Source organism: Mya arenaria, chromosome 13 (assembly GCF_026914265.1).
Source record: "Mya arenaria isolate MELC-2E11 chromosome 13, ASM2691426v1".
Lineage (NCBI taxonomy): Eukaryota > Metazoa > Mollusca > Bivalvia > Myida > Myidae > Mya > Mya arenaria.
The window spans coordinates 40,933,426-40,996,009 of NC_069134.1; the positions used below are offsets into that span (position 1 = coordinate 40,933,426).

The window sequence follows — 62,584 nt, forward strand, 5'->3', positions numbered from 1 at the left end:
TAGTTGGTGCGTGTTGGCCTGTTAAAAAAGCAGCTTTATAAATGTTAATTTCGGAATTGGATTTTTTTCAAATTCTCAATTCATAATGAACAATACAACAAGTTCGTGGAATGGACAGCATCGACCTGAACAACAAACAGAAATTGTTTCAAGAGCGACCGGTTTACTCATTAGTGCACTTGTTCTGATATGTAACGTGGCTTTTACAACGTACACAGTCATGTACCTGTTTAGGGTATTAAGGCAGTTTTCATCCGGACAGAAACCGTTTTTCTTACAGTAATTGTTTATCTCCTTAAATGACTTGGTGTGTGGTGTATTGTTTTTAACGCAGGTATTGACCTATGTGTATAATTCTTCCACTCTGTGTTGCTATGTTAATTTGTTGACAACAACAGCAGTAATGACATCTCACATAAACGTTCTTTTGATTTGCATTCATAGGTACGTCCTAGCAAGAAACATATCACAAATTAATCGGAGTTGGAAATATCGATATACAAAGATATTTGGTGCGTTGACATTTTTGCTCGGAATCGCACTCTTCATCATGGTTAGACTTCTAGCTGGTAATATCAAATTTATACATTAGGGGATGTGTTTAATTGACACTGGCATTGAACCTGAGTATTCAAGACGATTTGTGTTATCTGGATTAATTATTTTATTATCTATAATAATTGTCGCCGACATACTATCCGTGTGCTCATTCTATAAGATTAAGAATGCTCAAGTAACATCAGTGAGGACAGTTTCTGAAAGCAGTGGTGAAATGAGCATTACACAAATGGCAAAGGACAGGAAAGTTAAATCTTACAAGACGTTACTTATGCTGATGATATGCTATAACCTCAGCCTTATTCCGATATTAACACATTCAATATCAGTTGTAGAGGGAGAAATTCCCCTATTGATGGAAAGGCGCATAAAGTTAACGTTGTTGCAGTTGAACGGCCTGATAAGCCCTTTAATCTGCTGCTTCCGGGTTCAGGTGATTTCAGACATGGTGGTAAGTGACTTGCAAAAGATGAAACAAAGATGGTGTAAGTGAAGGTCGACGGTTTGAACCCTGATAGCCCAATGAGACCTGGGTACTATACCGGCCTTGGCGCATGTGCGTTTGGTTTGTGGTCAACAAGCCGGACAAGTGGGTTTCCTCGGGGTACTCCTGTTTCCCCACAATACAAGACTGCAGTCTCGTGTAAAATCGTGACAACGAGAGTGATTAATATAATGTTGTAATTACTTCATTCGTTATCGTTGTAATATAATTATTATATAAATTTAAACTAGTCTTTATTTCGTATCTGTGCCATATCTTTTTTTTTCATAAGGTTTGAGTGTTTTGTACTATTTATCAAAGCGACTTGCAGAACCATCCTGATATTTACACACGCACATACACACGCACACACTTAAAAATATTGTTGTAATATTCCTTTAAGGATGAATAAAGTGAAAAACAATAGTTCTTATAGTTCTGAAGGATACCGAGTTTTATTTGAAAGAAATGTGCATAAAACACGGCATTTTTATCTTAGGAGACTATATAAAATCACAGTAAATCTTTAAGCATCCACCAATCATTTAATGTATTTTGCGCTTTCTGCTTTTAAATATACGGTTACAATCTTGTTTTCAGTAATGAATATTTTCCATAATTGCATTATTTAGTAAGAAGTATAGGTTTATCAGTCAAATTTGATGTTTGTTATATATATGTATGTATTGACTTTGAATAAAAGTGTCGCTTTAAAATCATAATTTCAATACATTTCATCGAAGAGTGTTAGAATCATATCTATTTTTGTAATGTCCTTCATTTTTTGTCAGAGAGTTAAGTATTGTAAATAAGCATTGTTATTTTAAAATAGCTGTTATTGGCGGAAAATTACTGCTTCGTGTTTCTGAATATACATTTCTACTGATTATTTTTTAGATGTGCAGCTTAATAATTTTTAAAATTCTTAAAATGGTACAGCGTTTGGTACTACGAAGGTTATACAGTAACAGCTCATCGTAATTATTTTTATGTTTGTCCAAGGTCAAGGTACTAAATTACAGGCCGGGTCGAACTGGTATGGATGAAGGGGAAACGTAAAATAAGCTTTGAATGAAAATATGGCGTAAATAAAAGAATTTCATATAAATACTTTTCGGAGGTACAACTATATTAGGACATGCGTAAAGTATTACATTTTACAAAAAAACTCATGAAAATCTTTAAACCAGTTTTAATTAAAGTATTTCTATGTGTCAGTGTACCCACCGGTCCTCCGCCGCAGGCCAAATTGGAACAAAATTGGTGTTCACTCTCGAAAGATATGCTCTGAAGACTAGGTTTATATGAAGATTGGTTTTATATGATTGTATTTTATCAAACTTCTACAAATTCACTAACAAATCACGAAAAAGCTTATGTTGTGTGTTGTAATTGATAAAATACAACAATGATTAAAATATATAAAAATTACATATACATTATGATATATTAAGATAAACCAGTTAAGTGTGACAACCAGCAATATTGAAACATTCACTTCAGAGTTATTGTCCTCGATTTTTTCTAAACCTCACATATTATATATTCTTTGTTTGAACTAACTTTATCAAATGAATACTAACTAACTTCTGTAGTTCAATAAAGACATGTTCCACCTACTCATAATGTAGAATTGTTCATTAATTTTCATTTCAAAACATGTACGCTCAAAGCAAGTGAAATATTCAGTTTGTGGAATCATAAGTGAAGCTGTATCCCGACGGACAATTTTGTTAGGCATTAAAAGTGCCCTAACGCGGCTTCCGTCTAAACCATGCTTTTAAGTGAGAGATATTTATTTTATCGCGGACATATGCCCGTCCGATCGCCTGTCTGCATGACTTGTGTCCGCTACCTATTGAGTACCAGAATAATTAAAATAGCTGTGAAATTGTCGGTCTATTGACTTCTATATCGCTATATCCCTGCTTAAAGCCTTTAATCCTTTAAAACACGTGTGTCTAATTTTCAACTCATCGAGGCAATACCCACAGTCCGCTCCATATATCCCAACGTCGAATGTCGTGAAATAGAATAGGACAAACGTTGAGGAAAACATATGTTTTTGTTTCAAAATCAACCGTCTAGTTTATAAGATGATAGAAAACTGTTTCTGCTAGTTTTTACATTCTTTGCTCAATTTGTTCAAAACCGTATTTGACACACCTGCAACGCGGCTGGAACATGGAAAATGATTTTACAATTGTAACATGTATCATCGTAAAAAAATGAGCAGATAGCTAACACTAAAAGTCTAACCTTTTCCTTCAACCGTTTTTGTCCGGAGCAGAACGCGGAAACTACTCGAAGGAAGTCTATGAAAATTGAAACTTTAATAGATGACAATGTGTTCGTATTCGCTTTGTAAGAATTATAGCTTATGGGACACTTTGATCAAAAGTTATCACCCTCGTTAATTCTGATAGCACACTATGTCCAATGCTTTTCTCAAAACCTTTTTAATGAAATTAATTGAAATTTTATCGAATGTGTCACAGTTTTGCAGAGTTGACCCCCTTAATCTTAGAATTTCTTTAAAAGGTTTGTTCAAATTATGCTTTCGACACTATATAATTGAAAGAAACTTGGAACAATGATAGATAGGAATGTCAAGTTATGTTGTACACAACGCAGGATTTATATTTTAGGGGCACTTTTTGAAAAGTTATCTCCGCTTTTTAAAGTTTGCCAGAAACATAACTCATTTTCTACTGTAATGATTTTAATATAAAATGAAATATTGATATTAGCAACGAGCAAATTTGCACAACAAAGGTATTGTATCATTGGACTCTTTCATACACAGTTATATACCGTTTTACTTTCTTTCATCAAAGCTTGCCTAGAACACAATTCATTTTCAAATGGAAGATTTTTTTAATGGCACTAGGCTTTCGATGTAAACTGTCTGAGGTGTTCCGAATGATGACAGACCCGGATCATAAGCAATCCTCTAGAAGATCACACAGTGAACCGTAATAATACAAAATGCCTAGTAATTGATACTAATGCGAAGATCACGTTGATGAGTACTTTCTTCGCTGATGATTAAACATCAATGCATTAACACCTTCACGATGGTGTCATGGATCTTTTTAATGACATTTGAGGAAGCATCAGTTATGGAAAATAAAGGGTCAGTTAAGGTTTATACAAAGCTAAATACGTTCAAGAAAAGATCAATTTTTATGTTATTATATTTGTTGGAAAAAAGACGAGTTGTATGTGTTTCTATACTACTTTTTTTAAAGTTTGTTTTTCTGTTGCTGTTTTTTCACAAAAGATTTATCTGTGATCTATATGTATTGTGTTCCTTTGGAACTGCGCTATTGCCTCCGTTATTAAGCCTCCCTTTGTTTCTCACTTTTATATCAACGCTGATATGTGGGTAACATGATTGACGTTTTATTGTTGTGATTTTAATTTAAAAATTTCTAAAAAAGCTATACACACTACAAAAACACATTTAAAACGCATTATAATGTCACTTTGTATCCATTAATTGATTGTGTATGTGTATTTTATATTTGTATTTTATGTTTGTGTAATGTGATGATTGGCTATTCATGCTAAAGTAAAACCTAAATGTTCTGTTTTGTATAATTATTGATCAGCCATAGAGACACTGAGGTCATGGGACTTTTATGTGAACCTTGTAATATTTAAGTCCTTTTTCAGCCCTCTTTCGTGTGTCTTAAACATGACCCTGTTTTAAGTTTGGTCTACTCGGCTCGGCCATGTAGTTTCCATTATAATATTAATCCAAGGAACCAAGACAATGTCAGGCCATGTCGTTAAATTACATTTTAGTACTATAATTCAATCCCTTGGGCTAATTTGGCCAGTTGAATATGTTTATATTAAATACTTCAGAAATAAGTCACAGCTTGGATTCGTCTTTTGAACGCTTATTGGCCTTAAGTGTTGACAACATAGTTTAAAAAATAAACCTACAAGTCAAACAAAAGGTTAAGTTCGAATCTTGCGGCCAATGGGAGGGGTTTTTTTTAAATTTATTTTAATGTCCCTGAAGGGCAGCATACATATATTGGATCATCTGTCTGACTGTCCTTCCCTCCGTCCGTCTGTCTGTCTATCCCCGAGGCTACCGATCAATAACTGAAGAACGCTTAGGCCCAGACAAACTCACAATTGGTACGCAGGCAGGTTGACCAGCACATGACACCTATTTTCAGTCCTCATTGCAAAGGTTAATCTCATATACTGTGGTCAATGTTGAAAAAAAAACTTGTTATCTAAGTTCTAACTTTTCAATCAAACTTCACAATTTTGAGCACCTTTTCAATGGGTTTGGTTATGCGATTTATTTTATCAAACCGTTCATTCAACATAAATGTAATATACTAATGGGTATCCATCCGACAAGGCCCAGTCGGCATATTTACCACGTTTGGTGACAGCTCTTGGTGAATAAGTATGAGAACAAGGGGAAAGTGAGAGTTTTGGGAAGGTGGGAAAAGAAAATTTGGATGAAAGAAAGGTCAAAGGAAATAAGGTAGATGAGAGTATTAAGATAACAAGGGTGCGAACGAGTAAATTGAGGGGAGTGGAAACGCGAAGAGTTGGAAACGGAGATTGGAGACGAAAGTATGTATTTCCAAAACGCCAATACCAAGGAAAGCAGATCACCTATAAATGGACCTTGCCTCGCTATTGAAACAGTGTCTGTGTATCGGGTCTTTTAGAACTGTGGCGCTATTCCTGACGTAGTTGGTGCGTGTTGGCTTGTTAAAAAAGAAGCTTTATAAAAGTTTATTCCGGATCAATATTTTTTTTCAAAATTTCAATTCATAATGAACAATACAACAACAAGTTCGTGGGATGGACAGCATCGACCTGAACAACAAGCAGAAATTGTTTCTAAAGTGACTGGTTCCATAATTGGTGGACTTAATCTTATATTTAACGTGGCTTTTACAACGTACCTGTTCAGAGTTTTAAGGCAGTTTTCATCCGGACAGAAACCGTTTTTCTTACAGTTATTGTTTATTTCCATAAATGACTTGGTGTGTGGTGTAATGTTTTTTACGCTAGGATTGACTTTTGTGTATGATTTTGTGACTTCCATTCTGTGCTGTTATCTTATTGTGTTGACAACAACAGCAGTAATGACATCTCACATAAACGTTCTATTGATTTGCGTTCATAGGTACTGTCCTAGCAAGAAAAATATCACAAATTAATCGGAGTTGGAAATATCGATATACAAAGATATTTGGTGCGTTGACATTTTTGCTCGGAATCGCACTTTTCATCATGGTTAGACTTCTAGCTGGTAATATCAACTTTATACAGGAGGGGATGTGTTTACCTGAAACTGGCTTTGGACCTGAGAATTCAAGACGAGTTGCGATATCTGTATTCATCATTTTATTATCTACAATTGTCGTCGCTGACATACTATCCGTGTGCTCATTTTATAAGATTAAAAATGCTCAAGTAACATCAGTGAGGACAGTTTCTGAAAGTGGTGCTGAAAGGAGCATTACACAAATGGCAAAGGACAAGAAATTGAAATCCTACAAGACGTTACTTATGCTGATGATAAGCTATAACCTCAGTCTAATTCCGTTATTAACAAATTCAATGTTAGCTGTGGCGGGAGAAAATCCCCCATTCGTGATGAGCTGCTTAACGTTTACGTTGTTGCAGTTGAACGGTCTGATAAGCCCTTTAATCTGCTGCTTCCGGGTTCAGGTGATTTCAGACATGGTGATGAGTGATTTGAAAAACATTAAGCAAAGATGTTGTTGGTGATTATCAATTCGCTGTAATACAGAGGATTCATAACCTGTTTATTTATCAGGAATCATGTGACCACTCTTTAAAGAAATGGAATCGTAGAACCAGTATGTTTTAATATTACTGTTGTTGTTGTTGTCGTTGTTGTTTTTGTTGATTTTTTACCAATCGTTTGATTGCGAAACAGTTATAAAACGTTTTAAGTTGACCATCACAGGAAAAAAGTTAAGTACCTAAAGGCCTTATGTCAGAGTCCAAGTGAAGGTTCTAAGTAAGAGCTGGGTTCGATACCGGCCTTGGCGCATGTGAGTTTGGTTTGTGGTCAACAAGCCGGACGAGTGGGTTTCCTCGGAGTACTCCTGTTTCCCCCACAATACAAGACCGTAGTCTCGCGTAAAATCGATCCAACGAGAGTGATTAACATAATGTTGTAATTACTTAATTCGCAATTGTTGTAATATTATATTATATAAGTTTAAACTAGTCTTGATTTTGTGACAGTGCCATATTTTTTTTTCATATGGTTTGCGTGTAATGTTCTATTCATCAAAGCGACTTGCAGAACAACTCTAATTCACACGCAAGTACGGACGCACGCACGCACACACGCACACACACACACAAACAAACCTTTCTTATTTATGTTTTTTAACTATATACATGTGGTTGTGTTAAGAAAAATTTACCTTTCTGCGTCCTGGTTTTATATACAATCGAATAGGTTAGATATTTCAAAATAATTTCAATACATTTCATCAAGGGTGTTGGAATCATATCTATTTTTGTACTGAAATATATCCTTCGTTTTTCGTTTGAGAGTCAAGTACTGTAAATACGCATTGCATGTTGTTGTTTTAACTATTATAGGCGGGAAATTACTGCTTCGTGTTTCTGAATATACATTTCTACTGATTATATTTTAGATATGCGGCTTTATTATTAATTTATCAAAATTCTTAAAATGGTACAGCGTTGGGTACTACGAGGGCTATACAATAACAGCTCGTCGTAATTATTTTTATATTTTCCGGGTCGAACTCGTATGGATAAGGGAAAACGTAAAACAAGCTTTGAATGAAAAAAGGGCATTTATTAATGTCATAAAAGAATTTTTACGAAATATCGATAAATGAAAAATAGGAGTCAATAGCAAGTGTATTTCATATAAATACTTTTCGGATGTACAACTATGTCAGGACATGCTTAAAGTATTATATTTGTCAAAACAGTCATGAAAGATATTTAAACCACTTTTAATTAAAGTACTCCTATGTGCCAGTGTACCCGACGGTCCTCCGCCGCAGGCCAAATTGGAACAAAATTGGTGTTCACTCTCGAAAGATATGCTCTGAAGACTAGGTTTGTAACGTGGCTTTTACAACGTACACAGGCATGTACCTGTTTAGGGTATTAAGGCAGTTTTCATCCGGACAGAAACCGTTTTTCTGACAGTTATTGTTTATTTCCATAAATGACTTGGTGTGTGGTGTATTGTTTTTAACGGAGGTATTGACCTATGTGTATAATTCTGTAACTTCTACTCTATGTTGCTATGTTAATTTGTTAACAACAACAGCAGTAATGACTTCTCACATAAACGTTCTTTTGATTTGCGTTCATAGGTACGTCCTAGCAAGAAACATATCACAAATTAATCGGAGTTGGAAATATCGATATACAAAGATATTTGGTGCGTTGACATTTTTGCTCGGAATCGCACTCTTCATTATAGTTAGACTTCTAGCTGGTGATATCAAATTAAAACATGAGGGGATGTGTTTAATTGAAACTGGCATTGAACCTGAGTATTCAAGACGAGTTGTGTTATCTGGATTAATTATTTTATTATCTACAATAATCGTCGCCGACATACTCATTCAGTGCTCATTCTATAAGATTAAGAATGCTCAAGTAACATCAGTGAGGACAGTTTCTGAAAGCAGTGGTGAAATGAGCATTACACAAATGGCAAAGGACAGGAAAGTTAAATCTTACAAGACGTTACTTATGCTGATGATATGCTATAACCTCAGTCCTTATTCCGATATTAACACATTCAATATCAGTTGTAGAGGGAGAAATTCCCCTATTGATGGAAAGGCGCATAAAGTTAACGTTGTTGCAGTTGAACGGCCTGATAGGCCCTTTAATCTGCTGCTTCCGGGTTCAGGTGATTTCAGACATGGTGGTAAGTGACTTGCAAAAGATGAAACAAAGATGGTGTAAGTGAAGGTCGACGGTTTGAACCCTGATAGCCCAATGAGACCTGGGTACTATACCGGCCTTGGCGCATGTGCGTTTGGTTTGTGGTCAACAAGTCGGACAAGTGGGTTTCCTCGGGGTGCTCCTGTTTCCCCACAATACAAGACTGCAGTCTCGTGTAAAATCGTGCCAACAAGAGTGATTTATATAATGTTGTAATAACTTCATTCGTTATCTTTGTAATATAATTATTATATAAATTTAAACTAGTCTTTATTTCGTATCTGTGCCATATCTCTTTTTTATAAGGTTTGAGTGTTATGTACTATTTATCAAAGCGACTTGCAGAACCACCCTGATATTTACACACGCACATACGCACGCACACACTTAAAAATATTGTTTTAATATTCCTTTAAGGATGAATAAAGTGAAAAACAATAGTTCTTATGAAGGATACCGAGTTTTATTTGAAAGAAATGTGCATAAAACACGGTATTTTTATCTTATGAGACTATATAAAATCACAGTAAGCGTCCACCAATCATTTAATGTTTTTTTTTGCGCTTTCTGCTTTTAAATATACGGTTACAATCTTGTTTTCAGTAATGAATATTTTCCATAATTGCATTATTTAGTAAGAAGTATAGGTTTATCAGTCAAATTTGATGTTTGTTATATATATATGTTGTAAATAAGCATTGTTATTTTAAAATAACTGTTGTTGGCGGAAAATTACTGCTTCGTGTTTCTGAATATACATTTCTACTGAAATTTCCGTCCGATCGCCTGTCTGTATGACTGTCCCACTTGTGTCCGCTTCCTATTAACCCCAAAGCTCGATTTTAATAAAGCTCTGGTCAAATGTTCACCATATCGAAACAACAGGCTGAACACACGTTACAGACGTCCGATGTCACAGTTAAAGGTCAAAGGTTGGTGTATTGGTATCGTACCGGCTCCGTCATCTTATCGCCTTGAAAGAGTTTCACAAAACGTCAAATTTCCACATCAAAACTACGTGCAAAGCACACACTTTATGCGTCGCGTCAGACTCAATGGCAAGGTCACAGTCCAAGGTCATTTATTCGAATCATTCAGTTTGTGTCTGCGCACAGTATTTTCTATACCCTTTAGAGGACGTCCATGAATTTCGGTTCAAATGTAAACTACGTCGAAACGACGTACAGAACTAACGTTCCAGGGGCTACGCCTCTAAGTTGACAGCTTCGAGCAATATATATCGTATCCGCTCTGTAACTTCTCAGCATCTTGAAGGATTTTCATTAAACTCTGGTCAAATGATTATTGTGATAAAACAACGTACATAACCCACATTACATGTGTGCTGACTCAATGCAAAAATCACAGTTCAAGGTCAAAGGTTTGCTCTGTTTCTCATAAATTTCTTGAAGGATTTCCATTGAAATCAGGTTAAATGAATGTCAACTGCAGACGACGTGTCCAAAGATCAAGATCATAGTTTAAGGTAAAATGTTCAGGCAGCATATTGTATGAATACGTTTCGGTTTGTTTCTATATTCCAAGCCAACCTTGCTGACTATCGTGAGATTGTGACTACCAAGAGAATGGGGTAATTGAGTACCACATGAATTAAAATACAATTGTGGCTGTGAAATTGTCGGTCATTTTCACAGTCAGATCTGCTCTACGTCTGCTTTTAGCCTTCAATGTGTTTTTTTTATCACACTTGTGTCCAATTTTCAACTCATCGAGACAATACCCACAATCCGCTCCATATATTCCAACGTCGAATGTCGTGAAACAGAATATGTCAAACATGGAGGAAAACATATGTTTTTGTTTCAAAATCAACCGTCTAGTTTATAAGATGATAGAAAACTGTTTCTGCTACTTTTAATAATCTTTGCTGAATTTGTTCAAAACCGTAAAGCTAATCGCTATTATTTGAACCTTTTTCCTTTATCCATTTTTATCCGGAACAGAACGCGGAAACCTTTCGAAGGAAATCGATGAAAATTGAAACTTTAAAAGACGACAATGTGTTCGTATTTGCTTTGTTAGAATTATAGCTTATGGGACACTTTGCTCCAAAGTTATCCCCCTTGTTAATTTTGATAGCACAATATGTCCAATGCTTTTCTCATAACCTTTTTAATGAAATTGATTGAAATTTTATAGAATATGTCACAGTTTTGCAGAGTTATCTCCCCTTGATCTTAGAATTTCTTTAAAAGGACACTACTGGATAGAATTGAAAGAAACTTTTAACAATGATAAATAACAATATAAAGTTAACTTACATTGTACACAACGCAGGATTTCTATTTTGGGGGCACTTTTTTGAAAAGTTATCTCCGCACTTTAATGTTTGCTTGAAACATAACTCATTTACTACTGTAATGATTTTAATAAAAATTGGAATATTGATATTAGCAACGAGCAAATTTGCACAACAAAGGAATTGTATCATTGGACTCTATCATACACAGTTATATACCGTTTTACTTTGCTTTCATCAAAGCTTGCCTTGAACACAATTCATTTTCAACTGGAAGTTTTTTTATGACCCTAGGCTTTCGATGGAAAATGGCCTAGGAGTTCCGAATGATGACAGACCCGGATCATAAGATCTAGAAGATCACACAGTGAATTGTAATGATACAGAACGCCTAGAAATTGATACTCATGCGAAGATCACTTTAATGAATTCTTTCCTCGCTAATGAATAAACATCAAAGCATTAACACCTTAACGATGGTGTCAAGAATCTTACTAATGACATATTAAAAAAGCATCAGTCATGGAAAATTAAGGGTAAGTCAAGGTTTATACAAAGTTAAATACGGTCATGGAACGGTCAACTTTTATATTATTATTATAATTCCTTTTTACATGGTTTTTACTTTGTGTGTTTCTGTTACTGTTTTTTTCACAAATGAAATATAATTGCTCTTTATGTACTACGCTCCTTTATAAGTGCAATATTGCTTCCTTTCTCACGACAAAAAAAAATGCCAAAACGGTATATCTGTGAGGGTTTTAAGTAAGTAGGCTTTCTTGTGGTTCAAATTGTACCTGCAAGGATACTTAGCATATATTTACTATATACACATTGGGATATGGTAAGCAGAGGCGATTCCAGTATTTGACGTCAGAGGGGGCGTTACTCAGGGGCGTAACCTTTTGACTTGAGCCCCTCCCTAAGAACTGTAATGGGGTGTATTTTATTACCTTTTTCTCCTATATTGAAACAAAAAGTACACGTGGACGAGTAGTTAAGGGAGATACGCCCCGAATGCGCCTCCTCACTCTTAATCCGCTAGTAGTAAGGTTTGTGTATATGGTACAGTTTTCATATGGCTTCTGTGAGTGTATATAGTTTTTTCTTAATATATTGCAAAGACGCTTGACATAACGTGAACGTATACTACGTGACATTGATGTTTATAATCAAGAAGCGTGTCTTATCATGATTATAAGGTTTATCTATCAAATAATTCGCAGTTGTATCACTGCATAGCTCCTCCCGTAGATATCTTCTCCATCTCTACTACAACAAGGGCTGTATTCATGCCATATTTTATCAAAGGAGAAATCATGAAGAAAACTAGTAAATATTATTCACACGTTAACAGTTATGACGTATTGCGAATGAAAAAAATGCTCAAAGAAAGAAGAGTATACAACAGTAAACGATATCTCGAGTCACGAATTACATGATAAATAATAATTCTAATCAAAAGGTACAAGTATCAGGGGCGGATCCAGGAATTCACGTTAGAGGGGGCGTTACTTAGGGGCTTAACATTTTGACTTCCGCCCCTCCCTCAACACTTGAATGTATTTGGTTTAAAATGTTAACAGGTGGTTCGGTCGTACTACCCCTAATCTCTTCTAACAACTTCTATTCCAAAATGGTGTATTTTGGGAGTATTTTATTTCTTTTTTCTCAAATATTGACATAAAAAGTCAACTTGAGTGAGTTTAGGTGGAAAGCACCGAGTGCCCCCCGCACCCCCGCCCCCTTCCCTCTCCTCTACCATGGACCCGCTAGTGAGTATAACCTTTTAAGGATACGGCAGAAATAATGCGTAAGCATGATGAATAACACGCGCGAAGAAACAACAACTCTTCTGCCTTCGAATGGCTGACTGATTGAAAATTCGTTGTGCAATATGTTTGGGTTGTTTATACACCAGTCAATTGTAACCAGGGCCCCCAGGTCCGGGGGTATACCGGGTATAGCCGGGGAAATGGGTCGTGTTTTTAACTACCAGGTGGCCCCGCAGTGCCTGGTGAATGCAGTGGTTTTGTCTTCGCGCCAAAAATAGCGGGGAATGGTTCTTACCTAGGGTCCCTGGGGTGCATGGGCATTTTGCGGGGATTTCAGCGGTTCGTTCTCGCAGGGCGGAGAATTTACCCGGGCTTGGCTGGACCGAGAGTCAAAGTCCCTACAATGCCCCGGACTGGTGCATTATTTGAACGTTTGGTAAAGGGCAAAGATAAAAGTATTTCGTAAGGACCGTACTTTGATTGAGTGTTTTCGGTCCTTACTAGTAAACAGTAATTTAATGATAGGGTAGGGAACACATACAGTCGAACCTCTTTGGTTCGAACTCGCTTTGCTCGGATTCCTCGTTGGCTCAAACTGGATGTAAAGGACCGATTTATTTATACTGAAGATAAGCATTCCCGCTTCACTCATATTTTCCGAGACTCAAGATATTTTCGCCGATCCCTGAGAGTTCGAGCCAGCGAGGCTCGATTGTATTTCTTAATGCCATCAACCATTCGGCAGAACGTACAAAAACGAAGCATAAATATATTTCTTCGGTTTTCCTGTTTCAGCCAAAAAGAAATCAATATTTTACAATTTTAATATCCTTGAAAAATCACCTTACCCATATCAACAAGTACCTCTTGAAACTTTCGCAATTGTTTTATTAAAATGCGATATCGTGTAAACCCTAAAGGTGTACAGCCAAGTGAATAAAACCCGTCACATTACTGAGACCATCGCTGTGTTAATGCTTCTCCTGCTGGGAGAACGAGTGTAACTCAGACATGGGACAATGGTACGGCGGGCTGCTCTTTGGTTGTCTCAAGACGTGCAGATCTCACAGAGATACGCAAACGTGCATATAGCTGATAAGCCCGTTGCCGTAACGGTACATTTGTACTTTGTAAGTATCGCAAATGACTGGATCACGATCAATGAAATTTAATAAGAATATAATGTAAACATTAAACTTCTTTAAGTGTACTTTGTTTTCGTCAGCTCATTGACTCCAATATGAGAATGGTAACGGGGCGTAACCGTTCTATGGCGCTATTTATTTTGCCAAGGGTTTTCGAGGGCATGCTCACCAGCTATTTCTTTAATGCAGCATGTATCTTGGAATAAACACACAAACATGCGCGCACGCATGCACGCACGCACGCGCACACACGTGCGCCCACGCCATCCACCCCCACACACACATGTATTCACAAGTATTTTTATCTGTATATACCACCAACCAATGTACACATTTTATGTTATCATCGTAGGTCTTCAGAACATATCATTGTGTGTAGTTACCTGCTTTTTGATAATAAGGCCACATTATTAAGCCTTTTTTAAGTTGTGTTTCTCTTAAGAAAATCCTTTGCATTTGGTTTTACTAGTCTAAAGATACTTTAACACGTTGTCGTTCATACTTTAACTATATTATTCGAGGGGTTTATCATTCGTAAACAAACAAAAAATGCCATTTTAGAATACGGGCAAAACATAACAAGTCAGCTGAAGATTTAGGGCACAGTATTTGAATTTAACAACAAAAGTTAAAGACAGTGCCGAGATTTAGGAGTGTTTGTGTTTTACCAAACGAATCGCAATTTCTGAATTGCATAGCTTTTCCGTTTATACCTCACGGACTATTATCGAAGAGGGAAGCCAGTCGCTTAGTCATTTACATCATAGCACAACTCCTGTGTTTATGCACCAGTCAATTGTAACCACGCCCCACCCCGCTGGTCCGGGGATATACCGGGGACAGCGGGGGTAATGGGCCGTGTTTTTACCTTCCAGCTGGCCCTGCAGTGCCGAGTGCCTGCGGTGGTTTTGTTTTCGCGCCAAAACAGTGGCGAATGAGTCTAACCTTGGATGCCCCTGGGATGCGGTGGCTTTTGGCAGGGATTTTACCAGCAGTTTGTCCCCGCAGGGTGGAGATTTTACCGGGGGCTGGCAGTGACGTTAGTCAAAGTCCCCGTTATCCCGTTATTCCCCGGACCCGGGGGGGGGGGGGGAGGGCGTGGTTACAATTGACTGGTGCACTATACTTACATACACTTACACCACTCACGGCTTGTTTTCAAGATAATAAAGAGTCGTGAGTTTTTTTATGTTACCAATAAACATATTACATAAAATACACATACAAAATGAAGGTTCTGTGTATTTATCTTATCTATTGCCTTGTGTCCTCTTATCAGATCTCCGAGTATCCTGCTGTGCAGTTTTGGAGGTTTTATTACAAATGGACCCTAAATGGCCCTGAGCCAATGAACAAATACACAGGTAATTGGCCCCTACTGTGACACCAGTGCAATTAGCAGGAGATGCACAGCAGGGGATAATCATGCGAAACATTCCTTAAACAAGGCCTTAAAGTAGATAAGTTTGACGATATGCGTATGGACTGTGTCCTGATTCAATGGATGCGTTGCTGTTGTGTCCTTATATAAGACCGGGGGTGCTGGAAAAGTAAGGATGTGTCGGTTAGTATATCGGACATGTATTACTCGCGTTCTGATAGCATCCATCCTCGAACACAACAAAGAGAACTATATGATAAGTTATGATACGCTGGGGTGCCGAGGATGATAGCATCCATCCTCGAACGCAACAAAGAGAACTATATGATAGGTTATGATACGCTGGGGTGCCGAGGATGATAGCATCAATCCTCGAACACAACAAAGAGAACTATAAGATAGGTTATGATACGCTGGGGTGTCGAGGATGATAGCATCAATCCTCGAACACAACAAAGAGAACTGAATGATAGGTTATGATACGCTGGGGTGTCGAGGATGATAGCATCCATCCTCGAACACAACAAAGAGAACTATATGATAGGTTATGATACGCAACAAAGAGAACTATATGATAGGTTATGATACGCTGGGGTGCCGAGGATGATAGCATCCATCCTCGAACACAACAAAGAGAACTATATGATAGGTTATGATACGCTGGGGTGCCGAGGATGATAGCATCCGACTTGCATTACAACACAACAAAGTATTTCACATACATTATTTTGACGTTCAACTCTTATGACACCCGTGCATGACCAAATGCCGTGTGCTTTACTTTAGCTGTACATGTTAATATAATGATGTAAATACCAAATATGTTAACGTAAAGGCAGTCACGTAACAATGTTTCTTATAGTTCCTGTAGAATTGTTACGCAACATGTTATTTTAATTAATATGTTTATGATTTGCATGCGGCTAGAAACGCCTTTCCAACTGCTGTGTTCAGCCATAATCTGCGTCGATTGACGGAGATTAGCGATTGCAACCACGATATCTCCACACGGACGTGCATACAAACTGAGGTCCTGACGCCGATGTTTTCAAACCCGTCACCTGTGGGCTGGTTCAATTACTGATAACAATGTTGGTGTCTTGGCCTCAGTAATCAGGGGCGGATCCAAGAATCTACGTTATAGAGGACGTTACTTAGGGGCGTACCCATTAGAAATGCGCCCCGCCCTCAGAAACGAAATTTATTTGGTTTAAAGTGTTAACAGGGTGGGCTACGGGTCCTTAAAACAATTTCTAGTCCGAATTGGTGCATTTTGGGAGTTTGTTTTATTACTACCCCTATAATGAAATAAAACGTAAACATGGACGATTTTAGGGCGGGCGCGGGCCAGGTGCGCCCACCTTCCTGAACCCGCGTATGGTAATGTTCTCTTTGTTGTGTTCAAGTAGATTGTGATCGCCAGCAAATGCCTTCTTGTGGAGTTAAATGACTAGCGAATTGCGGAGTTAACGTTTTATTATTACGGTCGAAATCCGTTGGCTCGATATCACAGGGACCGGCCGAAAAACTTTGAGCCTCACGAATATCGTGCCAAGCGGGAATGTTTACATAGACTAAAAAGAATGGGTCCTACACATAAAGTTCGAACCAACAAGGAAATCGAGCCAAGCGATATCGAGACAACGGGTTTTGACTGTACATGTATTACCAATGGCCAAAAGCAAGCACAAAACAAAACAAAGTAGCAAAAAAAAAAACACAAAAAATAAATGAAGCAGCACACTGTGATGCAAAATCTTACTCAATCTAATTTAAGAAAACTGAATTTTAATACTATTATTCAATCCAAGGTAAATCAAATTCTTCTACACTCTCTAGCACTCATTGTAAATTGAAACGAAAATTAGAATTACAAGTCATACGTCATCAATACACACTTATCATTAATTTCTAAATAAGTTGATCTTAGAGTTCCAACGTATCAAACTGGATTTGCTTTTGAATGATCAATCGGAACTCCTCGGCAGAAGAAGTAGTTTGTAAAATTTTAGATGAAAGTATTAAATAATCGTGGTGTTTTAATGTGTATTTTGTAATTTTTCGTTTAAATGTATTGCCATTGAACTGAAGTGTAGAATTGCATAAATAATTAAGATCCCAAGAGTTAAGTCATTGAGTTTAACTGCTTAATTGAAATTACTACGCGATCTTCTTGCAGCGTAGTTATATGTTAAGATTATTGCCAATGTAAACCGTCCAAATACATCCGAGGTTGTTTTCGATGGAAAATGGCCGAGGAGTTCCGAATGTTGAATGAGATGTTAACAAAAAGTAAAAATAATACATCGTTAAATATTGGTGGGAATTTAAAGATTGCGACTTTTATAGTTATTTATTCACTTGTTTTTTTCAGATAGAATGCCCATAATATTATATGTAAAGAGAATCTAAAACCGAAAAACTGACCGATACATTAAGTGTCAATACTGAACTTAAATAATCTTAGACCAAACGCAACATGATATTTTTTCTTAGTTTATTGGCAATATAAGCAATAGCATCATTATCAAGTGTATGCATTTGACCATGTCGTTGTAAATCCATGCAGTTATTAAAGAACATTGGATGACACTTGTTGCATGCCTGTGAGCTAACAACATTGATAACGTCACTGCTGTTGTTGTTGTTGCTGTTGGGTTGTTGTTGTTGTGGTTGTTATTATTGTTGTTGTTGTTGTGGTTGTTGTTGTTGTTGTTGTTGTTGTTGTTGTTGTTGTTAAAAGAATGAAACGTTTCCCCAATTCTTTATATCATTTACATAGGAAAAAAAGTAAAAACTCTAAACGTGATTCCGGTGGAATAATTATTTATGTAAAAGATACATATGTCAATGATAAAAGTTTGTTTTTCCAAAGTGAAGATGACATTTTATGGATACGGCTTGACGGCAATATTTTTTTGCTAGATAATGATTTATTTATCGGTTTATGTTATGTTGTACCAGAGAGTAGCGGAAGATTTAACTTACAGTTAGAAAATGTTTTTGACAGATTGTTAAACTCTGTAGCATTTATTCACAATTATACGGATGGTCAGTGTAATATATTACTGTCTGGTGATTTTAACAGCCGTACATCGGATAACTCCGATTGTATTGACTTTGACCTAAATAATGACCTGCTTATACTACCTGACGATTATACGGTTGACATATCCCGTCCTAGATTCTCTCAAGATAAAGGTCACACCAATAGTAACGGTACTGCTTTTATAGATTTTTGTAAACAAACAGGTTTACGCATAGTGAATGGTCGTTGTGGCGAGGACGCGGGGATTGGTAAATTTACTTTTGTAGGGTCGAGAGGATGCAGTTTAGTGGATTATGTTTTAGTTTCGGAATCCGTGTTTGACTGCATTACTTCATTTACCGTTCATGATCCAATTTCCTTATCTGATCATTGTTTAATTGAGTATGCATTTGAAAATACCGTTAACATTGACGCTTTATCACGTGATCAGACCGTAGAAAATGATACGTATGAAGAGATTAATTCTAGATATAAGTGGAAAGTTAATCTTACGAATAATTATATAAATGGAATTAGCACCGATGTATTTGTTGATGAACTGAATGCACTGACTCTTTTTACAAATAATTGTTCGACGGGTAGTGACATAGATTCTAGTTTATCACAGTTTTCCAAGCTTATGAACAATGTTACTGATGGTCTTTTTAAAACTTCTATTTATCATAATGCTAACAACTTAAATAAAACACAGCCTGGAAATAATCCTTGGTTTACTGAAGAATGCTGTCAAAAAAGAAGCATATTTTTAACATTTTTAAACAAATATCGCAATTGTCCTTCAAATGAAAATAGATTGCTTCTTGTTAAAGCTCGGTCGGAATACAAATGTACTATACAATCCTGTAAGAAAACATACCTCGCCGACAGAACAAACACTTTAGAGCAATATAGACATAATAACGCTAAACTTTACTGGAAAATGTTGAAACAGTCAGCACATGTAAAACCTCCAGACATACCATTGTCCTCTTTTGAAGTGTATTTTAAAGCAGTTAACAATCCTGGCGACCCATTTTTCCAGGCTGATGAGGATATCATGTATTTTAATGAACGATTCGTACGCGACGAATTTCAAGTTATGTTTTTGGAATTAGATGCTGAAATTAGTATAGCAGAGATAAATCAAGGTATTAAACAATTAAAACTCAGTAAAAGTGCTGGTCCAGATAATTATATAAATGAATATTTTATACATGGAAACACCGTGTTAAACCCTTTTTTACACTCACTATTTAATGTTATTTTTAAAACTGGACATTTTCCAGAAACATGGTCTGACGGTTATATAGTGCCACTACATAAGAAAGGATCTATTCATAACCCGGAAAACTACAGGGGTATTACTTTATTGAGTGTTTTGGGGAAACTTTTTACCCGCATTCTAAATAACAGATTGACATCATGGGCTGAAAATTACAATGTTTACATCGAGGCTCAGGCCGGTTTTCGCAGTGGAATGGGCACTACTGATAATATATTCGCCCTACATGGCATAATTACACATATGATCAATCAGGGTAAAAAATTGTATTGTAGTTTCATAGATTTTAGCAAAGCTTTTGATTATGTTGAACGCAATAATCTTTGGTCTAAACTGATAAAACTTGGTATTCGCGGTAAAATGATGATAATTCTTAAAAGTATGTACTCAAGTGTTAAATCTCGTGTTAGGTTCAACAACAAGTTAAGCGAAGAGTTTTATTGCTTTTTAGGCGTTCGTCAAGGTGAATCGTTGTCTCCTTTCTTGTTTTCAATGTTTCTCAATGATATTGAAGAGCATCTAGTACTGAATGGTTTTAATGGTATCGAGATGTACATGACAAAAATGTTTATTTTATTATACGCTGACGACATTGTTGTTTTTTCTGATTCGCCCGAAGGCTTGCAAAACGGTTTAGATCATTTATATGAGTATTGTCGTAGATGGAAACTCAAAATAAATGTCCAGAAAACCAAAATAATTGTTTTCAGAAAGGGTGGCATTTTGCCAAGGAATCTACAGTTTTCATTCAATGGGGAAATTCTTGAAATAGTCAGGTCTCTTTCTTATTTAGGTGTTGTCTTTTCCTCGGGTGGTTCTTTTAGTAAAACAGAAGTAACTCTAGCTGGCAAAGCACAAAAAGCTATTTTTAAACTTAATAAATATTTATACAATTTTCCTAACGTGGGCGTGAAACACCGACTAGACCTTTTTGACAAGCTGATTGTACCTATTTTGAATTACTCTAGCGAGGTTTGGGGTTTTCATAAGGCAAATACTATCGAACGTATCCATACACAGTATTGCAAATTCATTCTTCAGGTAAAACGCTGTTCACAGAATGATTTTGTTTACGGTGTACTCGGTCGATTTGATTTAGCATACAATAGATATATTAGAATTGTTAAGTACTGGCTAAAGATTCTAACTAGTGACGACCTGAAGTATTGTAAAATTGTCTACGAAGTTTTAAAAACTGATGCTGATTTGCTTCCAAATAAGGTGTCGTGGGTAACATTACTTCAACATTTATTGTCATCATTAGGATTTTATGAAGTTTGGGTAGCTCAGGGTGTTGGTGATGCAAATGTTTTTGTAAGAATTTTTAAACAACGTTTGTGTGATACAAATGTACAAAACTGGAACGCGAGAATTGAAAATTCACCACGCAGCACTTTCTTTAAATCCATTGTTTCCTTTGGCTTTCAGTATTATTTAAAATGTAACGTATGTAATAGTTTAACCATAGCAATGTCTAGGTTATTTCTTTCATCTCATAATCTGTCTATTGAAACAGGTCGATGGCATCGTCCAAACTGTATTCCACGTCAAGACAGAAAGTGTATTACATGCAATAAATTGGAAGACGAATATCACTTTGTGATAGAATGTAATTTATATACTGAACTCCGTAAAAGATACATTGCAAAATATTATTGGTCCAATCCAAGTATGTATAAACTTAAACAACTCTTCGAAAGTACTAATATTACTAAACTCAGAAAGTTATGCACATACGTAGATAAGGCTTTTAAATTTAGAAAAAGTTTACAAATATAAACAACCTTCTTTTTTCCATTTTTTTCTTCTTGTTGTTTTTACTGTTGTAATATGTTGCCTTACATTTCATTTTATGTATTGGTAAATTTGTCCTTTGATTTGTATGTATTGAAGATCGATGATTTCGTTTTTGAAATGTGTAAATGTACAATGTGTAAAAATTTCACTTTTCTCAGATTTCTATGTTGCACTTTGTTGACACTGTATGTAGTAGTATAGGTAGGTATATGAACACCTTCTCCGTATATGATGTCGACTTGCACCTTTAAGTATTACGTTGTCTCTTACCATGTCCTTCGTTAGCTGTAAAATCTATAGTAAAATTTAAACAAGCCTTACGTGCTCCACTTGCTATGTCATTTGTAAATGTTAAATCGTGTATTTTGTTTTTCTCACGGGCCATGTGGCTTATTGAACATGTATTCAAAATAAACCATCTCTCTATAAAAAATATCATAATGCAACTCTTGATAAAATGTGATTGAAGGAAACAAAAAGTGGTTTTACCATTAACTTTCCTTTTACAAAGCATTTACAAATGTTTGTTCTTCATTTAAAATGATCCTACATAGCCTGTTAATTGTTTGAACAGGTGAGTGTATCAATCATTTATGGACTTACTTAAATTTATGCACCTGTTTATGCAATATATTCAATAATTCCAAATCAAAGAAACTAGGAACAAACATGTAGGTACGACGAACAAGTGGCTCTCATAATTAGTGTAGCAAGTGCGTTAAATTCAATGGCAGTGTATTGAATACGGTATAATATACTGCAACAACATAAATAAAACCGCAGTTATATGAAGAGGCCCCCATTGAGCAAATGCTCCTCTCGATAGGTAAACGAACATAAAAGTGACGGACAAGCTGTTCAAGATGTGCTGATGTTATATTAAGAGGCCCAAGTTCAGTAAAACACAACAGGGACGTACAAACTGCTCAAGATTTGATGGGGTTATATTAAGAGGCCCGAACTGAGTTAAACATATGAAAAGACGGACAAGCTGCTCAATATGTGTTGGGTGTATATTAAGATGTCCAAATTGAGTAAAACATATAAAAAAGACGGACAAGCTGCTCAATACGGGCTGAGGTTATATTAGGAGGCACCAATTGAGTAAAAATAAAGGGACAGAAAAGCGGTTCAAGATGTGCTGACCCCATTCTTATCTTCTTTGGGCTTGTCGACGATGAGTAAACTTTGTTGTGATCATGTGATCCCAACGTGACCCCGAGAGGTGAGTGCTGATTGGCTGATGGCGGACCCTTGGCTGGATACCCGGAGGACCAGCAGATGCAGGTATTAGACCAGTACCAGCACCACAACCATGAAAACGTTGATTAAACTTATCAGATTCCAGTCCACATGGACGGTGAGTTTTTGGTCTCTTACATTGTATTACGCCGACATATATTGTCGGCACTAAAAAATGCAATTACTTACTCTCGAATATAATTTAGTTTTTGAGAGTAAGCTAAGTTTGGGAAAAGGGCAAAAACATTTTATTGCCAATTCATTTTCCCATCAACTAATTCTATCCGAATGTGTTGTGTACGAATTATAGACATATTTATGTTCATGTCTTGAATATTGCAATTCGGTTTAATAAAAATGAACGCGTAGTAAGAAGGACTTTCCGTATTAAAATAAACAAATACCTCGTACCGCGTTCGCGTTTGCCTCCCTTTATGATTTTCAAAATTAATATGTTCCCAGCAGATCAGTGAATTGTGATTATTTTGTTAAAACATTATTTCACAGTCGCAAAAAATGAATTTAAGATGAAAATTGAATTCACGTGCAAAGTTCTACGGGCCGCAAAATGATAATCGATAATCGGCCCGGGCCGCAAAACTAATAATCGCCAAGCCATGCAAATAATCGCGAAAACCCTGCAAGAATGTGGTACTATTTTTAGTAAGACGTGTATTAACCTCGAAGTAAAACGCTTTGAACTTACACACTACTGATACGGTAAAGATACATGCACTGTACTTGCACATTACTGATACAGTGAAGTTGCGCGCACTGTTCGTGCACATTACTGATACAGTGAAGTTGCGCGCACTGTTCGTGCACATCACTGATACGGTGAAGTTGCGCGCACTGTTCGTGCACATTACTGATACGGTGAAGTTGCGCGCACTGTTCGTGCACATTACTGATACGGTAAAGATACATGCACTGTACTTGCACATTACTGATACGGTGAAGTTGCGCGCACTGTTCGTGCACATCACTGATACGGTGAAGTTGCGCGCACTGTTCGTGCACATTACTGATACGGTGAAGTTGCGCGCACTGTTCGTGCACATTACTGATACAGTAAAGTTGCGCCAACTGTTCGTGCACATTACTGATACAGTAAAGTTGCGCCAACTGTTCGTGCACATCACTGATACGGTGAAGTTGCGCGCACTGTTCGTGCACATTACTGATACGGTGAAGTTGCGCGCACTGTTCGTGCACATTACTGATACGGTGAAGTTGCGCGCACTGTTCGTGCACATTACTGATACGGTGAAGTTGCGCGCACTGTTCGTGCACATTACTGATACGGTGAAGTTGCGCGCACTGTTCGTGCACATTACTGATACGGTGAAGTTGCGCGCACTGTTCGTGGACATTACTGATACGGTAAAGTTGCGCGCACTGTTCGTGCACACTACTGATACGGTGAAGTTGCGCGCACTGTTCGTGCACATTATTGATACAGTAAAGTTGCGCGCACTGTTCGTGCACATAATTAATACGGTAAAGTTGCGCGCACTGTTCGTGCAAATTACTGATACGGTGCAGAATCACTCACTGTACTTGTACATTACTGATATGGTGCAGAATCACGCACTGTACTTGTACATTACTGATACAGTGCAGAATCACGCAGTGTACTTGTACATCACGCACCGTACTTGTACATTACTGATACGGTGCAGAATCACGCACTGTACTTGTACATTACTGATACGGTGCAGAATCACGGACTGTACTTGTACATTACTGATACGGTGCAGAATCACGCACTGTACTTGTACATTACTGATACAGTGCAGAATCACGCACTGTACATGTACATTACTGATACGGTGCAGAATCACGCACTGTACTTGTACAGCACGCACTGTACTTGTACATTACTGATACAGTGCAGAATCACGCACTGTACTTGTACATTACTGATACAGTGCAGAATCACGCACTGTACTTGTACATCACGCACTGTACTTGTACATTACTGATACGGTGCAGAATCACGCACTGTACTTGTACATTACTGATACGATGCAGAATCACGCACCGTACTTGTGCATCACGCACTGTACTTGTACATTACTGATACGATGCAGAATCACGCACCGTACATGTACATTACTGATACGATGCAGAATCACGCACTGTACTTGTACATTACTGATACGGTGCAGAATCACGCACTGTACTTGTACATTACTGATACGATGCAGAATCACGCACCGTACTTGTACATCACGCACTGTACTTGTACATTACTGATACAGTGCAGAATCACGCACTGTACTTGTACATTACTGATACGGTGCAGAATCACGCACCGTACTTGTACATTACTGATACAGTGCAGAATCACGCACTGTACTTGTACATCACGCACCGTACTTGTACAGTACTGATACGGTGCAGAATCACGCACTGTACTTGTACATTACTGATACGGTGCAGAATCACGCACTGTACTTGTACATCACGCACTGTACTTGTACATTACTGATACAGTGCAGAATCACGCACTGTACTTGTACATTACTGATACAGTGCAGAATCACGTACTGTACTTGTACATTACTTATACAGTGCAGAATCACGCACTGTACTTGTACATTACTGATACGGTGCAGAATCACGCACTGTACTTGTACATTACTGATACAGTGCAGAATCACGCACTGTACTTGTACATTACTGATACGGTGCAGAATCACGCACCGTACTTGAACATTTAGTTTAAGTAGGAGAGTTCCATGTCCAAAGCAAGGTCAGGGACATAGGTCACAGTTTAAATTGTTTCAAAGGCTATTTAAATCTGTTTCAAAGCACTTCTTAGTAATTTATTCGCAAAAGTCCACACAAAACACCTTTTTACAACTGTATGATGGTCTGAAATTAAAACCTTACAGGATGAATGTCGATTTATGCTCTGAAACCGTTGTTTTAGCGTTCGAAACTCCTCGGCCATTTTTATCGAAAACAACATCGGATGTATGCCGGTACATCAGTTGAAGTCGTTCGTAAATTTTTGAATTATATCATTAATTAAATGTAGTGTTTTAGAGTTGTATTTATTAATCATAGTTTAAATTGACTGCCAGTGAAGTGTTTAATTGCAAACATAATTAAGGTTTCCAAGAGTTCAGTTATAAAGTTTAAATTTACTACGCGATCTACTAGCAGCGGACTTAAACGTACCGCTTTTTGAGTAATTTTGTAAACCGTCCAAATAATTCCGAGGTTGTTTTTGATAAAAATGGCCGAGGTGTTCCGAGTGTTGTTTTTCGTTCGGCGGAGCGTGCACGTCGCAAATCTTGCTACGTCGTAAAAAAAAAAGATAAGTGGGTAGCTGATGGGACCTTTACAAAACGTCGTTTTTGGTTTATTAAACATCTAATACGCATTGGTGGTGCGGCGGAGTGAAGTCATAATGCAGCTATATTAGCGTGTGCAGACCTTGTAAACTTCAAGACTCACTGAAATTGCTGTAAATAATGCTCAAACCTGCCGAGAAAAAAAACATTTACAATATCATAGGAATTAGCGATCACATAACTTATACGACATGGTGGTTCGTACGTTTAAATTACGCACCGGCATATTTCTGAGAAACCAATTACGATTGAGGAATTCTAATTTAAGATAAACGGCAAATTTGAGAAAAAAATACCATTGATGAGAAATATATTTGTAGGTTGCTCGTACTATGTTTTCCCAAATGAATACCAAGAGATTTCATTATAAATATTGCACAGTAATCTCTAGGACTATCACTGAAGTTGCTCAATACCATAAGATGAACAGTATGGTTCGGAAGTTATTTGACATGTGCAAATTATCTTAACTTCATTTTGATCGAAGCCTGTTCATCAAGAGTCAACGTATAAGAGTTGCGGTTGCAGTTCACGAGTCCATGAACACGACACGATTGGCCAGTAAACAGAATGTGCAGTTCACGAGTGTATGGACACGAGTGGTTAGTGCACGGTAAGTGAAGTTCACGAGTGTACGAACACGAGTGGTCAGTGCACGGTAAGTGAAGTTCACGAGTGTACGTACACGAGTGATCAGTGCACGGTAAGTGAAGTTCACGAGTGTATGTACACGAGTGGTCAGTGCACGGCAAGTGAAGTTCACGAGTGTATGTACACGAGTGGTCAGTGCACGGCAAGTGAAGTTCACGAGTGTATGTACACGGTAAGTGAAGTTCACGAGTGTACGTACACGAGTGGTCAGTGCAGGGGCGTAGCTGGAACCCAATTTGAAGTACTCCCATTTTTAGCGGGGTATCAGGGGGTCCTCCCCTGAATTTTTTTTGTTTACTCGTGCGATTTGGTGGCATTTGACGCATATCTGGTAAATTGAAATGCAAGTTTTAAGTTAATAATAACTGAAGCAAAAAAGGAAAACTGCAAGATCGAGCAATAAATATTTAAAACACAAATGTATACATAGTTTATCTTATGGATGTTTTCCCATTCTGAAACAGTTTTACACAACAACACACGTTTAAACTTTGACCACTAACGCCAGCCGACGGTCTTTTCTACGTGCAAAAACATCCACTACGTGCTCAGCGTTGATATCTCGCTCTTGATAAATGTTAAGAAGCTCAAGCTCTGAAAGCCTCTCGGCGGTCATCGTGTTGCGGAGGTACGTCTTGACTCTCCTCATCGTGGAGAAGGACCGCTCTGCCGTAGCTGTTGAAACGGGCATGCACATCAACACCATCATGCAAAGTCTTATGTTTGGATATGATGCCTCAGTGGCCACTCGCAAAGATGTTTCCAGGTCTGGATACTCAGCTGGGGATATTGTGGTCCATTTAGCAATCCATCTTTTACACTCCCGGACAAACGTCTCCTCGTCACACTCTAAGTCTGAACTGTACTCTGCATAAATCTCTGCGGCCCTAGCAGGTGTCAGTTCAGTAGCCCTGTAGCCTATAACAAAACAAACATGACCCACTTTTTTATAATTAAACAATAAAATAAGCAATTGATTTAGAGAAAATATAGATATTCACAGAACTTAACGTTTTGGTACACACACTTTGTTTTTTACGGAACAATAATATAATTGATGTTTTATTTAACTATACATGTATAACATTAAGCAATTCCAAGTATTTTCATTGATATCACATATTTTATTTCATCAAAAAAGGATGAATGAAAACCTACTTTCGTCGGCAGAAGATATTGTGCAGTAAATCTCCCATGCGGTTTAAGCAGGCGGGTTGTTAACTCAACGACTAGGTGGTCAATGAAAGGAAGGAACATGTTGACCTTCCAGTATTCTGTGGGTGTTGCCGCTGGTGCGTTAGGCCTGTTTGCCTGTCACCCCGGGCCTCGAGGAATGGACGGCTCTACCCCAATGTCTCTTGCTAGTGACATAGCCTTTTCGTACAGGTTGTCCCATACTGTTGGATCGTTGCGTTCAGACTCAAATGATATTTGATAGTGACGTAACATTAAACAACGCATTAGTAAAGCGCACGGCAACGTCCATCTATCTTTTTGTAAGTCAAAAGATGGGAAAAACATTTAATAACATATGACTGCAAATAAGTTCAATTCATATGTACACACACAAGTATGAATTGTTTCTGTAAACATATATACAAGCTATGAAATTAGTGCACTGTTTATGAGTGACGGGTCTAGGAAAAAATATACATGGCCAATTACGCCGATGAAAAGTATAACTATAGTCCGACCCAAAGTATTATTATTGCTAGGAAATGATCTGCTGAATCACAGTTAGACAGGTGGGCCTCTGATTTCATGTGACTCAAAACTACCTTGGATATGTTGCTCCAATCTCTCAATACTGTGGTGACTAATGTTTTCACGCGAGCATCAGGGCCACCATCAGTGACCACATGCTTGGAACATCGTAGTAAACGATTCTATGTACAATTCTACCGATGAAATTTTACATTTAACGTTTATAATGCCGAGCTGGATTGGTTTCAAATTCGCCTGTACCCCCTTAGGGTTCAAGTTTTACACCGGATTTAGGCCATTTAGAATTTTCATTTTTCAAAATCGAAGTACTCCCGGGAGTATGGGAGTATGCCTGGCTACGCGCCTGACGGTAAGTGAAGTTCACGAGCGTACGTACACGAGTGGTCAGTGCACGGTAAGTGAAGTTCACGAGTGTATGTACACGAGTGGTCAGTGCACGGCAAGTGAAGTTCACGAGTGTATGTACACGAGTGGTCAGTGCACGGCAAGTGAAGTTCACGAGTGTATGTACACGAGTGGTCAGTGCACGGCAAGTGAAGTTCACGAGTGTATGTACACGAGTGGTCAGTGCACGGCAAGTGAAGTTCACGAGTGTATGTAAACGAGTGGCCAGTGCACGGCAAGTGAAGTTCACGAGTGTACGTAAACGAGTGGCCAGTGCACGGCAAGTGAAGTTCACGAGTGTACGGACACGAGTGGCCAGTGCACGGTAAGTGAAGTTCACGAGTGGCCAGTGCACGGTAAGTGAAGTTCACGAGTGTATGGACACGAGTGGTTAGTGCACGGTAAGTGAAGTTCACGAGTGTACGTACACGAGTGGCCAGTGCATGGTAAGTGAAGTTCACGAGCGTACGTACACGAGTGGCCAGTGCACAGTTAGTGAAGTTCACGAGTGTACGTACACGAGTGGCCAGTGCACGGTAAGTGAAGTTCACGAGTGTATGGACACGAGTGGCCAGTGCGCGGTAAGTGAAGTTCACGAGTGGCCAGTGCACAGTTAGTGAAGTTCACGAGTGTACGGACACGAGTGGCCAGTGCACGGTAAGTGAAGTTCACGAATGGCCAGTGCACGGTAAATGAAGTTCACGAGTGTATGGACACGAGTGGCCAGTGCACGGTAAGTGAAGTTCACGAGTGGCCAGTGCACGGTAAGTGAAGTTCACGAGTCAGAGTGGGAGTGACCTCAGCCAGGAACGTGGTAGTAACCCAAGCGAGGTACATAGGAGTGACCACAGCCAGGAACATGGGAGTGACCACAGCCAGGAACATGGAAGTGACCACAGACAGGCACATGGGAGTGACCCAAGCCAGGAACATGAAGTGACCACAGCCTGGAACCTGGGAGTTACCAAAGCCATAAACATGGGAGTAACCACAGCCTTGAACATGGGAGTGACCCAAGCCAGGAACATTGGATTTACCCCGGACAGGAACATAGGAGTAACCCCGGCCAGGAACATGGGAGTGACCACAGCCATAAACATGAGAGAGACTACAGCCAGAAGCATGGGAGTAACCACAGCCATAAACATGAGAGAGACGACAGCCAGGAACATGGGAGTGACCACAGCCAGGAGCATGGGAATGACCACAGCCAGGAACCTGGGAGTGACCACAGCCAGGAATATGGGAGTGACCACAGCCAGGAGCATGGGAGTGACCACAGCCAGAAGCATGGGAGTAACCACAGCCAGGAGCATGGGAGTGACCACAGTCAGAAGCATGGAAGTGACCACAGCCAGGCGCATGGAAGTGACCACAACCAGAAGCACAGGAGTGACCACAGCCAGGAACATTGTAGTGACCACAGACAAAAGCATGGGAGTAACCCCAGACATGAACATGGGAAAATCCTCATGCATTAACATGGGAGTTAACCCAGATATTAACATATGTAAACCCCAACATATGAACAAAGTAGTAACCCCAAATCATGAACATTGGAGTAAAAAAAGCAAACTAAGTTTCACTAGTAGATTTCTTTATTCATTCATACAACAAACTACTTATTCTTACTACACAACAATTCACTAAATATATCCTAAAATTGATTTATAATATATCTTACAAAAGGATTTTCAATTGTAAATATAGTAGAAAATAAATAGGATTACTTAAAAATTTGAATTGTCATTTTTAATTATACAGAAATACAAAAAGCAATCAAGTAAAAGAAAAAAAAGCTATGTATATAATTCAAAATAATCTATTCCAGAAAACTTGTGGTGCTCTAACTAATCTCGTGTTTATGCAAATGACCGATTATTAAAGCTGCACTCTCACAGATTTACCCTTTTTACAACTTTTTCATTTTTTGTCTTTGAAAGAGAAATTTTGCGTAAATATCTGCAAACCAATGATTAAAGGTTGCTGACAAAAGATCAGAGCGCAGATTTGCATAATTCTGTTTAAAAGTTAATGTTTTATGCCTTAAACCGTTACTAACGGTCCCCCAAAGTACACAGCACAATTGTGTCAAACCAAAAATATTTCTGAATATTGTCCATAGAACTTAACCCCAGCAAAATTAACATCCCATTTAGACAAAAAATAAACATTTTGGCTTAATTATCATAAACAACCTAAGCTTATAACTTGTATTTTAAACAACAGCCCAAGAACAGATATCCACATACAAATACAATAGTGAAAAACAAAACAAATTTAAAATTGAAACAAAATTACTATTTGGTATTTTTATAATGTCATACAAAAAACATATAGAGTAGCTTTATTGTTCTAAGCTATAAAGATTGCACGGTGCTGTATAGAGCATTATACAAAATGATAACAGAATAGTGTAATCACGCTGGCGGTATAATGACTTCATTGTGATCAAACGGAAATGAAATAAAATTGAATGTCAATGAAAATATTCAGAATCTTATATATACTTTGAGCAGTTAAGACCTTTCTGACGCTTAAATTAAAAATCAGCCATTTTTAAAGTTAATTAAGTAGCAAAACCTGGGGTACCAGGACAGGTTGGTCGAGACCTCAGGGTGGAGCCTGAACCATCCACCCACGTTCCTCTGCTTGCGGGCTTCAACCCTTGTGGAGGCGCTCCACTTCCTCTGGCAACTAACAGCAAACTTAGAACTGACTAAGGGAATCCGACTGTCTAAATAGCTTGTTAAAGCCAGAGTTATGGGCCTTGTCATTGACAATTTTGTACAAAGTTTGATGTGAATATCTTAAACGCTGTTCTAAGTTATAGCTGACAACACTCGTATAAGGAATCCATTTTGACTTTGAAGGTCACTTTCAATATCGTTTAGAATATAAATAAATATAACAATAAATTACAGCCATCAAAATCCATTCAATCAAGCGTTAAGTAGAGTATAAATGAAATGTCATTATTAAATTAAATATCCCTTGTGTATAATAATGTGCAATAAATTATTCAGTCACCAAAATTAGATTTTTGTATGGACAAGCCCGAATGCTTATATCATTGTTTGGCATCTAATTTTTGATAAACCCTGCAGAATTTGAGCAAGCCCAGACAGCATTGAACCTGTGCAGGCTTGAGGGATTGTGCTAATTTTGACCACTGAATAACATTAATAAACACAAAAATGTGCGAAAAAATATATGTGTACATATAATTGCAATAATTTTCTGAATGTCAAGCTGTATGTGTATGTGCAGAGTACAATATGTTGGTTACATCACATTACACAGAACTACAACAAACACATAATACTATTTCCCTACAGTAAACATTGCATATTTTCTTGAGGTACAAAATGGTACTTTGTACATGTTTAACTGAAACAAATAATAAATCCACACCTTAGTGCAAGAACTCAATTTCTCTCAACCCAGATAAGTAGATCCAATTATTTGGCCATTTGGAAATCCTTATCTTGTCCATGGGCTAGGATAAAAAAGTAACCAGATGGAACTACTTTTTTTTGTCATCACACAATTACCACCCTTGTTTAAGACTTGTCACCAGTAGCACCATGGAAACTTGTCTTGTGGCAATATTTAAAATCCAAATAAATCATTTTTCACTTTAAATAGCACCAAAAAAAAGTTTTCATGCTGCATTCAAGAAATAATGCTTCACTCTCCTCAAATTATTTAAATAACAATTTGACCATTAACATAGTTTGAATCACTGCACGTATATCTATGACAACCACAATTTATCACATATCTATACGCAAATTATTTTCACTATGCAAGAGTTCCAGTGAAGAAATACATTTTGACCTTATTTTGTTTAACTGAGGTGGGAGAAAAAGCATTTAACATGGCCGCTCATTTAAGATTCTGGAAAACGCCCAACATTCAGGATGGGATGACTTTATCTTACACCAGCAGCCATAGGAGATACTTATAATCCAGTTTTATTTCTGAATAAAGTTGTTGAGAACTTGCACAAGGGTAACAAAAATGTCAATTATGTTCATTATATTTAGCTCTTCACATATCATTTCAATTTTTGATGATTTTCAAGTTTAAATGTGTCAGCACAGCTAATGAAACATGACATGATTTGAATATTTTTAGCATTAATAACAGAAAAGCCATCTACATTTATATTGATTCATATTATGCAATGAAACAAGTTGGTCCACACTTTCAGCGAAAAACCTAAGCTGTGTCAGGTCGCAGTTTAAATAATATGTCAACCACACTTTCGTCTGCCATGGTTGTCACGTCGCCTATATTCCTGTCACCGATGGCAATCTTGCGGAGCACACGCCTCATGATCTTACCAGAGCGGGTCTTTGGCAGCCCGGGGGCTTCTTGAATGAAGTCGGGCTGGGCAAATGGTCCAATCTTCTCACGGACTATACAGATACATAAGTGAATAAATAAAGCCACCATCCAGTGTATGTGATAGCAAAAAATAACATTGATATTCCTTTCTTACACCTATCAAATTAAAGGGGCTAGACACCAGATAGTCCAAAATTCGGCAAATACAGTATTTCCTCAAACAAGCCTAGAATTGCCAATCTGAACTAGTATGATGATGATACATCACTTTACATGGTGAAAATAATTAACGCAAAAATCATATTGCTGCCTCCCCTGTGCTTCCCTGTTTACAATAGCGCATAACAGTTTCCCAGTTTAAATCATATCTGTTTATGAGAACAGATAAATTTACAGGCGCTATTTTTAAACTTACTGAGATATACGTGGAAGACAACCATAGTGAATTTGGAATTGGAAAAATGCAAAAAATACATGTGTCGTAAGCGACAATGTCAATTTTATGTAAGTATATGACAACTTTCTTTTTCACTTTCAACTGTATCATCTAGTGTCCAGCCCATTCTAATAAGCATAGATATATTGAAAACTTTATTAGTGTGGAGACTTGGATGAAAACTATATTGTAATTAAAGTCATTTGAAATTGTTTATTAATCAGCACTATGAATTAACATAAGAAACACATTTAAATTCAAACGTATAAAGAGTTAATGTTAAATAAATATACTGACCTTGCTTTATAAGCTCTACTGCCAATTCTGGTGAATAAGTAGATCCCTAGAATAAATTAAAAATCAAATAATAAGTATCTTCATCTAAAACATATTCGTGTGAATGGCAAATATATACCCACATTCATCTAGAGCATGGACGGGTACCCTTGTCCTGGGGACATTTTGGCAGTGACACGAGTACAATTTTAGTTACCCAGTACCTGACCAAAAAAAGCAATACCATCTTGAATCATCTTGTGTGCTTTTAAATCATTACACTTAATGAAAGGGGTTTTTCATCTCACTTTCTCATAGCTCACTTTCCATTTGACAAACGATAAAGTCTGTACTTGTTTTTGTTTCAGACGACATGGTTATTTTCGCCGGGCTTAAAATGGGGATAAAACCATGAATTTAGCAGCTCAGGGGCCAATTTCTCGAAAACTAATTGAGTCTGTTAGGACACAATTAATCTTTGCTCACTTTTTTTGTTTTTCTCTAATTTGTGAAATATTTACTATTTTAGAATATTTTTTATTGGTAATTGAGTTATCTTATAATATTTTCTATATTAAGTCAGATAATCACAAAAACTTTATTTATCAAAATCAGGTTAAAGTAAGAAATTTTGCTAAACAAAATAAGCTACTTAAGTCTGTTAGGCTTAAGAAGTTTTGAGAAATCAAGATCTGATGTGTTTATACAGCAGAGTGAAATGTATATACGGGAATTTGATAAATGGGAATTTGACGATTGGGTACAGTGGTCCAAAATTTCTACCCGTCCATGCCGTATTCCTTTCATTAGAAATATAACAACTCCAGACATTGGAAACTTTGGTAAGGAAGTGAAACAAACTTGTATCCAATTTTCTGCGTTAATATAATTGTCAAAACTAATTTAACAGACACCACTCTTTGTGAGAAACTGCAGATCAAACGGTACACTGTGTGACGTCAGAGCATGTGTGGTGAAGAGATTATTTTTATTCGCCTGTGTTGTTGTTTACTTCACACCATACTTCCTGCATCAACAGACAATAAATCAGTCAGTCGAGTACCATGTGTTAAATATTACTGGTTTTGACTTGATTCTCTTTGAATTTCTTATTGCTACTTTAAGGTTAAAATTGGGACCCAATTTTGTCATCTTTTAAGTGGAAAAAACCCAAACTGTAATCAAAATCTACTCACATTTTTCATGGTGACAAAGCAGTAGGTACACTCCCCCTTGATGCTGTGTGGGTGTGATACTACTGCCGCCTCCGTTACTGTCGGGTGTTCTACAAGGGCCGATTCTATCTCCGCAGTGGACAGCAGGTGCCCCGATACATTCACCATGTCGTCAATTCGACCCGTCACCCAGATGTAGCCATCTTTGTCTTTGTAGCCACCTGTGAAGGGAGAAAAGACAGGCTGATAATCTGAATAGCATTGATGTACAAATACAAAACACAAATCAATTTTCAAATAAATGTGGACTGTTCTCCGCTTTCATAAGTGTTGTTTGCAAGTTTTAAACAAACCATAACTACTATGGAGTAAGTGCAATACAATAGGATAATTGGTACTGCATTCTAATTGTGTTTCATTTTTTTGCGATATGTATTGCGTGTGGGTTTATGATGGGTATAAAATTATAAAACTTTATGTCTTAGAATCAGTCAATTTTTGCAGGTTTTTTCATACTAAAATACTTGGGTGTTTTTTTATGCCAAAAAACTTATTTTTTCTTCAAGCGTTAGTAACACTTTCAGCAATAAAATATTAATTTTTCAAATGTAGAAATGAAAACTGCGATCTGATCTTATGTCATCAGTCTTATATCACTGGTTTCCGGACATTTACACAAAATTGGCTCTTCCAAGACAAAAATTCAAACCTTGTCATAACAGTCAATCTGTGAGAGTGTGAACTAGCTTTAGTGTGCATTACAGTGAAAATATTTAAAACAAGAGCTGTCACAGTATGTGACGAATGCCCCGAATGTGACATTGACCTACGAACAAGGTCAGTACATGAAAAGTTGATCTTGCCTTTACGTGTCAAATACATATGGCAAGTTATTTTAAATTGCCTCTGAACATAAAAAAATACCACCCATACTTGACAACCTACACTGTTATGTCCTTATATTCAGAATTCCCTTGTGAATAAACACTTAGTGTATCTTTCACCTTAGAGGTAGGGACATGGGTCTTGCACACGACACGTCATCTTCTTATGTGGAACACATGTAGCAAGTGATTTTAAAATCTGTCCATACAAGGGAAAGTAACAGCCCTGACACGACAACCTACCGTAAATGACTGGGGATAAGACGATAGGGGGTATTAGACGCAGGGAAAAAAATCTGTGAAAAATCCGAGAAAAAAAACTTTTAATCTATGTTTTTGGTTAAAAGACGCATAGAAAAAACGTCAAAATCGTCCGGCATTTTCAGCCACCATGTTTGTTGACAGTGACAAAATTATTTTTTTCGTGAAAATGGCGATGGTTATCTTTAAAACCATACAACCATACTGTCGAGAATGAAAAGTTATGTTATGCAAAAAATATTTTGACAGTGCCCAACTTTGTTTTTTTATATGTAAGTTTGATTATTGTTTAATTCAATTTATTATTCAAAATAATATTGAATACCGTAATTCACAAGAAAGAGTTCGGACACCATAAATTAATTATTTTTTTCGCTCTCCGAATACATAGAAAATTATCATTTTTACATTTTATTTACATGTTTGTTTAACCTGCCTTTTTTCTTCATGTTTGCTTTTTACCACTTATTAATTTATCCGTAGTAATCAATGGTCATAAACTTATTTATTACGCCTATAAGTGTAAATCCTTCATGAAGGTAATTAAAACACCATTTTATACATGCACTGAACTGAATAAACACATTCTATCGGCTTCAGATCAAAGAGTCACACTGTGTGACGTCACATAACTTACAGTTATACCCACGAGGATCTCGTGGAGAGCATGGACATTGCTATGCAGGATTAATGTATAACTGTACGATTATTGCTTCATATAGTCTATAAGTGTGGTACAAGTTTAAAAGCTTATTGGCAGATCGTTTTACAAACATGCCATGTCGATGTTTTCTTAATCCCTTGATTGCCCTTGTTGTTTGTTTAATCCTCAAATAAATATATCACACTTCCTTTTCAACAGGCAATAAATCGTTTAAAGGATGGGTAGTAACTAATTAAATTGTCTCAGTGGTGTATACGGTTAGGTAATCTAGCCAGGCATTGTAAAGATAAAAATCAATAATCTTCGTCTGTGAAACTTGGTAACTATGAAAGTTATGATTGATGTCCTTTGGGTGCCCGAAAATTAGGTACGCAAAATAAATTATTTTGGGAAATAATTATTTTTTTTTTTTATTTTTGTTGAAATTATAAATGTCTTACGATATACCGTATCCCAATTTTCAACTACCGTTTTAACCCGTATATACTCGATCAATATGACGCGAGTAACATCCCTTTCTACATAAATCTAAACAAACTCTCGGCTTGAAATTGACCTCAGAAAAAAAGTTCAAAAAATTGTTACTGGGTATTATACGCAGGCATTTTTTTGCATCAAAATCTGAGGGAAAAAAGTGCGTCTAATACCCAGTCATTTACGGTATACTCTATGTCCTTATATGCAGCACTCCATTGTGAATAAACACTATGTGTGACCTTGACCTTTGGGGCAGGGACACGGGTCTTGCACGCGACACGTCGTCTTGGTATGTGGAACACATGTAGCAAGTTATTTTAAAATCTGTCCATACCAGAGAAAGTTACAGCCCGGACACGACAACCTATACTCTAAGTCCTTATATGCAGCTCTCCATTGTGAATAAACACTAAGAGTGACCTTGACCTTTAAGGTAGGGACACGGGTCTTGCACACGACACGTCGTCTTGGTATGTGGAACACATGTGGCAAGTTATTTTAAAATCTGTCCATACAAGGGAAAGTTACAGCCCGGACACCACAACCTATACTCTATGTCCTTATATGCAGCACTCCATTGTGAATAAACACTAAGTGTGACCTTGACCTTTGAGGTAGGGACACGGGTTTTGCACGCGACACGTCGTCTTGGTATGTGGAACACATTTGGCAAGTTATTTTAAAATCTGTCCATACAAGGGATAGTTACAGCCCGGACACGACAACCTATACTCTATGTCCTTATATGCAGCTCTCCATTGTGAATAAACACTAAGTGTGACCTTGACCTTTGAGGTAGCGACACGGGTCTTGCACGCGACACGTCGTCTTGGTATGTGGAACTCATGTGGCAAGTTATTTTAAAATCTGTCCATACAAGTGAAAGTTACAGCCCGGACACGACAACCTATACTCTATGTCCTTATATGCAGCACTCCATTGTGAATAAACACTAAGTGTGACCTTGACCTTTGAGGGTGGACACGGGTCTTGCACGCGACACGTCGTCTTGGTATGTGGTACACATGTGGCAAGTTATTTTAAAATCTGTCCATACCAGAGAAAGTTACAGCCCGGACACGACAACCTATACTCTATGTCCTTATATGCAGCACTCCATTGTGAATAAACACTAAGTGTGACCTTGACCTTTGAGGTAGGGACACGAGTCTTGCACGCCACACGTCGTCTTGGTATGTGGAACACATGTGGCAAGTTATTTTAAAATCTGTCCATACAAGGGAAAGTTACAGCCCGGACACCACAACCTATACTCTATGTCCTTATATGCAGCACTCCATTGTGAATAAACACTAAGTGTGACCTTGACCTTTGAGGTAGGGACACGGGTTTTGCACGCGACACGTCGTCTTGGTATGTGGAACACATTTGGCAAGTTATTTTAAAATCTGTCCATACAAGGGATAGTTACAGCCCGGACACGACAACCTATACTCTATGTCCTTATATGCAGCTCTCCATTGTGAATAAACACTAAGTGTGACCTTGACCTTTGAGGTAGGGACACGGGTCTTGCACGCGACACGTCGTCTTGGTATGTGGAACACATGTGGCAAGTTATTTTAAAATCTGTCCATACAAGTGAAAGTTACAGCCCGGACACGACAACCTATACTCTATGTCCTTATATGCAGCACTCCATTGTGAATAAACACTAAGTTTGACCTTTGAGGTAGAGACACGGGTCTTGCACGCGACACGTCGTCTTGGTATGTGGTACACATGTGGCAAGTTATTTTAAAATCTGTCCATACCAGAGAAAGTTACAGCCCGGACACGACAACCTATACTCTATGTCCTTATATGCAGCACTCCATTGTGAATAAACACTAAGTGTGACCTTGACCTTTGAGGTAGGGACACGAGTCTTGCACGCCACACGTCGTCTTGGTATGTGGAACACATGTGGCAAGTTATTTTAAAATCTGTCCATACAAGGGAAAGTTACAGCCCGGACACCACAACCTATACTCTATGTCCTTATATGCAGCACTCCATTGTGAATAAACACTAAGTGTGACCTTGACCTTTGAGGTAGGGACACGGGTTTTGCACGCGACACGTCGTCTTGGTATGTGGAACACATTTGGCAAGTTATTTTAAAATCTGTCCATACAAGGGATAGTTACAGCCCGGACACGACAACCTATACTCTATGTCCTTATATGCAGCTCTCCATTGTGAATAAACACCAAGTGTGACCTTGACCTTTGAGGTAGGGACACGGGTCTTGCACGCGACACGTCGTCTTGGTATGTGGAACACATGTGGCAAGTTATTTTAAAATCTGTCCATACAAGTGAAAGTTACAGCCCGGACACGACAACCTATACTCTATGTCCTTATATGCAGCACTCCATTGTGAATAAACACTAAGTTTGACCTTTGAGGTAGAGACACGGGTCTTGCACGCGACACGTCGTCTTGGTATGTGGTACACATGTGGCAAGTTATTTTAAAATCTGTCCATACAAGAGAAAGTTACAGCCCGGACACGACAACCTATACTCTATGTCCTTATATGCAGCACTCCATTGTGAATAAACACTAAGTGTGACCTTGACCTTTGAGGTAGGGACACGAGTCTTGCACGCCACACGTCGTCTTGGTATGTGGAACACATGTGGCAAGTTATTTTAAAATCTGTCCATACAAGGGAAAGTTACAGAGCCGGACGGACGGACGGACGGACGGACGGACGGTGCGATTTTAATATGCCCACCTTCGGGGGCATAAAAATATGGTATAGATAAGATAACAGAAAGCAGCTTTTGCACAATACAAACCATCTCCTGTGGTGTAGTATCCGGGGAACTTCTTGAAGTAAGTTGTCTCAAATCTCTGGTGGTCCCCGTACACTGTCCGCATCACTCCGGGCCACGGCTGGCTGAACACCTGCACGAAAACAACACATTGTGTAGTTACTGAAAACAAATATGCTTTTTGTTTTAAACAAATGATTGGCAGTTCAAATCAATACCATATACACTGTAGTGTTATTACAGAATTCCAAATATTCATATTCAGTTTATAAAGAATTTGCTTCTAAAGGAAATCTTTTGAATGTCCCCAAAAGTTTTTAAGTCAAATACTATAATAAGATATGTACTAGCGGTAGTAAAACAACCCAACACACTCCCCCACACCACAGGAGCATTAGTTCAGTTTAAACTTATTTATTTTACAACAATTGTGAAACAAGTTATTACAACATTATAGTAATCAGTCTTGTTGGCATGATGTTACGCCAGGGTGTGGTCTTGTATTATGGGGGAAACTGGAGTATCCAGAAAAACCCCACTTGTCTCGACCACAAACCAAACTCAAATGTGGCCAGGCTGGGAATCAAACCTAGGTCGCCTTGGTGAGAAGTAAGTATGCTAACCAGACAACAGGAGCATTTGTTGGTGTATTAGTTCATTTTTTACTTACAATATATCCCTCCACATCCACACCCACTTCTTTGCCCTCCTCGTTCAGTATTATAGGCACAACGCCGAAAAATGGGAATGTCTGCAAAAAAACAACACTAAATCACACACACATTGGTCTACAAGTTTAAGGCAAACTCAGCTTGCATTTCACATACAAGACTGGAAACAAATTAAAACCGAATTAATCTTAAATGGAGTTATTTCTGAGGCTGAGAAACATTGTATATTATTTTTTTATTATAACACTGGAATTCCATGATTGAGATAGTTCATCTGTCCAGAGAGCCCATCATTGTCATACCAAATTGGGTATTAATACTTTATGGACCATGGCCAATACAGATATTTTTATTTTAAACACATAGGCTACAAATAGTTACACTATAAATCAATGACTGTATCTATTCCTCACATAAATTTACAATTTACTGTACAGGCAATAACTACAGAGTAAATTGTATGCTCTGTTTCAAATTAATTTGAAATTAAGATATTATGCCCTTAAACATTGTAACTAAATGTTGTCAAGATTGGATATCAAATGCTCTAGTAAATGAGCAGTCAAAGTGAATTTAGTAAATTTTTGACAAATGAAAGTTAATCAAACTCCAGATACTATGCACATACACCTAGTAGCCAAGTTTGGTAAAGAATGGATATGAAATGCTGAAGTTAGAGTGTGAAAAAGGTAAAAACTCAACTCCACAGTTAATAATGCAATATGACTACCGATTGAAATAACTCAACATTCTGCCAAGCTTGGTAAAAATTGGAAAAAAAGTGCTTAAGTTAAAAGGCAGACAAAGAGAATTCGATCAATTATGACAAATCAAGGGCTGTAACTCTCTGGAGTTAAAAGAGCAACCTGGCAATTGATCAACCTCAATCATTTGTTGTGCCACTGAACAATCAGCCCATTGTTTGAAAATTACTGGACAATATGTGAGTGAGCGGGTAATTATGAAAGTGTTATGCTGCAGACGACCACAAGGACTAACATGATCTCTATATGTCTGCCAGGCTACACAGTTAACTTTACAATCTAGACGAAGGAACTGGGAAGATTTTCCCAAATAAAGCTTACAGCTGATCCTGGTTTTGTTGGTGTAGCTCCAGGGAATGGTGTGATCACATGACCACCCTGAAAAACATAAATGGGTACATGAGTTATCAAAGTGCATAAAGTAACATATAGTAGACCAAGAATTACAGTTATATATCATGTCCAAAGAGTTCCAAATTAAATTAAAATAAAATAAACAATCATTTTAACTAACAAATACTAATATTACTTTGGAAATATATATTATAAAATACAGAACTACTTATTCGAAAAGATGATTATATGAAATGATCATACATAAGATGTGGCCTATGACATAAATACCAAATTAAAGGAAAGCTGGGATTCTTAAATATCATTTATATTTCCATACCGGTAATTAACCATGCCAGGGAATATCCTTACTGTTTCAGTTTGCCAGAATGTGTCCACGACAGCGGCCTGTTTGTTGCCCACAACATTGTAATACCAGAGCCAGGCCTCCGGGTTAATGGGCTCTCCTACGGTGGCGATCACTTTCAGGGAGCTGCGATCATACCTGGATAAAACAATGGAATGAAGAATATGATAGGATCTTTTCTCAGTCATTTTACCCAGTGTTCGACACTTACAACGTCCCAGCATTCAGAGGAAACCAAATTATACAGAGGGACTCCAGAACCTCCAAGACAGGTGGCCCAACAGGACTCCAAAATCTTTTGGGCATAAAGTAACAAGACAGAAACCAGAATTGGGTGTTCAACTTTAAAAAAGAAATTAATTAACAATTGTCAACATGATTTATTGGTGGATATTTAGTACTGGAGGTAATGAAGTGCAGACAACTACCTGTTTAATTTTTTTAGGATTAGGATTAGGATTAAATTGTTTGGCATTCTATTCATTTGGGTTTCATTTTTTCATATATTGGATAAAAAGAGATCTGCATACACTTGACTTTAAACTCTCAAGCATGCAAAACAATAATGAAATTGCCAAAACATGCAAACAAAGAATATAACAGGACAGAGTTCAACTACATGGTGACATAGAACGGAACAGAGATCACCTACTCGGTGACATAGAACACCTACTCGGTGACATAGAACGGGACTGAGATCACCTACTCGGTGACATAGAACGGGACAGAGATCACCTACTCGGTGACATAGAACGGGACAGAGATCACCTACTCGGTGACATAGAACGGGACAGAGATCACCTACTCGGTGACATAGAACGGGACAGAGATCACCTACTTGGCTATAACTAATGGGACTGAGTTCACCTACTTGGTGACAAAGTCATCACCAAAGCCCATCAGTGTGCGGATGGCAGTTGGAGCAGTGTAGAACTTGCTGACGCGGTATTTCTCTATGATTGCCCAGAATCGGCCGGCATCTGGGTATGTAGGCACCCCCTCAAACTGTAGACATTGAATATCATAAGACAAGGTACTTGTGTCATAAATATATTACAAAAGATGCTAACAGTATTTGCTGTTCAAATAAAAATAACAATAAACTTGTGCTGTAACAGGGACAATCTTATGAATGGCAAATAACATCTTTTGGGGAAGATATTTTCTTGGCTAATTGCTAGTATTATATATTGAAAATAGTTCTTAATAATATTACTGAAAACTTGCACAATGCAGGAAAGATCTATAAATCTTTTAAATATAAAACTTTTGTCTTTATCATCAACTTTGAGCTGCCTAAAACACAGGATTCTGATAAAAATAGGCTAAAATATTACGTAGAGGCAATACTGCAGACAACTCACTAAATTTGAAATGATCCATGTTGTTTTTGTTTTGAAAAAGGGGCACATTACAGTCAGTGTCTATCTATACTTGTGCATATTGTCTCAGGCAACATGTATACATGTGTATTTAATATGAGTATCTTACTACAGTTTTTGGGTAATAATCTGCTAAAGGCGACAAAATAACATAGCTAACACAATATTTCAAAAAGGGTAAAAACTTTGTAAAACTAGTGTTATCAAAATATTCAATTAGTAATTGAATGTAAAAATATGAAACAATATCCCTACAATGACACCAGTAGCACCGTTGAGCAGTGGTCCGTAGGTGACGTAGGTGTGTCCCGTAATCCAGCCAACATCGGCTGTGCACCAGTACACATCGTCGGGTTGGAAATCAAAGTCGTACTTGAATGTTGTGGCAGAATACAGCATGTAGCCTGCCTGTGTGTGTAACACACCCTTCGGCTTGCCTGTGGAACCACTGAAATGTATGGAAAACATTCAACTTGGTATGTAACCTAATGGAGGATAATTGTTTGTTTCAATGTAAGATTGTAATATATTTCACCTCATGAACACCAAAATTAATTTCTTGAGTGGCGTAGCCACGAGTGAAATAATCACTTTTGGTGTTCTACTGCTATCTTACACAGAAACAAACAATTTTTCTTTTTATTATATGCCTGAAATTGGAATTAAAAGTCATTTAATTACACTTTTTTGAAAAAACATGCCAATTTGTATGTGCCTGTGACATCATTTTGGAAATGACGTCGTTGAAATTGTTATTATTAACTGTAAATATTATGTATTTATGAGTTGACTACTTTGTGGAATAGAAAGAACTGTACCTTTCAAATTCAACAAGTATACTGTGAAAACAAAATATGGCGACACAAAAATTATAAAAATATGAATAAACCTAAATCATGAAACTAAGCTAGAATATTGTAAGTCATGTGTTAAAGCTGCACGACCGTTTCTACAACTTTTTTATTTTTGTCTTAGAATGAGCCAATTTTTGCGTAAATGACTGAGAACCAGTGATATATGACTGCTGACAAAGGATCCGATTACAGTTTTTCATACTTAGAGCTTTAAGTAAAAAGTTGATAAAGACCTGGCCCCTATTTCTCGAAACTTCTTAAGTCTCTTATAACAGGATTAAGCTAAACCCACTATTTTTGCCTTTCAAGATTTTGCATTTTATATACTCCTTTAAATGTTTTAATACTTAAGATAGGAATTATCGTTACAATTATCACAATAAAACATTTTTCATTTATAAAAAATCACTATAAGTATGTATTTTGGCTAATTGAAATAAGCAACTTAAGCTTAAGAAGTTTCGAGAAATCGGGGCAAGACTATTTGTTATGTAAGTAAGCAGCACAACCAGGAGTGACATTCATATTTGTTTTAGACTTATTGTTGTAAATAAAGAACTTCAATATTGTAGAGACTTTTTAAAGCTGCACTCTCAATGATTGTCAGTTTTGACACTTTTTATATTTGTCTCAGAATAAACTGATATTGGCATCAATGCCTTTGATTCAGTCATATCAGATAACACACAATAGGACAGATCTCAATTGTTAAGTAAATTGCAGAAATCTTAGTTTTTCTTATAGCGTTAGTAACACTTTTAGCCATTAAACATAAATTTTCTAAAGTGAATATGATAAACTGAGATCTGGCCCCAATATCACGAAAATACTTAAGTCAAATCTCAAACTCAGTCTCAACTCATGTCACCATATAAGAGCATAATTTTCTTCAAAATCTTTCTAGTTCTATACTTTTTGAAAATGTATTTTCTTAAAGAATTTGTTGATAAAAATATTTTTTTCAATATTTCAAAGAAAACTAATTCTAGAGCAAAAAAAATACTTGAGTATTTTATAAAGAATACATAATTGTACTCATATACTTTTTTGGCTGTAGAATAGATTTACCTTGGAATTTGACCAAAGGCTTTTTAAAGCATATTCTATGATAGAATGTGCTTATAAAACTGTAAAAAACATATATGATTTTTAACAAATGTTGATGCTATGTGGTATAATGTGTTGAGACTGAGTTTGAGATTTGACTTAAGTATTTTCGTGATATTGGGGCCAGATCTTTTTTCAGCATTCTTATATCACTGGTTTTCACATTTACACAAAAAATTAATTATGGACAAAAAAAGATAAATCTATGAGAGTGCAGCTTTTAAACCCCTCATCTTGTGTCTAAAACACAGGGCGAGATGAATCAACACTTTCATGTCTAAATGTCAACGATATACCTTGTGTAGAGCATGAACAAGGGGTCTTCAGCATCGAGCCACACAGGTGGGCAGTCTGGGGATGCCGCTGCCACCAGCTCATGCCACCATTTGTCCCGTGGGGCATGCCACTCAATCTTGAGCTGGGGAGAGGGGCGTTGGCCAGGGCGCTCCTCCACGTCACGGTCATTAACCACATATTCCTCCTCAGGCAACAGGTGCCGACACACAACCACATGGTCCACCACATGGCCCCTGGGTAACAAACATATATGATGTGGTTGAAATTTGTAAAGACCTCTTATATAAACAGTGTGTGTATACCACATAATAAATTACGTCATAAATGCTATGTTGAAGGCAACATTTTGCTTCGAATTATGACTTAAAACAAAGATAACTTTTCTTTTTCTATGGTAAAGTTATCTTTGTTTAAAAGTCTTCATTTGAAGCAAAATATTGCCTGGTGATGTAGTATTTATTACGTAATTTATCAAATGGTATACACAGTATTTCTACCTATGAGATGATAGTAAATCTTTTTGGACCTACCAGTCATTAAATATTTGTGCCTATTAAATACACAGTTAAAATCTTGTTATCAGTATTTTTTTCTTTCCATAAATGCATTATCTTGTAAGCAGTTACAGGTTTATCACTCAAAATTTATCTTTGTTATACATGAGTATGTATTTAATCTAAATAGTGTCACTTTAAGCAACCATCTTTGCTACTCACTGCTCTTTGCATTTGTCAACAGCACTGTCCACGATGGCCTTCAGGTTGAGCAGCTTGGACCCTCTCCACACACCATCTGATTATAGATCTCATATCATATACGCATGAACAATTATGTGTATAGTTGCAATGCTTTGTGCAATAATTTAGACATACATGTTATGATGTAAATATGTTCTAGTTTTAATATGGATTAAATCTAAACAGGTTGCATTTAATAAAGTTCGAAATTCAACACTTCTGTGCTAACATTTTCCAATATCAATAGTCATTCTCATGTTGGAATTTCTAAATACTTAATAGAAATTAATATGTAAAATTTCTACATAAAAGCTATGGTATTCACATCTTTAAATTTTAAGAAGATATTCTTTCACATGCTAACATTTTCCAATGATGGTCATTTTCCAGTGTGATCATTCATTTTCCCACATTTTCCAATCATTCAAATGCTAACAATTCCCCTTGTGATGATCATACATTTTCCCACATTTTCCAATCACCCAAATGCTAACATTTCCCCTAGCAATAATCATTCATTTCCCCACATTTTCCAATCACCGAAATGCTAACATTTCCCCTAGCAATGAACATTCATTTTCCCACATTTTCCTATCATCCAAATGCTAGCATTTCCCATAGCAATGATCAATTCATTTTCCCACATTTACAATCATCTTAATGCTAGCATTTTCTCTAGCAATTATCAATTCATTTCCCACATTTTCAATCATCTATTAATGCTAACATTTCCCCTAGCAATGATCATTCATTTCCCCACATTTTCCAATCATCCAAATGCTAACATTTCCTCGGGCAATGATCATTCATTTCCCCACATTTCCCAATCATCCAAATGGTAACATTTCCCCTAGCAATGATCATTCATTTTCCAAAACATTCCAATCATCCAAATGCTAACATTTACCCTAGCAATAATCATTCATTTTCCCACATTTTCCAATCATCCAAATGCTAACATTTCCCCTAGCGATGATCATTCATTTTCCAAAACTTTCCAATCATCCAAATGCTAACATTTACCCTAGCAATAATCATTCATTTTCCCACATTTTCCAATCATCCAAATGCTAACATTTACCCTAGCAATAATCATTCATTTTCCCACATTTTCCTATCATCCAAATGCTAACATTTTCTAACAACGTTTATTCATTTTCCCACATTTTTCAATCATCCAAATGCTACCATTTCCTAGCAAAGGTTATTCAAATGCTCACATTTTCCAATAATTAAATCCTTAACTGTTGGTTCGGGTGAGGGAAGGATAATTGAGGGGGTTGCAGTTATAGGAAGCAGAGAGTTGTGACCTGGGACAGGCAGGAATGGAAAGGTTGAACAATGTTTACATAGCGTTTTAGCTAAAGGGTTGTGGGAGAGTGCTGCTCCCTTTTCTTTTTTGGAAGCACCCTCCTGCCCTCATGGAGACCAGAATGTGTTCCCTCCTGCCTTCAAAGAATTAAATGCTTAAGATAATATTTATTTTGTTTTGAGTACAACTTGAAATTTGATTATGAATTCAAACAAACTTTACACATATAGTAGTTGAAACTTAATATTATTTCAATTTAATAGGAACAATTTCTAAAAAATATCCATGATATTCATAATACTTTAATTATGCATAATTATTCACTGCCTGATTCAATGTCCTTACGCACCCTATCCCTTTTCTGCAGCACCCTGTCCTTTTCTGCAGCAACCTGTCCATTTTTAAATGCCTAAGACCCTAGTTTAAGGACATGTAGTTATTTATGAAAAGCCCCTAAAACATTCTGTAAATTACCTATGACATGCTTTTACTATCTAACATCCATCATTACACAAAATCAAAAATAAACAAGAGCACATCAGAGCAAACACCAACGCTCATCTGTTTTTTTTCCTGTTCAATATGGGGATTAACTCAACAATTATCAAAGCTGCACTATCACAGATAGACAATTTGGACAGTTTTCATCTTTACGTTCGAAAATTGAAGTTTTATGCTGAAAAACACATTTTTCTAAAACCGTTAAAACCCCTTTAGCCACAAAACTTTTGAGTTGAAGTTTGCACATAAATATTAAAAACCATGATCTAATATTTTGTCACCAGCCTTAAATCACGCGCAAAGATTGGCTCGTTCCAAGACAATAAATAAAACAGTTGTCAAAACAGTCAATCTGTGAGAGTGCAGCTTTAAAGCATGAATTATGGGCCTAATGTCCAACATGTGCCTTATATATTGTCTATGGCCACATGAGCACCAAGTATCATTTTAATAACGTGAATGGCTGGTTCAAGTGTTTGAACTCGGACGACGATGACACTGACGCCGCCACTAAAAACACCAAGACTATCACAATAACCCGAGATCAAAATCAAACTATTAAATGAAATACCTGATGTGATTACAACTGAACATTTAGCATCTATTATTCTGTCAGCTAGCGATTCAGACGAAAAACCACCAAACTACAATGCAATGAAATAAACATTTTTAACATATAGTCAAAACCTGCTGCCTCGATTTCGCTTGGCTCGATTTCCTCATTGGCTTGAACTGGATGTAAAGGACCAATTTTGTTTTACACTTTTTAAACAATCCTGCTCTGCTCTATATTCACAAGGCTCAAAGTATTTCGGCTGGTCCCTGGGATATCGAGCCAACAGGTTTCTATTGTACAACAAGGAAAATGCATACATGTAATAAAGCAACTTGGATAACATTACAACAGTGAAACACATAACGGTCATGGGCTGTGCAACAGGAATACATTTCAAGTAAATGCCACATATGTACTGATTATAGTTTAGGTGTTTTCTTAAAATAATAATGAAAGGATTTCTTCCTTACTTTACTTTCTACCGTCTTAATTAGTACAAAAGTCAAAATTAGACTTTTGGATGAACAAGCCCGAATTCTTATACATTGCTTGGCATCAAATTATCAATTCTATATTTGAGCAATTCTTTAAGACATTTTACCAGTGCAGGGATTGTGGGCTCATGTTAATTTCGACCACTGCTATAAGGATTATTGTTTTTCTCACATTTTTGTGAATTGGGTCAGGCTTTTTGACTTGTGAAAACAGCGAGAATAAATTGTGAAAAATCCAGATTTAGTTTTTATTATCAAAATGTCCATGAACAAAACAAACTATATTTGTCAAATTTGTGAATTTTGGTACTACTTTAAAATTTATGATTATTTTGTTTGTTTTTTTAATTGAGAATGGAGCCCGATTTCGGCCCCATATTAGGCAGAAGAAAAACCTTGAGGGCCAAGGAAGCAAGACAATTTAGAAATGATCTACATGTACAGTGTATGCATCACTGACTGTGATTTAGCTAGTAAGAGTTTCATTTATTTTCACTTTGAGAATTAAGTTTATGCACCACATGTTGTAACAAACACTGCAATATCACATTTACACAAGTGACCGAATGCTTTTCATAATTGAGAATCGAGCCCTAGCATTCATGAATAAAATGGAGCAGGTGGGTTCAAATTCCAGAAGAAATATGTGTATATTTAACGATGTATCTATTACCTCCGTCAACCAGTTAATATTGAGTATGCTATAACTGTGTATATATCATTATAATGTTATTTTGTAATAAAAATGATTTAAACCAATTAACCTTACAAGTTTGCTGTTTAATTATTGTTTTTATCAAAATCAAAGTAAAAGAAATGAATAATGTACATTCAAATTCAAGCGCTTTTACATTTTCCTGATAAGACAACAGACAACAGTATAATGATAAGGTTTAATGGGCGAAGTAAAGTAAAGTAGTATAGTAACACTAAAATTGCAATGTGGCAAATGCTTGTATTATGCTCTTAAGGGACATCTGATCAGATCTTCTTATAACTGAACACAGACTGTTGGGTCACATCAGTTAATGACTGCCTGTAAGTTTGTTTTACAATTCAATGGAAACTCTAGATTCAGCAGTTCTCGCAAGGAACTTATTTTCTGGGATTGGGACCCTTGGCTGATATTCATAAAACACCTTGAGTCATTCCTTAACTTAAGTCAATGTTTAAATTAAAATGTTCATAATCAAATTAAAAGAAAGATATGATTTTAAAATAAATTAATGTTTATTTAATTACATCCATATTTTTTGTTTTAATCTCAGATAGTATTAAGTTATTATGTCAAATGGCAAGTGAGATACTTAGATTACGAAAATGATTTGAGTTAGGCAATGAATTAAAAATGTTTTGTGAATACCGGCCCTGGATGGTAACTGTGTACAGGGGTAGAAGAGACTGAACCAGATCTGTTTAACATGGACTTTTCTGAAGATAACCTGAAGTTAGGATGAAACGGATTTTGGGCTCTATAAGACGTTCTGTCAAAGAGTCCACCGAGAATCCTGCGAACTGAAATCATATGTTCATGTGCACAAAACTGGATAAATCTCAAAATGCTAAGATTGAAATGAGGATTCTTCATGTCTACATAATATTTTCTTCCACCTCCTAGAAATTAAATACATTTACCTGATCATGATTTTTAAAGCTGCACTCTCACAGATTTACCACTTTTTTATTTTTTATCTTGGAAAAAGCAAATTTTTAGCGTAAATATTTGCAAACTGTTACTAACGAATTAAGAAAAGCGCATAAAACATCAAATTTTAAACTAAAATATAAAAATCTGCAATCTAATTTTTTTTTAAACTTCATTTTTTTTCAACCGTTAATAACGCTTTTAGCCATAATACGTAAATTTTTGACATATATATGAAAAACTGCGACACAATGTACCGGTAACCTTAAGTCAGCCTTCTTATATCACCGGGCGTTTTCCAGACATTTATGCAAAATTGGCTTATTCCAAGACAAATTTAAAACAAAAATTTTCAAACTGTGAGAGTGCAGCTTTAAATTAATGTATACAGGGTTTTCAGCACATTAATAAAAAATGCAGATTGTAAAAGAAGGTCGGGGGCCTTTAATAGGTTAAATATTTGCACAAGTCAAACATTTCCTTCTTTCAATGATTATGATACAGTTGAATTCGAAGAAGACTAACAATGTGGTTATTCACAAACATGTACAAATGGCATAATTAATCAATGCATATACAAATATTAAAATATTCATGAAAAGTAGAGGGTGCTTGATGTCATCCCTCTCAAAGTTTTTAAAATATTCACCATGTTAAAAATTCCTCCCTAAAAGCACTCACCACAATGGAGTGGACGGCTCCTATTCGTGCACAGGCGAGAAGTGCCACCGTGATGTCGATGATCATTGGCATGTATATGGCCACACGGTCACCCTTCTGTACTCCTAAAATGGGATAGGAAGCTTAAAGTGATACTCTTATTCAAAATAAATACAAACACATGTATAACAAACATAAATTTTGAGTGATAAACCTTAACAGCTTACTAAATAATGCATTTATGGAAAACGAAAATTACTGTGATAACAAGATTGTAACCTTGTATTTAATAGCTGAAAACGCAAAAATATTAAATGATTGGTGAATGCTAAAAGATTTACTGTGATTTACTATAGTCTTATTAGGTAGAATTACCATGTTCTCTGCACCTTTCTTTTAAATTGAACTTGGTATCCTTCATAAGAACCATTGTTTTCGACATTTATTCATCCTTTTTGGTAAATCAAAACAATTGTATTAATTGTGGTAAATCTTATTTTTGAGTAAGAGTGCATCTTGAAACATTATATATTTTATAACCATTTTGAAGAAAGTTATGATAACTTATACTAAGTCACTCTCGTTGGCACGATGTTGTGTGAGAGTGTGGTCTTGTGTTGTGAGGGAAACCGGGGTATCGGGAGAAAACCCACTTGTCCGACTTGGTGACACTAGCCAAACTCTCATGCGCTCAGGCTGGGATTCAAATTCCCGGTCACCTTAGTGAGAAGTGATAGCGCTAACCACTGCGCTAACCGGACAACACAGACACACATATAAAGTGTGTATACCACTCGATAAATTACATCACTAATGCTACGTCAGAAGACAAAATTTTGAGAAAATGTAGAATTTAAACAAAGATAAAGTTACTATTTATTCACCATATTGAATGAAACATGGCACAGACTACGCCGCTTACTTAGACCCGCCTTCGGTCTTTTACTAGAGTTTGATTTAGAGTTTAGTTTCTTAAAACACATCCAAAAACCTTTTCACAAAACTGTCACCTGATGTAGAACTGTTGGAAACAGGTTTGTCTAAGTGTTTAAAGGCCTAGTTTATGGAATGTTTGGCATGATTATCCCCTGCTGTGCATCTCCTGTTTATTGCACCATTGTTTTATCCAAATTGTAAAGCATTTAAATCATATAAATGGGCTATTATATGTAAAATAACTCTTATTTTTATTCAAAGGCATTTTTATAATAATATTATCATGATTTAAAAACATCAACAGCTAAAAGACAAGATGTATTGTCTTATTCTATAATGAAACCTCTTTAACTGCACAACTGGACACTCAGATCAGAGATCTGATAAGCAGCACAAGGCAATTAAGATAAAGATCAATACACAGAAGTTGTATACTATACACGGATGGGGGGGGATCACTTATAGAAGGCTTAAAATAGACCTTGACGGAAACTAAGGTTCACTTATAGAAGGTTTCAAATAGACCTTTACGGAAATTAAGGGTCACTTACAGAAGGTTTCAAATAGACCTTTACGGAAATTAAGGGTCACTTAGAGAAGGTTTAAAATAGACCTTGACGGAAATTAAGGGTCACTTATAGAAGGTTTAAAATAGACCTTTACGGAAATTAAGGGTCCCTTATAGAAGGCTTAAAATAGACCTTTACGGAAATTAAGGGTCACTTATAGAAGGTTTCTAATAGACCTTTACGGAAATTAAGGGTCACTTATAGAAGGTTTAAAATAGACCTTTACGGAAATTAATCACCTTATCAAACTTCGTTGATTAAATAAAGGTGGACTCTTTTCAAGTGGCATAGACTGCCCTTTGTTTCATTTAAAACGTTGAAGAAAAAGAAAAGTAATCTTTATTTTAAATCATCATTTGAAGCAAACTGCTTGCTGTTCGACGTAGCATTTATGACGTAATTTATCATGTTGTATACACACACTGTATAGTTATAGAAAATTGTAGAACAAATTTAAAGACAAAATGTTTGCATCTGATAAACATAAAGAGAATCACAAACTGTGTAAATTTATCTAGCACACCGGATAGACATTTCGAGTGAATTCAGCGGTGCTGGAAAACTACATCTTGCATCCCTCCCATTCCAGATGAGTCATGCGCTGTGACGTAATACTTTTCATTTCTTTTATTTTACACTTTATGTAACCATAATATTGAGATTTCCATAAATGATTTCCATAACATTAACCTTACAAAAAAGTACCTTCAAAACAAAACAAAATAACCTTAAAAGACATGAAACTGAAGGAACTGCGCGTCATGGCATCAGTAATCATCATCGCACACGCTTTTTTGGTGAAATGTACAAAAATGCACTTTTCTAGGTATTTGTTATTTAAGATGTGCTAGAAAAAAAGAAATCATCTGTTTCCGTTTCGAATAGAAAAATTCTACCCTCGGGCATGCTGCGTGGCCAGTAACTCGGTTAGCCTCGTTACCTAGCAACGCGTGCCCTCGGGTCGGATTTTTCCATCCGAAACAAAAACACATAACAGATATTGTTAATCCCCTGCAATAGGAAAGTTTTTCTCTTGAACTAGCCCTGAATCAGCATTAGACATATATTTGTTAGAAAATGTGTAGGCTTTTTAAATGATCTAAACTGGTCATACGTCTAAATTGAAATAAGTCATATAAAGATCAAGTTTCCAGGGTCCGTTATACAGAAGCATCCTATAAAGTCATAATGGTACCTTTTCCTTAAAGATGCACTCTTACTCCCAAATAAGATGTACCACAATTAATGCAATTGTTTTAATTTACCGAAAAGGGTGAATAAATATTGAAAACAGTGGTTCTTATGAAGGATACTGTGTTTCATTTGAAAGAAAAATGCAGAAAACACGGTATTCCTACCTTATGATACGAAAGTTGATAACTGAAAGTCTTTATGACCCACCAGTCATGTAATATTGTGGGTTTTCAGCTATCAAATATATGGTAAAAAAAACGTTACAATCTTGTTATCAGTAATTAATATTTTCCCATAAATGCATTATCTAGGAGATAGTTCAAGGTTTATCACTCAAAATTTATGTTTGTTATAAATGTGTATGTTGTGATTTTAGATAAGAGCATCACTTTTAATTCAAAAATTTCCTTTTCATAATGGTATTAAATACTGATAGGAAGTTTTATGCATAAGGGTTATTTTAAAATTAAATTAAAAATGAGGAAACTTGAGTTGTTCAAAACACAATTTCACAGCACAATTTTTTTTCAAGAAATATAATAACCTTAACATTAAATATTTTTATGTTTTTCTACAATAGGCTATTATACAGGCCCTGATTTTTCCTTTATTTGCAAGACAGTGACAATTCAAGTTCAAATGACATCACTACATCAATTTAAACTGGCTATGATGTTGACACTTACCCAGGGATTTGAGGACATTTGCAAATCTGCAGACCTTGTCCTGAAGTTCGCTGAATGTTACCTTTCCACAGTCACCAGGGTCATTTCCTTCCCTGGAAAATAACAACAAGGCAAGGTCAGAATAGTTGCACGCTTTACACATTAAAACAGGTATTTCAAAAACTGGCGATCACTCGAGGTTCGAGCTTAGTCCCGACCATTATTCCTTCTATTTTCATATAAAATATACTGACACTGAGTCGAAACCTTAATAAGTCGTGGAATCGAGCAAGATTGCCGGTCCCAAATACACAAATCATGCACAAAACCTTATGGATTCCTTGAGATCATAATTTCACACTTTTTCCCCAAAGCATGATCCAAAATAAACAATTGGCAGGTGTTAAATATCTCACAAGTTGTAAAAAAATGCAATGAGTGATGAAGGGAAATTTAAAAAGATGTGAAAACTTGATGATCTCTGTATAAGCATGACCATTAATACTTGATAAGGGCATCTGAGAAGATAATTGTGAAAAGTAAATGACAAGAATTTAATTTAATGTTGTTTGTTTAACAAACAAAAATTATGCAAAAATAAATTTTGCTATTAATTCATTTATTATTTTTTCTTTTACATTTGTACATCAATATACGACAGTTTTTGAACATATGAGTGATTTCCACAATGCAATACATAATCAATGACGAAAGAAACTGACGACTTCAAACTTTGAAAATACATTGTTAGACATTTCATAACAGTCTAAAATGGAGACTTGGGTCATTGGAACATCGGATCACTTGAGGTTTAAGCACAGTCCCCAGCTTCCTAAAGTGATCACATTTTTACCGTAGTACCACAGACCTAAACCATTTATAGGTCCATGATAGTACAGATGTCACAACCCATTTTAACAATTTTACCTTGCAAATTAAATTTGTTATGGTTTAGGCCAAGGTTGTGGTTCCAATTACCTGACCCAATTTTTTTAAATTGTGAACAATGTGGCACTTTTATTTGTAAATACAGTAAGGTGATACAATATACTTGTATTTGTGTCATACATGTGAACTCTACCAGCGGTCAGTAAAATATACTGCTTTTGAGACCCTTCTATGCCGCTTTCTCGTCGAAATCTACCACTAATGAAAGCTCTTTTAAAAACCCTCAATTTTTTTATATTGCTAATTATCAATATTAATTTTCAGATACATAGATTGTAAATAATGGCTTCTGGTGACTTTTGTAAAAGAATACCATCCATACCAATAGAACGCAATCTTGCTTCCATTTCCACTTTTTACATGTCTGTCAACTGCGTTATAGCAAACGTTTGTTTTAGCTCCCTGCATCCACTTAATAAATATGGGGCCATTTCTCACATCGAAGTTGTATTCGAGAAATTTGCCGGTTGGGCCAGACTCCCAGTGAAAAGCTTTCGCTATGTCTCCCCAAAACCCCACCGGATCCTCCACCGATTTCTTGTACATTTCCCTGTACTGGTCCATACTTTTGACATGCGCTTCATTTTGAACTTGCGACGGTGGTGGAATTAGAACCGGCGAAGGATGATGATTGTCGGCCATTTTGAACGTGTATGTAACGTTTATAGCCCGGCACCAGCGATCTGGTACCAGCGGGACATTATTGTGATACCGTGATATGAGTTTCAATATATGAATTTTAGCGTTTTTATCACGTCAAAATAAATCGATTTACATAACTAAAATTGCTTCGGATATTCTTAATGCAAAATAAGTGACATGGATGTTTCATGTAACTGTTTTGTTCGTGTGTTTGGCGCACGGGCCACTTATGAACACCCTCGGCTCAACTCAGCGTCAACGCAGGGGCTTCGAGAAAAGAAACACTCGCTAGGATTGCACGTTTTCTGTACCAATTTTTATTCATTTTATATCAGTAATGTATTATATTGATTAAGTTTGTAATGTGTCCAAATGCATCACCACCTACCAGCGAATGCTGATTTGCGAGTACCATCCTAAATGTTTCCAAACAGCAAAACCCTACAGCTAAGCAGCCTCTTACAAAAAATAAGAATAAAATCAAAAGATCAGTCAAAGTCCTAGTAGTGAACTGTCGAACAATTGTGGACAAAAAGAATGAATATGAAAATCTTATTCACTCCACCAAACATGATTTAGTCGTTGGAACTGAATCCTGGCTTAAATATATCCAATCAGACTGCGAAGATCTATGGATCAAAATAAACTTATGTGGTAGTAAGTCACTTCTCAATGGGACATATTATAAACCCCATGAGCATGACCAGCATAGTTGTGATGAATTTACCAAATCCCTCAATATAGCCAGCAAACTGAATGGTAACATCTGGGTCGCTGGAGACTAAATAACTTGCCCAAGATGAATTGGGACCTTCAGTGTCCGTCCACTTACTACAAACATCCCTCATACTTTAAACAAATCATGAAAACACTTAATGACTACAACCTTACTCAATCGGTCACTCGACCAACTCGTGAATCAAATATTCTTGATTTTTTCCTTACAACAAACCAAACTCTTATTCAAAGAGTCAGTATTCTTCCCGGCATAAGCGATTACGATATTGTCCAAATTCAAGTCAACACTTCTGTAAGAACCCTTTCCCGGAAACCACGGTCTATCTCTCTCTACAAGAAAGCAGATTAGGATGGGATGAAGCAGGAACTGGATGCTTACCACCAGGAAATGCTTGAGAGTTGTAAATACTCCTCTCTTAGTGCTGAACATCTATGGGGTAATTTTCATTTCACTCTCACTCCTCTTACAAAGAAATTTGTCCCTTCTTAACTCTCTAGCACCAGAAATAATCTTCCCTGGGAAAATCAAAAACTCAAAAGACTTGCTAGAAAGAGAGATAGAGCCTACCGAAAACAGCATAAATCAGGGAGAGATTCCTTGATTTAAAACACCTACTCAGAAAATCCATCAAAGTATCATACTAAAGTTATCTTAAAGACATTCTCGACATTGCATCTAATAATCAAACCTGCAAACCTAACACGAAAAAACTATTTACGCATCTCAAGCATTCCAAACAAGATTCAGCCTCTGTTGCACCCTAACGTAAACAAAATTCAGTCCACTAGGACGACACAGCAAAAGCAACTATTCTAAACGAGCAATTCAGGTCAGTTTTTAGCCCAAAATCTCCCAATAGTCTCAGGTCTCTTTGTAGCACGAAACTCCAAAACATCCCTAACACAGGCAAACCTCAAAATACAATGCCAGTCACAGCAAAGGAGATTGGGAAACTTCTCTCAAACTTAAATCCCCACAAAGCATCATGCCATGATCAGATTAAGCCTGTCATCCTGAAAACCCGTTCGACTTCACTTTCACCAATTTTGTAACATCTCTTCCAAAAGTCTCTTTACTCTGGAATTCTACCCCAAATTTGGAAGGATGCAAATGTGGCTCCTGTCTACAAAAAGAGGGGGCGCTCAGACCCCGCTAACTACACACACATGACGTGCATTCTCTCCAAAACACTAGAACATATAGTTGCATCCTCTATTTCAAAACACTGTACTAAGCTCAATGCCTTTTATGTACTCCAACATGGGAAAGCACTCTTGCGAATCCCAGCTCCTCATGATGGTAGATGATCTTGTCTAATCCCTCCATAACAAAAAGCAAACTGACCTAATTTTGCTTGACTTCAGCAAGGCTTTCGACAAAGTCAGTCACGAGAAAGAACTTAATAATACTTAAATGGATACATATATGAATATAACAATATATAGTTATCCTAGAAGTGATTTGTTTGATGAAATAAATTTATAAAAACGATACCATTGTTACTTGAAATGAACCATTATCCTAATACATGTATTTAAATAGATCAGTTATGTTTTATAAAATGAATAAGCAAAATTTGCTGCTCGTTTTCAGTGAAAAAGAATAAGGAGTATAATCAATAAACAGTTCAAGCATCGCTGTTGCCATCATCTGACTAAAACTGAGGAAATATCGCAACAGAGCTTCAGGGACAAAAGTTTTAAGCTGCGTACTACCACTGAACATCCGTTCGTACATATCGAATATGGTATAAAAAAACGTCAAGCTTATGATCTAATAAAGTTATAAAATTCAGAGGCTTGGTCATGGCAGGCAACCATTGGAGTAACAACATGCCACGTGTAGAAAATGCTCTAGCGCGTCTTTTGTTGTTGAACATGTCAATGAGTTGAAAATGGACGTAAACGATGTCATATTTGTTATTTTGAGAGGTTTATACGCGTGAAATTAAAAAAAGTCTCGGAAATTAGTTCAACAAAGGTTTGACTATGTGTTGTGTTGAAAGTAAAAACTGGGATTTGTTTTCATTTTTAATCAGAACTTTAACATTTAACATAGCACACATTCATCGCCATTTCAGGTAAAAGAAATGTTGATAATACTATGGAAAGATATTTTATTTTAGCCTTATACGTGTACCACTGAAAAGTATATAGCTAACACGCGATTGCTCTGCATATTCAGTAGGGAGCACAGGGCTTGTAGTGACCAAGACATGTGCTTTATGTTTAGACAAAGAACTGTTCATATAGGGAACAATACAAGTCCTCCATGGTTAGTCAAGGAACTGTTAATAAAGAGACCAAGACATGTAATCCATGGTAAGTCAAAAAAGTGTTCATATAGAGAGCAAGACATGTACTCCATGGTTAGTTAAACAACTGTTTATAATTATAGAGACTAAGACAATCATGTAGTCCATGGTAAGTCAAAGAACTGTCCATTATGAGACCAAGACATGTACTCCATGGTTAGTCAAAGAACTGTTTATATGGGGAACAAGACATGTACTCCATGGTGTCGCTTTGAAAAATTATAACTGTGCATAATCCAATGTATTAGTATATCATATGGGTTTTCTGTAAATTTTACATTTCATAATTGTATAGACACCAAAGTCTGTCTAATAAGTCTTTTCGTAAAAGTCTCCATTTCGTAACTGTAAAGAGCCCACTGTCTGTCCTATTGGTTGCCTGTAAAGAGTGTGTATGTAATAGCTGCCGTCAACTACAGCTCCGATGCTTTGCTGAAGGGTTGCCGATAAAATGTGCTAGTATTAATCAATAAATGGGCGAAGCTTTGCCATCTGGCCCGTTCGGTATGTATCCGCATGTATTCGAGTGTCATACGAAAGGTTGCGTTATAAACGTCGAAACCTATCCGAAGTAGCATAATGCGACGCGGAAGAATGCCGACAGTTCTGGAATTGGCTCCCGAATGTTTCCCGATCGTGCGGAAAGGTTGTGGTAACTTGCAGAACATGCTGAAGAGTTGCCAAATCGTTGGCGATAGAATGCTGAAATGTTGCGGAGTTGAGATTCGGGGTATATAAACGATGCCGAACTATTATTTCGTTATCAGTTGCTAGTGGGACACCATGAATGTAAGAGACCTCCACCTTGCACTTCAGATTCAAATTCAAGCTGAAATGGATGCCATGCTTGCCTTTGCAAGACGTCATCGATGGTGGGTCCGCTCCTGGCTCACAGACGAATATGGACAGTACAATACATTTATGCAAGAAATCCGAGATGAAGATGCCTCCTCCTTCAAAAGGTAATTGAGGATCACGCAAACCATGTTTGACGACAAACTCCAGCGTCTAACGCCTCACAGTCAGAAAAAAAAACCAACAGGTTCCATTATACCCTTCCTGTTGGCCTAAAGTTTGCGATGAGGCTCAGGTACATGGCATCTGGGGACACGTGCGCCTCTTTGCCGTATGACTTCCGGAAAGACTATGCCATTTCGACCCAGAAGTGTGTACTGCTCTGCTTCAGGAGTATAAGGATGATGTTTTGGCCATTCCCATTACTCCAGAGGCCTGGCGTGAAGTGGCCGCCCAATTTGAGATAAGGTGGAACATGCCTCATACTAGAACGTATTGGACAGCTCCACATTAACCTTTACACAAGATTTGGCCTCGCAACATCATCGTTCCCAACATCCCTTTCCTAGCCTAGGTCTTTCAAGCCAAGTGCTTTCAGATCAACGTCAATGCCGGTCTTGTGTAGGTCATCAGGAGAAGAAACTGTGTTTAATCGCCCATCTTTGGTGAACACAATATTGCCATCACGGTTTCATTCGCAAACGTAGTACAGTGACATCATCTGTAATCATAATGTTTTTGAACTGCATGTTGTTTTTTCTTACATCTAAAGATTGACTGGACATTTTGCCGACTAATGAACTGCACAAGAATCTGCCTTGGTTTTATTGCATTAATATTTCCATGGGCTTTAATGCCTACACGATGGCAAACACGTATGTTTTTTTTAATAAAAAGATCAACAGGACTGACATCTGGGGTATCTTCGTTGTCCTTGAATGACTTGGCCGCATTAACGATACTCAATACAACCGCAAGTAAATTTTCTTTCTCATTTCCTTTGACATTATGCAACCTGGTGTTTTCCCTCCGAGATTATTGCTCAAGAGCATCGTCACGGTACCTAGCAACACGAATATTACTTTTGGACTTTTCAAATTCTGGTAACTTTTCAAAATCTTTGAAAGAATCACTAATCATGTCCTGCTTGCTTTCAATTAGGTCTAATTTAGCTTCCATTTTTTTTGGCACACTCTTGGCGATCGCCTCAATCTCATCTGATGAAAGTTCATTTTGCTTACCACGTGGACCCATTTCCTGTCTGTTCAGGCCTAACTGTCGTTCTTATGTTATAACTAGTCGAAATTAATCGAAACAAAATTTGCAGCTTCAGAACTTCGAGATCCGTACCCGTTCCTTTTGCGGGGAGTGTCAAACTGGTTGTGAACGACAGGTATAATCCATTTGCATGTTCAATTGATTGAGTCGTATCTGTGTAGAGTTTAATTACTTGTATGTGGCTGTTCAAGGTATATCTTTCTTGACTACATAAAATTATTTTGAAATGTTTTACGGCATACCATATAACTCTTTAAAGTCCATTTATGAAATATTTTAGCGATTTACAAGTAAAACGTCCCATGTTGAAACACCCCAGGGTCACCCCCCCCCCCCCCCCCCTCCCCATTTAGTCAATAAATAATAAAAATAAAGATAAACTGGTACCCTCATTTCTATTTCTCCGGATTGGCGCACACCTGTCACTAGATTTTGTAGGAAAAGTATCGTAGGGTACCAGTCTAGTTAAA

General features: G+C 37.0%; 2 protein-coding genes across 3 annotated transcripts; both read right to left on the reverse strand.

Annotated features, from left to right (window-relative positions):
• Window positions 1-27,420: 27,420 nt before the first annotated feature.
• LOC128215264 (52 kDa repressor of the inhibitor of the protein kinase-like) lies at window positions 27,421-28,332 on the reverse strand. Its single transcript, XM_052921971.1, has 2 exons — window positions 28,284-28,332; window positions 27,421-27,854 (listed from the first exon to the last, which is right to left on the reverse strand). The coding sequence occupies exons 1-2, from the start codon at window positions 28,330-28,332 to the stop codon at window positions 27,421-27,423; spliced, it is 483 nt and encodes a 160-aa protein (XP_052777931.1).
• Window positions 28,333-30,631: 2,299 nt separating this feature from the next.
• Window positions 30,632-56,991, reverse strand: LOC128214174 (acetyl-coenzyme A synthetase, cytoplasmic-like). Of its 2 annotated transcripts, none has more exons than XM_052920513.1 (15): window positions 56,669-56,991; window positions 55,420-55,511; window positions 52,056-52,159; window positions 49,251-49,323; window positions 46,846-46,921; window positions 46,129-46,362; window positions 44,127-44,319; window positions 43,361-43,494; window positions 42,495-42,627; window positions 42,111-42,167; window positions 41,025-41,105; window positions 40,379-40,487; window positions 35,307-35,506; window positions 34,132-34,177; window positions 30,632-33,469 (listed from the first exon to the last, which is right to left on the reverse strand). In XM_052920513.1, the coding sequence occupies exons 1-15, from the start codon at window positions 56,986-56,988 to the stop codon at window positions 33,270-33,272; spliced, it is 2,052 nt and encodes a 683-aa protein (XP_052776473.1). In that variant the 5' UTR covers window positions 56,989-56,991; the 3' UTR covers window positions 30,632-33,269. The 2 variants fall into 2 exon arrangements, with proteins under 2 accessions (XP_052776473.1, XP_052776472.1); XM_052920512.1 differs by lacking the exon at window positions 49,251-49,323 and adding an exon at window positions 51,172-51,244 and having other exon boundaries at window positions 56,669-56,989.
• Between the last annotated feature and the right edge of the window lie 5,593 nt (window positions 56,992-62,584).

Coding starts and splice junctions, on each gene's coding strand:
- LOC128215264 (XM_052921971.1), bottom strand. CDS start 28,332: ATGGGACAACCTGTACGAAAAGGCTATGTCACTAGCAAGAGACATTGG. Junction 27,855..28,283: donor CACTAGCAAGAGACATTGGG/GTAGAGCCGTCC, acceptor GTTTTGTTATAG/GCTACAGGGCTACTGAACTG.
- LOC128214174 (XM_052920513.1), bottom strand. CDS start 56,988: ATGGCCGACAATCATCATCCTTCGCCGGTTCTAATTCCACCACCGTCG. Junction 46,922..49,250: donor TTCAGTTGTAATCACATCAG/GTATTTCATTTA, acceptor ATCTATAATCAG/ATGGTGTGTGGAGAGGGTCC. Junction 44,320..46,128: donor TTGTTCATGCTCTACACAAG/GTATATCGTTGA, acceptor CATACATTTCAG/TGGTTCCACAGGCAAGCCGA.